The sequence below is a fragment of the Balaenoptera ricei genome, chromosome 1 (assembly GCF_028023285.1).
Source record: "Balaenoptera ricei isolate mBalRic1 chromosome 1, mBalRic1.hap2, whole genome shotgun sequence".
NCBI classification, from domain to species: Eukaryota; Metazoa; Chordata; class Mammalia; order Artiodactyla; family Balaenopteridae; genus Balaenoptera; species Balaenoptera ricei.
Genome location: NC_082639.1, coordinates 161,735,774 through 161,807,862, shown reverse-complemented (window position 1 = coordinate 161,807,862; position 72,089 = coordinate 161,735,774). Strand labels below are relative to the sequence as shown.

Sequence of the window (72,089 nt, the reverse complement as noted above, 5' to 3'; positions counted from 1 at the left end):
TCCTAGAGGAGATGAAGATAGTTGACTAAACAAAAGAGAAGACTAAGTTCTGGAAATTGTCCTAATGAGCTTCACTACTCAGCTGACCTGGAGTGACTCTACATATCAATAATAGCCAAAATGCTTACTTCTCAAAAATAAATGAGAAGAATTACTAAATACAGCTGAGTGAACTTCTTTGGCATACTAAAGAAAACAAAATTAAATTTCAACTTCCTAGATAGAAAAAAAATAAACCTACTAAATGGCTGCTGCCTTTAGAAAGAGGAGCCACAATAAAGCAATTTAGATGATTAACCAGAAAGTTTTGCTGACCTGCTTTTAATCTTTAAGCACATCACATACCAGAACTTTACCTAAGTTATCATAACTGATCCTCAAAAACACCTGTGACATGGTTCTTACCTTCCTCTTTGCATAGATGAGGAAACAGGTTCAAATAGATTAAGTAAGCTGCCCCTAAACATTTCAGATAATTAGCAGCTAAGCCAAATTCTGAACCCAAGACTGGTTATAAATTCAAGATTTTTTCTTTATACCAAAATAATTTCCCCTTACTGGCCAATAATGGTTTTCCTTCAGAACACTGAACCAGCCATTTGGGAGTCAATCAGCATTGTTGGCCTTTACTCAGTAGTAGTCTCACCCTCCAGTTGCTGCTGGTGCTGCAGTTAATGGCTTGGACCTGTGACCTCCTCCAGAGAATGTGCTGGGATGGCAAGAAACACCTTATCCTGATGTACCTAGGAAGTTATACCCTGTCCCCCAGGAGCAACGAATGCCAACTGATATTGGAATACAAAAGCCATGACTCCTTGCCTCAAGGCTGGACAAAGCTGTGGTGCAATCTACACACTAGAACCACCATGGATCAGGTGATTCTCCACTTAACCTGAGAACAGTCCTTGATCAGCTCCTTTCTCTCCATATCCTGCTGCTTTATTCCCCTAGAGTTGTTTCTCCTTTTTGTTTTTGCTGAAGATCACAGCATCAAAAATTCACATGCATCTGAATGCCTTCTGAAGAAGCTGACTGAAGACAGCTTGTACCACTAATGCATCTAGGAAGCAAACTCTAAGAATGGGATTCTAGAATTGGATCATTCTTCAGCCAACTGACCATCAAGACTCCATCGCTGGTGATTCATGAAATATTGATAGTCCTGGCTTGCTGTATCCTTGCAACAAAAAACATTTTTACCTGGTAAACTCTCATGGCATGTAGATGGAAGAAGATGCATTGGCTGTGCAATATCTCTGACATCTGAGAAGTGTAATAAAAATAGCAATTATTAGGATTTTGCAAGGGACAGCTGAGTACCATTGATGCAGGCCCAGTACCCCTTGCCTGAAAATGAAAGCTCAACACAATCAATCACAATTCAAATCCAAGTGTGAAAGCTACTAGTTACTATTTAAAGAAACCGTTATCTCAGGTAACTGGGAGGCTAATCATGCTAAGGACCAGGTTCAGGGTATAATCATAAAGGAATACTAGAACTTCAATAAAAGGTGAATTCTTAGCCCTGGCAAGTCTCCTACTCAGACTGAGGGCCCTTTCAGAAGGAATGGTGCCTTTAGATTTTCATCGAGGATATCTGGGTAGATGCACTACAGAACCATGAACACCAGATTCCCCTAAACCCAAAGAGCCTATATAATTGACCCAATATCCCTTGTTATAAGATAGTGCCCCTGTTACTTGAAGACCATGCAGATGAATCAAATGTGACAGGTATCTTATAAGGCCATAATTGCCCTCCTCAAGATTAACCCCCCACCTCCCCTCCAGGCATAAGACCAATAGCTGGAATCACATCTCAGCATGAACTGACTAAAGGCATGCCGGGCCTGCTGAGGGAAGAGAGGAATCATATGCAGGATCTATGGGACCTAGTTAACATGAGTTTGGAGATAGGAGAGCATGCCTAGGAGGGAATCCCAAAGCAGGATAAGAAAGAGTTTGTCAGGATATGGGGACATTCTCTCTTAACACAAGTTTTAACACCCTGGCAAGTGCCCTGAGTGTCAGTTCTTACATGTTTCTGGATGATTTGGGAAGGTTAGTAAAAATGATGGTCAATATTAAATGTGTAGAGATGCCAGAACAGCCATGGCAAGCTAAGTAGGAAGTGATCAAAGGCTCAGAGAAGTAGATGTGTTAGAATGATCTTATTTATAAAACCAGAAGACCAACCTGCTATCTTCTTCATGGGAGCCCTGAGGACAATAAGGAATGCACCAGTGACAAGGACCAAAATTATAGAGTAACTTAGTTGTGGCTGGCCCTCTGAAGGCTGCATCTTATGGTAGGAGACGCTGTTATCAAACATGGCTGTTTAACAGCACTGGGGAATATAGAATCCCAGGATAGCAGGGCTAAGTGGAAGAACTTAACCTTCAAAAGCAGGTTAGGTGAAAAATACTGGAGGGCTAGAACCAGGGAGATGCAAGAGATGTGCCTAGGATGCAAAATTAAATAAGAACTTATTCTCAGGTTGTGGAAACGCCGCCCCTGAAAATGAGAGCCTCCTTAAGAGTGAGGCATGTAGGGCAGTAAGGTTGGAATGCAGCCAAGGGAAGAGGATATCCTGACCTGTAGAATCTGTGAAGAGGGTTAATAGATATGATGTTCCTTAGGGTAAGGATCAGCCAACATGGGAATTTCTTCATATATAATTAAAAGAGGTCAAGAATGAATGATACAAAGACCAAGGTCAGCTAGTTCCATTGAATGTCATGATCTTTTGCTCAGTTACCTTCCGCTCTCCCCGCTTGGTAATTTTCTCACCAGTTCTCAGACTGAAAGTGAGGACAGATTCCTATGAGGAAGGACTGTGCAACACCATGGCAAGTATATATATTGTATACTTCTCCAGTCATTGCCCCAAAGGAATCTTCAGTAATTTACTTAAGTCATTGTGCACTAGACTCTTTAGAGACTTGTTGGATCTGAACTATCTCTGGTACCTGGGAACATAAAGTGTCACCATGACCCCATTAAAATAGATGCTACAGGGGCCAGGCAATAAAAGGAATCCTAGTTCATGTCAATCTCACAGTGATCTACTGGGTTTTTGGACCCACCTTGTGGTCATTTCTGTGGTCCTCAAGTGTATAGCAGTTCATAGGACCCTCACATTAGTACTCTGATCTTTGGAATGAAAGCTATCAAGGTAAGGAAGCCTATGTTTAAAAAAAAAAAAAACTATAAATATTATCATTTACTGCTAAAACACTGAATGCTTTTCCCTTAAGATTAGAAGTTGAGACAAGGATATCGACTCTCATCAGTCCTATTCAGCAAAATATTGGAGGACCTAGCTAGTGCAATAAGGTAAGAAAAATGAATAAAAACATACAGTTTGGAAGGGTAGAAACAAAATTGCTTATCTGCAGACAGCATGATTGTTTATTTGGTAAATTCCAAAGAATTTATAGAAAACCTGCTAGGACTAATTAGAGAATTTAATAAGATCACAATATACATGATCAATATATAAAAATCAATTGTATTTCTATATACCAGCAATGAAAAATTGAAAATTGAAATTTAAAAAGTACTACCATCTCAAAGGCAAAATGCTGAGTGACAAAGCTATCTCCAAAAATCACCCACTGTACGACTCCATTTGTAAAACAGTCAAAGTGACAAAATATAGATATGGAGAACAGATTAGTAGTTACCAGTGTTAGAGATGGTGGGCCAGGGAAAAGGAGTGAGTGTGAATATAAAGGGGTAGATCAAGGGGGATCTTTGTGGTGATGGAATAATTCTGTATCTTGATTGCTGTGGATGCTCCACAAGTCTACACTGTGATAAAATAGCTGAGAACTATACACATGCATTGAACCAATGTCAATTTTCTGATATATTGATATTGTTATAGATCTCTAAGATATAAGCATTAAAAGACATTAGGTGGTGGGCACTTGGGACCTCTCTGTACTACCCTGGTTTCTTTCTGTGAATGCATAATTATCTCACAATTAAACGTTATTAAAACAGCACAATCTCTATATGGTGCATGGCAGCTGAAAACACCAAAACATTCATAAAGAAAACAAAACCTAGTTAAATGGACTGATATGCCATGATCATGGATTAAAAGACTCAACATTATTAAGATATCAATTATCTTCAAATTTGTCTAGAGATTCAAAGCATTACAATCCAAATCCCAGCAGAAAATTTGTACAAATTGATGAACTTTTTAAAAAAAATTAATTAATTAATTTATTTATTTTGGGCTGGGTTGGGTCTTCGTTGCTACACACAGGCTTTCTCTAGTTGTGGCGAGCAGGGCCTACTCTTTGTTGGGGTGCTCAGGCTTCTCATTGCGGTGGCTTCTCTTCTTGTGGTGCATGGGCTCTAGGTGCATGGGCTTCAGTAGTTGTGGCATGTGGGCTCAGTAGTTGTGGTGCACAGGCTTAGTTGCTCCATGGCATGTGGGATCTTCCTGGACCAGGGCTCAAACCTGTGTCCCCTGCATTGACAGGCAGATTCTTAACCACTGTGCCACTAGGGAAGTCCACAATGAATTATTTCTTAAATGTACATGGATAAATAAGCCAAGGACCTAGAATAGCCCAAATAATTTTGCAAGAGAACAAAAAGTTGAAAGACTCATAACTCTTGATTTCAGACTTACTATATAACTATAATGATCAATACATTGTGGTATGGGCATAGGAATGGACTTGGAGGTCGATGGAAAAAATAGAGTCAAGAAATACACTAACACATGTATGGTTAATTGATTATAGACAAAGGTGCAAAGGTAATGCAGGAGAAAGGGTAGACTTTTCAACAAATGGTACCAGAACAATTGACCATCCACATGCAAATAAAAAGGAAGCTTGACTCTTACCTTTCACCATATGCAAAAATTAACTCAAAATGGATCATAGACATAAATATAAAACTAACCAATTTGAGAACTACTAGTTTAAGAGATATACTATTCATTCATTCCTCTATGTATACCAAGGTCTAAAATCTTTGTTATAGAACTGTATCTCTAACACATATGTGCCTGGACCTCAGTAGCTCAATTCCTTGCAAAAGTGTCAATGTTAACTCATATTTTACTATATCATCTCTGTTTTATAAAGAGATGATATTTTTGGCTTTTTGAAAAACTCATGAGTTGAGGTTGAAGGCATTATCTATTATTCACTGTTCTTTGTAAAATAACCCCTGTGATAAATTTATTTTCTATTTTCATAACAGACCAAAAAAAAGTTTCTCCTATAGAGTAATGCTTCTTTTTACCAATCAATGTAAATATTTGATCCATTATATTTCTCACTTTTGACTGAAGATGAACTCATTCAAAATTACTATGTAAATTAAATTTTAGTAAATTTACTTCTATCTCTAATGTGATTTTGATTTTTCATTTTTATTTTAGCAAGTTTAAACTATGCATATCTACTATAAACTCATATATTCTTTTTAAATTTTGAAATTATTGTTTCTACTGCATAAGGTGCTAAACATTAAAAAAAAGAAAACTACTTAAGAAAACTCTTCAGCAGGAAAAAATTTCAGTATGTGAATACACATCATTTGTTATGTATAAATATTATGAGTGATAATTCCTTTATCTTTAAACCTAAAAATATCAGTATCAGAATGTTTATAATCTGCTAAAAATGATGGGAACACATGATTAGGAGCTATTCACTTTCACTATTAGATCAGAGGAATTTTAAGGAAACCTAGTTCCTTTTGAGACCCTTTGCTTCCCTAATGAGGTAGCAAAATGGCAGCTCAATTCATAGTCTACATTCGGATAAAATGTTTCATCTGAAAGACTCTGATTCACCAACTTCCTTCTCCCCAGGCTCTCTCATTAAACCTGAAGAAAGAATGAGTCACATACTTATAGTTTCCCTGTAGTCAGGGAATAATATTTAGCAGCAGAAATTTTTTTATTGATTTTTTGTTCGGCTCAATTAGTAACAAATTAGCATCTCATGTAACTTCAGACACTCTTTATTCATGATATAATAGTCAGCACATACTGTGGGCAAACCTCTAATGGAAATACAAAGATGAAAAGATGAATCATTCCACTTAAAACAAGGAGATGAATGCAACCACTCTACTTTCTAGGGACAGGAGCAATCATTTCAAGAAAGAAAGTAAACGATCCCAATGCTAAGTGTGGGAAAGTAATGTTGCAGTGGAAATAGGTTGAGGAGCTTAGGGAGAAGCAGAGAAGCAGTAATCTCATCTTGCTTGGTAGAAATTCAAGTTAATAAAGAAGCAGGCAAGAGACTGGATGATCCTTCTTGGAAGAAGCTGGACAGCAACAGAAAAGATACCAATAAACATTGATGTTTGGGGATTCTCCTGAATTTGTTAGGGTAAAACTAAGCTGCTGAAACAAAGGCAGCAATTCATGTCTTTTTCATGCAACAGTCCAGAGGCAGAAGTGTTTTCAGGTTAGTCAGCAACTCTGTCCAAAGAGGTCATGCAAGGATCAGGCCTCTTCCTCTTTGTCGCTCCAACATCCCCAAGCATGTTGTCCCCATCAGCATGGTGGAAGTTCACTCACCAACACCCTGTCAGCATTTCAGCCCTCATAGGGTGAAAGAGGAAGTGGAAGGTAAGCAGCTTCCTTTTCAGGAAAGTGACTAGGAAGCTGCACCCTTTGGGTGGTTGCTCCAAGGGAGGCTCTAGCTGAGGAGCCATTTCCCCTGCTAATATCTAAAGGGATGAGAGTAGTTCTATTACTTGAAGGAGGTAGGGGGAAATGGATAATAGGAAACAGCCACCTCTGCTATGGCCCCCAACAAGAAAAAACTAGCTCACTGCCTAATCTCCCCATGTATATAGAACCTAAATCAGCTTTTGTGGGCCTCACCCTTGAAAATGAACATACCATCCAGAATCGTCATCAACAGATATTTGCAATCAATAGAAATTCCAAATAAACTGTTATTAATATCCTCTGAGATATCCTGAGATATATGAGTAGTCAGCACATCCCTAAAGAACAGAACACATTTTAAAATGATGTGAACATTTTATAAAATCAATAAAATTGTTAAAATACAAAGTCAAGGAAATATCCCCAAAGACCATGGGAGTGGGGTGAATCAGAGATGATGGTATAGGAGACAGAAAGAAAATTTAAGAAAATTATGGGAGGTTCAATATCTGCCTAGTAGGATACCCATAAAGAAAAAAGAAAAATAAATGGAGAAGAGAAACATGAAGAAACTATACCAAATGTATAGAAACTATACAAAATGTCTCTGAAAAAAAAAGAATACAAGAGTCTTTGTAAAAGATTAGATATGAAAAAAGTCCTATATAATTAATAATTAAAATGACTTCTGACTTCTCCATTGCAATATTGGAAACTATCGTACTAAGAAGATATTCTTTCAAAGTTCTAAAAGAAAATTATTTTTAATCTACTTTTCTACACCCAGCAGACTTATCAATAAAGTGTTCAGATGAAGACAGTTTAAACATGCAGGAATTCAATATTTTACTTTCTATACATCATTTCCTAAGCAGTTCCTTGAGGATGTACTCCAGTAAAATAAGGAAATAAATTAAGAAAGAGGAGAACATGAATCCAAGAAGCTTAGACAGAGTAGGAAGCAAGTACATAGACATGAGACTTCCTACTTCTACTGAAGTGTGTAGCAGATAGAGTCAAAGTCCTGTCAATATCACTAGGGCCCTACCACTTCAGCACACTCTGCACAATTTCCAAAAGCCAATGTATCTGCTTTGTTTTGCCCAGGCTTTTTCCAGAGTCATTGAAGGCTACTCTGACAGCTTGTAGAGCAGGTCAAAAATACCAGGTAATTAGCACTTCCCAAATGTGGACCTTAACACCTATGAGGGATGGAAGACATTGTACCAATATCCCAGCTCCCTTGCCTTTGAGTGGGATAACTCTCAGACATATGTATGACACCCCCTTTATAGTTTCCCAGTGAGTTTAGATTCCAGTCACCCACAGACGTAGGTGGCTTAACAATACAGCTCTTTTTGGCTGCCTTCCCTTGTCTGTCTCATTGTCTCACTCAATTTCTTAAATACACATAAACACATTTTAAGCACATACCTAAAATCTACCAAGTATTTCTGAATATATAACACACTTAAAACATCAATTACCTATCACTCAATACACTCACAAGTGGGTTTTTTTGCAGCAGAACACAGTGATATGGTACAATATAAAATATGAAATAGTTTCTTTATTCTCCTTTCCAAAAAAATTATTCAAATGTAAATAAAGAGTGGAATGCCTTGCTTAAGACACGAAACCAGGGGAAGAGTGGCACACCTGGAAAGAGCATGGAAGCTTCGTGTCCTTCCCACATACTTTTTTCTATGTATCTCTTCCATCTGACTGCTCCTGAGTTATATCCTTATGTAATAAACCGGTAATCTAGTACAATCAATTCATACTACAGAACCACATCCAGAGGACTTTGGATTTCACAAGAGAAACCATCAATGGGGGCCACTGGGAAACATCTGATTTCCCAGGGTCTTGGTGCTCACACCTGAGCCTCTCAGGTGGGAGAGCCGAGTTCAGGACTTTGGACCACCAGAGAACTCCCAGCCCCAGGTAATATCAATCAGCGAGAGTTATCCTAGACATTTCTGTCTCAACGTTAAGACCCAGCTCCACTCAACGACCAGCAAGCTACAGTGCTAGACACCCCATGCCAAACACTAGCAAGACAGGGACACAAACCCACCCATTAGCAGAGAGTCTGCCTAAAATCAAAATAAGGTCATAGAAACCCCAAAACACACCACCGGACATGCCCACCAGAAAAACAAGATCCAGTCTCATCGAAGAGAACACAGACACCAGTCCCTTCCACCAGGAAGCCTACACAACCCACTGAACCAACCTTACCCACTACAGGCAGACACCAAAAACAACAGGAACTACAAACCTTCAGCCTGAGTAAAGGAGATCCAAAACACAGTAAGATAAGCAAAATGAGATGACAGAGAAATACACAGCAGATGAAGGAGAAAGGTAAAAACCCACCAGACCAAACAAATGAAGAGGAAATAGGCAGTCTACCTGACAAATAATTCAGAGTAATGATAGTAAAGATGATCCAAAATCTTGGAAAGAGAATGGAGAAAATACAAGAAAGGTTTAACAAAGACCTAGAAGAACTAAAGAGCAAACAAACAATGATGAACAACACAATAAATGAAATTAAAAATTCTCTAGAAGGAATCAATAGCAGAATAACAGAGGCAAAAGAACGGGTAAGTGACCTGGAAGATAAAAGAGTGGGAATAACTACCACAGAGCAGAATAAAGAAAAAAGAATGAAAAGAATTGAGGACAATCTCAGAGACCTCTGGGACAACATTAAACACACCAACATTAGAATTATAGGGGTCCCAGAAGAAGAGAAAAAGAAAGGGACTGAGAAAATATTTGAAGAGATTATAGTTGAAAATTTCCCTAATATGGGAAAGGAATAATCAAGTCCAGGAAGCACAGAGAGTCCCATACAGGATAAATCCAAGGAGAAACACACAAAGACACATATTAATCAAACTATAAAAAATTAAATACAAAGAAAAAAATATTAGAAGCAGCAAGGGGAAAGCAACAAATAACATACAAGGGAATCCCCATAAGGTTAACAGCTAATCTTTCAGCAGAAACTCTGCAAGCCAGAAAGGAGTGGCAAGACATATTTAAAGTGATGAAAGGGAAAAACATATAACCAAGATTACACTACCCAGCAAGAATCTCATTCAGATTCAACAGAGAAATTAAAACCTTTACAGACAAGCAAAAGTTAAGAGAATTCAGCAACACCAAACCAGCTTTACAACAAATGCTAAAGAAACTCCTCTAGGCAGGAAACACAAGAGAAGGAAAAGACCTATGATAACAAACCCAAAACAATTTAGAAAATGGTAATAGGAACATACATATCGATAACTACCTTAAATGTAAATGGATTAAATGCTCCAACCAAAAGACATAGACTGGCTGAATGGACACAAAAACAAGACCTGTATATATGCTGTCTACAAGAGACCCACTTCAGACCGAGGGACACATACAGACTGAAAGTGAGGGGATGGAAAAAGATATTCCAGGCAAATGGAAATCAAAAGAAAGCTGGAGGAGCAATTCTCATATCAGACAAAATAGACTTTAAAATAAAGACTATTCCAAGAGACAAAGAAGGACACTACATAATGATCAAGGGATCAATCCAAGAAGAAGATAACACAATTGTAAATATTTATGCACCCAACATAGGAGCACCGCAGTACATAAGGCAAATGCTAACAGCCATAAAGGGGGAAATCAACAGTACCACAATCATAGTAGGGGACTTTAACACCCCACTTTCACCACTGGACAGATCATCCAAAATGAAAATAAATAAGGAAACACAAGCTTTAAATGACACATTAAACAAGACAGACTTAATTGATATTTATAGGACATTCCATCCAAAAACCACAGAATACACATTCTTCTCAAGTCCTCATGGAACATTCTCCATGAGAGATCATATCTTGGGTCACAAATCAAGCCTTGGTAAATTTAAGAAAATTGAAATCGTATCAAGTATCTTTTCTGACCACAACGCCATGAGACTAGATATCAATTACAGGAAAAAAATACCGTAAAAAATATAAATACATGGAGCCTAAACAATACACTACTAAATAAACAAAACATCATTGAAGAAATCAGAGGATATCAAAAAATACCTAGAAAAAAATGACAATAAAAACACGATGGCCCAAAGCCTATGGGATGCAGCAAAAGCAGTTCTAAAATGGAAGATTATAGCAATACAATCCTACCTGAAGAAACAAGAAACATCTCAAATAAACAACCTAACCTTACACCTAAAGCAATTAGAAAAAGAAGAACAACAACAACAACAAAAAAACCAACGTTAGAAGAAGGAAAGAAATCATAAACATCAGATCAGAAATAAATGAAAAAGAAACGAAGGAAATGATAGCAAAGATCAATAAAACTAAAAGCTGGTTCTTTGAGAAGATAAACAAAATTGATAAACCATTACCAGACTCATCAAGAAAAAAAAGGGAGAAGACTCAAATCAACAGAATTAGAAATGAAAAAGAAGAAGTAACAACTGACACCACAGAAATACAAAGCATCATGAGAGATTACTACAAGCAACTATATGGCAATAAAATGGACAACCTGGAGGAAATGGACAAATTCTTAGACATGCACAACCTTCTGAGACTGAATAAGGAAGAAACAGAAAAAATAAACAGACAATCACAAGCACTGAAATTAAAACTGTGATTAAAAATCTTCCAACAAACAAAAGCCCAGGACCAGATGGCTTCACAGGCAAATTCTATCAAACATTTAGAGAAGAGCTAACACCTATCCTTCTCAAACTCTTCCATAATATAGCAGAGGGAGGAACACTCCCAAACTCATTCTATGAGGCCACCATCACCCTGATACCAAAACCAGACAAAGATGTCACAAGAAAAAACTACAGGCCAATATCGCTAATGAACATAGATGCAAAAATCCTCAACCAAATACTAGCAAACAGAATCTAACAGCACATTAAAAGCATCATAAACCATGATCAAGTGGAGTTTATCCCAGGAATGCAAGGATTCTTCAATATACACAAATTGATCAATGTGATACACCATATTAACAAACTGAAGAAGAAAAACCATTTGATCATCTCAGTAGATGCAGAAAAAGCTTTCAACAAATTTCAACACCCATTTATGATAAAAACTCTCCAGAAAGTAGGCATAGATGGAAGTTATGTCAACATAATAAAGGCCATATATGACAAACCCACAGCCAACATTGTTCTCAATGGTGAAAAACTGAAACCATTTCCATTAGGATCAGGAACAAGACAAGGTTGCCCACTCTCAACAGTATTATTCAACATAATTTTGGAAGTTTTAGCCACAGCAATCAGAGAAGAAAAAGAAATAAAAGGAATCCAAATCAAAAAAGAAGTATAACAGTCACTGTTTGCAGATGAAACGATACTATACCCAGAGAATCCTAAAGACGCTACCAGAAAACTGCTAGAGCAAATCAATGAATTTGGTAACATAGCAGGATACAAAATTAACGCACAGAAATCTCTGGCATTCCTATACACTAATGATGAAAAATCTGAAAGGGAAATTAAGGAAACACTCCTATTTACCATTGCAACAAAAAGAGTAAAATACCTAGGAATAAACCTACCTAAGGAGACAAAAGTCCTATATGAAGAAAACTATAAGACACTGATGAAAGGAATCAAACATGATACAAACAGATGGAGAGATATACCATGTTCTTGGATTGGAAGAATCAACTTTGTGAAAATGACTATATTACCCAAAGCAATCTACAGGTTCAATGCAATCCCTATCAAAATACCAATGGCATTTTTCACAGAACTAGAACAAAAAATTTCACAATTTGTATGGAAATACAAAAGACCCTGAATAGCCAAAGCAATCTTGAGAAAGAAAAATGGAGCTGGAGTAATCAGGCTCCCAGACTTCAGACTATACTACAAAGCTACAGTAACCAAGACAGTATGGTACTGGCACAAAAACAGAAATATAGATCAATAGAACAGGATAGAAAGCCCAGAGATAAACCCACGCATATATTGTCACCTTACTTTTGATAAAGGAGGCAAGAATATACAATGGAGAAAAGACAGCCTCTTTAATAAGTGGTGCTGGGAAAACTGGACAGCTACATGTAAAAGAATGAAATTAGAACACTCCCTAACACCATACACTAAAATAAACTCAAAATGGATTAAACCTAAATGTAAGGCCAGACACTATAAAACTCTTAGAGGAAAACATAGGCAGAACACTCTATGACATAAATCACAGCCAGATCCTTTTTGACCCACCTCCTAGAGAAATGGAAATAAAAACTAAAATAAACAAATGGGACCTAATGAAACTTAAAAGCTTTTGCACAGCAAAGGAAACCATAAACAAGTTGAAAAGACAACCCTCAGAATGGAAGAAAATATTTGCAAATGATGCAAGTGACAAAAGATTAATCTCCAAAATATACAAGCAGCTCATGCAGCTTAATATCAAAAAACCAAACAACCCATCCAAAAATGGTCAGAAGATCTAAATAGACATTTCTCCAAAGAAGATTTACAGATTGCCAACAAACACATGAAAGGATGCTCAACATCGCTAATCATTAGAGAAATGCAAATCAAAAGTACAATGAGATATCACCTCCCCCCAGTCAGCATGGCCATCATCAAAAAATCTATAAACAATAAATGCTGGAGAGGGTGTGGAGAAAAGGGAACCCTCTTGCATTGTTGGTGGGAATGTAAATTGATACAGCCACTATGGAGAACAGTATGGAGGTTCCTTAAAAAACCAAAAATAGAACTATCCTATGACCCAGCAATCCTACTACTGGACATATACCCTGAGAAAACCATAATTCAGAGAGTCATGTACCACAATGTTCATTGAAGCACTGTTTACAACAGCCAGGACTTGGAAGCATCCTGAGTGTCCATCAACAGATGAATGGATAAAGAAGATGCGGCACATATATACAATGGAATATTACTCAACCATAAAAAAATGAAATTGAGTTATTTGTAGGGAGGTGGATGGACCTAAAGTCTGTCATACAGAGTGAAATAAGTCAGAAGGAGAAAAACAAATACTGTATGCTAACACATATATATGGAATCTAAAAAAAAAAAAAAAGGTTCTGAAGAACCTAGGGGCAGGACAGGAATAAAGATGCAGGAGTAGAGAATGGACCTGAGGACATGGAGAGGGGGAAGTATAAGCTGGGACTAAGTGAGAGAGTAGCATTGACATTTATACACTACCAAATATAAAATAGATAGCTAGTGGGAAGCAGCCACATAGCACAGGGAGATCAGCTTGGTGCTTTGTGACCACCTAGAGGAGTGGGAGGGAGATGCAGAGGAAGGGGATATTGGGATATATGTATACATATAGCTGATTCACTTTGTTATACAGCAGCAACTAACACAGCAGTGTAAAGCAATTATACTCCAATAAAGATGTTAAAAAATTTTTTTTTAATAAAAACCTGTCCTAAGTATAGTCTATTAATCAAAATAAATAAATAAAGCAAGAAAGAAAAAAGAAAATAAATTACTAAAAATACTGAAAAAAATGATATAAAACCAATTCAAATAGCACTTAAAAGAAAATAAGCAAGGAAATATTGTTTAAAAATATTATTAAATGATTGAAGGATTTTCTGAATGAGGCTTGGTAGCAAGAGGAGGGAGTTGGGAAGAGGTGTATAGTCACTCTTTCTGGTGGGAGAAGGTGAGTGAGATTTAGTTAAAGCCAGTGAGTGAAACAGTAAGTGCCTGATAGTTGTCTGTATCTAACCCTAAGGAGCTAGTCAACATCCTCTCCTCCAGGCCATGCAGACTTTGGAGGTACATAGAGAGAACCACTACAGGAAGCCACACACATAAAATGGACATCTGTTTGGATTTCTTTTTCTTATAATTATATTGCCCCTGATAACATATGCTGACAATTCATTTTTTGTTTTAGTTTTGGTTTTCATGTGATATATCTTCCCACCTGCTTATAAGGCAATGGCAATTATTTTCCTGTATGTTCTAAAAGTTATTTTTAATATTTGGTATGAAATTATCCAGGCTCCTTTCCTTCCTCTTAAAACAACCAGCAGTGAGCATCACGTTGAACCAATTCTCCTCTTGTAAATTCTTCTGATGAGTCTTTTCTAGGCACCTTAGTCTCAGCTACGTTCTTAACAGTCTCTTCCACTTTCATTGATCATATTTTTAGTGAATAAAGTGGAGAAGTAGTATTGAAAAAGCACAGGACACTTAAACAATGAGAGCAGAGAGGTGATCCTATTGAGATGTGTCTGAGGCATCATGGGAACCCATCCTACATCTTCATGCCCAGAACCAAAAAGGGAAACTCAAGATCTGTTATAATGGATTTTTGACTTATTTGTAAATTTCAATTAAGTTGTTTTGCTGGCAGGTTTAGCAAATATTCCATTTGTGAGAATTCGGATAACAAGAGATACCACTATAGGTGCAATGTCCAATGGGAGCTGGAAAGCTAAATGAATCACTCTAAGAAAGGGATGGGAATTGAGCTAGAGCCAACAAAAAGCAAGCGATGCAGAGGTCTGATAAAGGGAAGTGAGAGATTTGAATAGAGATAGAAAGTGTGATCGACAGGAACACCATGTCCACAGAGCCATACAGAAAAGGCAGCTGTAGAAGAGGTCATCAGTCCTCCACCCATATCCCTAACCTGGAGGTCACTGTAAACAGCCCTTTAGATGTCATTGGCTCCCACTGTTGGCGTCTTCAGGTGGGTGCTCAGCTGGCCCTCACAGTGCAGGTCAGATGTCCTGGGAGACAGTGCTACTGGAGCAAACCTGTTCCAATGAGGAGAAGGGCTGAGTGGATAAACACCTCATGTCCACTTTTAGTTCTTTAATGAAGCTCCATACTGTTCTCCCTAGTGGCTGTACCAATTTACATTCCCACCAACAATGTAGGAAATTTCCCTTTTCTCCACAGCCTCTCAAGCATTTGTTATTTGTAGACTTTTTGATGATGGCCACTCTTACCAATGTGAGGTGATACCTCATTGTAGTTTTGATTTCCATTTCTCTAATAATTAGCAATGTTGAGCATCTTTCCATGTACCCTTTGGCCATCTGTATATCTTCTTTGGAGAAATGTCTACTGAGAGCTTCTGCCCATTTTTTGATTGGGTTGGTTTTTTGTTTTTTGTTTTTGATATTAAGCTGTATGTGCTGTTTATATATTTTGGAGATTAATCCCTTGTTGTTTGAATCATTTGCAAATCTTTTTTCTCATTCTGTAGGTTGTCTTTTCATTTTGTTTATGGTTTCCTTTACTGTGCAAAAGCTTTTAAATTTAATTAGGTCTCTTTTGTTTATTTTTGTTTTCATTTCCATTACTCTAGGAGAGGGATCCAAAAATATTGCTGCATTTTATGTCAAAGAGTGTTCTGCCTGTTTTCCTCTAGGAGTGTTGTAGTATCCGGTCTTAACATTTAGGTCTTTAATACATTTTTAGTTTATTTTTGTATGTGGTGTTAGAGAATGTTCTAATTTCATTCTTTTACATGTAGCTGTCCAGTTTTCCCAGCACCACTTATTGAAGAGACTGTCTTTTCTCCATTGTCTATTCTTGCCTCCTTTGTGGTAGATTAATTGACCATAGGTGCATAGATTTATTTCTGGGATTTCTATCCTGTTCCATTAATCTATATGTCTCTTTTTGTGCCATTACTAACTGTTTTGATTACTGTACCTTTGTCATATAGTCTGAAGTCAGGGAGCCTGATTCCTCCAACTCCATTTTTCTTTCTCAAGGTTGCTTTGGCTATTTGGGGTCTTTTGTGTTTCCATACAAATTTTAAAATGTTTTGTTCTAGTTCTGTGAAAAATGCCATTGGTATTTTGATAGAGATTGCATTGAATCTATAGATTGCCTTGGGTAGTATAGTCATTTTGACGATATTGATTCTTCTAATCCAAGAATATGATATATCTTTCCATTTGTTTGTGTCATCTTTGATTTCTTTCAGCCACATCTTATAGTTTTTGGAGTACAGGTCTTTTGCCTCCTTAGGTAGGTTTATTCCTAGGTATTTTATTCTTTTTGATGCAATGGTAAATGAGATTGTCTCCATATCTCTTTCTGATCTTTCATTGTTAGTGTATAGATGCAACAGATTTCTGTGTATATGATCCTGCAATCCCATTCCTGGGCATATACCTGGAGAGAACCATAATTTGAAAAGATACATGTACCACAATATTCATTGCAACACTGTTTACAGTAGCCAAGGCATGGAAGCAACCTAAATGCCCATTGACAGATGAAGGGATAAAGAAGATGTGGTATATTTATACAATGGAATATTACTCGGCCATAAAAAAGAATGAAAGAATGCCATTTGCAACAACATGGATGGACTTAGAGATTATCATGGTGAGTGAAGTAAGCTAAACAGAGAAAGACACATATCATATGATATCATTTGTATGTGGAATCTGAAAAAAATGATACAAAAGAACTTATAAACAAAACAGAAATAGACCCACAGACATAGAAAACAAACTTATGGTTACCAAAGGGGAAGGGGGGCTGAGGGATAAATTAGGAGTTTGGGATTAACATATACACACTACTAAATATAAAATAGATAACAGACAAGGACATACTGTATAGCACAGGGAACTATACTCAATATATTGTAATAACCTATAAGGGAAAAGAATCTGAAAAAAATATATATGTATGTAAAACTGAATCACTTTGCTATACACCTGAAATAAAGACAACATTGTAAATAAACTATACTTCAATAAAAAAAAATTTAAACCTCAGGTTCTAATCCTCAGAAGTACATTCTGAGTTGTGTTCCACACACCTTCAAGGGGCACTCAGCATAGCGTAGATCCTGTTAGCAACAACAATGATCCCCTCAAACATGCTCCCTCTTTAGGCTGTCCTCCCTTCCGCATCTTACTACCCACTCGCTCACAGTGCTTCCTGGGATCACTTCTCAAGGAAACTAGTAATTCACAAATCCTTGAATCAGGGGAAACCAAAATAATTCCTAGTAGCAGGAGCAGATGATGGCTTTTGAGACCATGAATGAATACCTCTGTATTAAGTAGGTTTCTCTAACGGTTCAAGCCCCTCTGTAGTATCTAAGGTTTAGTGAGAGTCTGCTACACACCATTGCCTCATTGGAGTATGTTTGGGGAAATTAAACAAAAGAGGCCAATGTTCCCCATAGAGTTCTGTGTACAAAAGAGATGAGGCAAAGGAACCAAGATATGAATGAAAGAGAGATTTCAGAGGATGCAAGAGTTGGAGGAAGTGGTGAGTGCAAGGAATAAAAGCCTCCAAACACTCCAAGACATAAATGTAATTGGTATGGGGTTTCTCCTCAAGTGGGGGACAGTTGCTTGACCATTTTACTTTTCTAAAAAGGAAAATAGGACCAATTGGATTGAGGACTTGGGAGCACAAAGGTGGCTGTCGGGTGGGCTTCCATTCATCAGGTTTTCAGAGTTTGTTCCTGAGGATGGAATCAGGAGATCAGACACAGACATGAATCCCCCTCTTGCAAGGCAAAGGCAAGAGGGAGCATTAGTGAGGCAGAGGCCAAGTGCATGGGGGTTCAGAAAAGGACATGACTGCTTCATGGGGGACAACGGACAAGGCTTTTGGGGTGTGTTGATATTTAACACCTGAGTGACTTGTACATGTGGAACTGTGGAGTAAAGGCAATCCAGGGAAATGTATTGGTGTGAGCCCACGTTCATATGTCTAAGGTCTCTATGGTAAAATAAATATATCAACTTTATGTATGGGTTTGTTCACAGACCTCATTTCACAGAGTCCTAATGACCATGAAGACAAAATACTGTTGGATATGTAAATTTTTTAATTGATGAAACAGACTCTGTGTCCAGAAAAGCAAAAATATGAATCAGAAAATGATCAATAATTCTACAGTCTCGAATGTCAATACTATGACATAGTATGAGTGTGTTTCATGTTTGGTAATTGCAATCATTGTTGCTTTTGTTGTGGTCATCCATGTACAATGCTTGGTGTCAGTCGATTTATCTCTTGTAAAAATAAAATACAGTGTGTGTGTGTGTGAAAAAAAAAAAAAAAATAAATAAAGTCAAAAAAAAAAAAAAAATAATTCTACAGTCTCAAAGCACTAAATATTAACCAATTATCCTTTCTAGATAATTATTACCACAATTGATGGTGTAAAAGAGATGGTAAAGGTGATTAACTGAAGTGATCCATATTGGATTTAAGGCAGCAAGGCACATTTTCCTCCCCTTCGTGGGAAACATTACAGTGAACACTTCTGAGTGGCTTGCTTCGCCTTATCGTTCTGAAGCTCCAGTTGTTGAATCTCCAGGTACAGCTTATACACCTCCAGGGCCAATCTCACCTCCTCTGGGGTTGGGAGCCACTGCATGAGTTTCTTGCCTTTGATCACTTGCTCACAGCCTTCAGGGTACTCCTAAAAGAGAAATATGTGATGCGTGTGTTTAAAAGGCTTCTCTCTCAATTGTTAGGGGGCATAGTTCATGCTGACAAAGGCAGGACTACAGATTCAGGACCAAGACCCACCTAGAACTGGTGGATGAGCAGGAAAACCAGAAAACACCTTGGACCCCACCATCGTCTTCCTAAGAGGAATATAACTCTTTTCTGAGATGGCTTCGCAGAAAGCCTCTGTGGGAACAGAGACTATTTCCGCTGACCATCCAGAAATGAGACAACAGTATACCATATCCCCTAGAAAAGTAAAGTTAAGGAGTCAGTACCCCCAGGTCTCTGAGACCCTCCACTCCAAAGGGGCTCAGTTTTCCCTGTTCTCAAGTGAGAGCAGGAAAACATCACTCCTTTCTGACCAGAGGGCTTCAAGGCAAAATTGAGAGTTCCTTTGTATGAATGAATCTTGACAAGTCAGATGTCATCTTTGCTGGCAGGACAGTGCTTTGAGGGAGACACCCATTTTAGGGTTTGATAGATTGTAAACTGCCTTGAATTGTGCCACTTACCCACTCACACTTGGGCACCTCCGGGTACCACGTTCTGTCTTCTGAACAAGTGATACTTTGGGAACCAACCAAACCATAGCCAGAGTCACACTGGACAGTGACATCTTCAGGTTCAACATATCTATCCTTATCCACAGATAACCTTCCATGTTCTATCTCTGGTTTCAGACACAAAGCTAAAATGGAAACATAATTTTAAGCAATCTGTAGATCTAAGAAAAAGATATGCGTCTACGGTACTAAGAATGAACTATATTTAAGTGCTGCTAATTGTTTTACCTTTTCTTTCATCTTGAGAATAAAAATAATTTTCATTAACATATTTATTGAGCACTGGCTACGTATTAGACTTTGGGCTAGTACTTTATGTGATTATCTTATTTAAGTCTCACTATTTTATCTAGGAGAAAGTGAGATACAGAAAAGTTAAGTAACTTGCCCAAGGACATAACAATTTTAAACAGCATGACAGAATATAAAAAGGGCACGTGACCCCAAATCCTCATCTATCAAATCAACTACCTCTCGTATCTTGATCCCTGTAAGATGCTGGATACAAGATTTTCCCTCTCGCCTATTATCCTCCCATGTGCAATGGAGACAATGGTGGCAAGTAATCCCTGCGGTTGTTGATGACAAAGTGATATTAAACCTGTGTGCATGTAACAATCAGACCCCATCTTTACCCCTCTTGTTGCCACACAGCTGGCACACTAGGAGTCCCCCACCCACAACATGCCTACGTCCTGAGCTGGTGGTGCCCTGCCCTGGCTCTGATGGAAATACCTGTGACCTCACCACGATGCTTGCAATTATCCCATGGGAGTCGACATTCATGCTAGACCAACTTTCCATGACAATTTTGCTATGGGCCACAACTACACTCAGATAAGATGTACCACCTGTAGAATATTTCTGGAAGTATACAAGAAACGAAGAATAGGGGCTGCCTCACAGAGGCTGAATTTTGCACCCGGGAGAAAGAAGTAGGGGAGATTAATGTTTCTGTTGTGCCTTCTGTACTTTTTGCTTTGGGTACCATCAGAATATAGTATTTTAAATAAATCAAATCAAATCAAATATTTTTTGGCTGCCTCTGGCAGAGAAGAAACTGTGCTCTCAAGCCTTTCAAGACAGTTCCCCCCCCACAAAGCTAAAGAGGGAGCTGGAGTTACCTTTACATTGAGGGGCTGCAGGTGACCAGCCTGAAGAAGTGCAGGAGAGTTTGTTCTTTCCAACCAGGGTGTACCCTTCATCACATTCGTATATAGCATCACCACTTTTTAATCCAAGGAATGAACTGATTAGTTTATGATGTCCACGGGCAATGACAGGGGGAGAATCGCAATCTTGATGTGAGACATAAAAGTGAAAGAGGGTCAGTATGTCGGATGCTTATATTAACACTTCCCAGAATCTGTGTGGTTTGTAGGAGGCTTCCTTCTGTCCTGCCATCTTCTCTGCCCATCTGCTCACTTAGCCAAACCCAGGACCTATGCTGCCCTTCTGTAGGCCTGAGGCTGGGGAACCTTAGAAAGGCTCCAGTGGAATGACAAGCACTTAAGATTTGTTTCATTTTATTGACAATTCACTAAACTTGACACTATTTAGGAGCCATTTTGGCATGAAGGCTGAATTTGGCCCAAAGTCTCATTGTACTAGTGGTACACTCCACTGATTTCAGGCTAAATGCAGAGATGTACATCTGGGAGAGACTGTAAAGATGTGAAATAAATCCACAATCTCTGACTCATTGCTCCCATTCAAACCTGTCCATCCAACCCCCCAAGAATATACTTACTGTCCTCTAACATATTTTAGAAAAGAGCTCATAGAAAGAATAAAAAAGATGGCTTGCAGGTTGGAATAATAGACGTGGCATGGTGCTGAGTACCTCTCTGAAAGGGAATGCTGTCAGGATCCACAAACAGTGCATGAGAAACTTAAATAAAACAGGCCATCAGGAAAGTCAGGTAAAATATTAAACTGATGGGCTATAGTATCTACAAGTACTATCCTCAGATGTCTCCTTCACTGAAGAAAAAGACAGTTTCCAAGACTAAAGATACTACAACACCTTGGGAAGTATGCACAGTAATGAGTGCCCCAGTCTTCCAAGAGGACCTATGTCTATTTACATAGGTAACTGTGCACAGGTGAGAGGTGCACAATAATCCAAAGATTATTGGACATAGAGCTTCAGTTGACGTGGACACCTGGAAACATCATGGCCCTGCTATTAGACCACTTGGTGGCCATTTCCGTTACCTTTGAAGGTATAAACAGGGTAGATAAAATGGGTCATTGGCACAACCTCCATAATGGTCCTTTGTCTATGAGGTAAGAGCTGTCCTACCCAAGAGGGCCAAGTAGAAGCCGTCAATACTACCTCCAGCGGGAGGCAAAGAAGGTAAGTTTTTTAAAATATCATGTACTGAGGGGTAGGGGAGAAGGAGAAATTTGTGCCACTCTTAAAGAACTAAAGATGCAGGAGGGGTCATCATATCCCCATGTACTTCACCAGTCTGTCTACTACAAAAATTAGGATTCTGGAGAATTACAGTCAACTACTGAAAACCCAACAGCATTTTAGCCCCTATTGCATGCATCCACTGTACCAGTTGTGGAATCTTTGCTAGAGCAGATTCGTGTGTCTTTGGATAAACGAGGCCACTGATTTAGCAGAGGCCTTCTTTTCCATCCCTATCAGAAAAGAGGATCACAAACAGTTTGCATACACATGGAAGGTTCAAGATCATATATCTGCATTTTAAGACCTTGGCTATGATAACTCACCTGTCCCTGTCATAATAGAGTCTGAAGATATCATGACCATGTGGACATCCACAGAATACCACACTGATACAGAACATCAATGGCATCACGTTAATTCTACTGAATAAGCAAAAAGTAGATGGCATGATGATGTTCCAGAGTATGGAAGGTAAAGAAGGAAGAAAGGAAGTAAGTTTAGAAAGGCAGGTTCACTAGATGTGGGCAGGTTTTATACTGTAGGTTAAGGCATATGGACCAGAAGCAAGGGAAGAAAAGAGAACACATACCAAGAAACAAAAGTCCAGCTTATCTATTAGATGTGGCCTATTTTCATTGACTCAGAAAAGAAAAGAAAACCAAGAAGGTCAAGAGAATAGGAACAAACAATATGGGGGAAAAAAGGTTGTAACCGGGGCAGTGCTTTTTAACAAATTTATCCACTCCAAGAGTCATGCAGGGTATACAATCTCTTTTACCTAACATGAGACCTTCCCTTAATAATCTCCATCACTGTAATATGAAGAAATTTCTAAAATAGCATAATTCCATAGCCCTTACTCAGATCACGTGTTGGTGCTTCAGGACACCACATGCCATCTGCTTGGCATTTAGCTTCAAACTTATATATTGCTCATAACTTGTATATGAAACCACATCTCCATAGAAATGGACACAGCTAGTGGCAAAACACTTTTTTCTGTGGTGATTCTGCCATTCTTTGGCCCTGGTATTGGGCAACATACCTCTAAAAGCTAACAAGTGAGTAAGTTTTTAAAAAATATCTTGTACTGAGGGGTAGGGGAAAAGGAGAAATTTGTGCCACTCTTAAAGAACTAAAGATACAGGAGGGGTCATCATATTCCCATGTACTTCACCAGTCTGTCTACTACAAAAATTAGGATGTTAGTGAAATCACCATGAGGAGAATCTTATGGCTAAGAATCTAACTTCCACCTTTAGAAGATCTCATCACTGAAGACAGATTGGAAAACAGAGACACTGAGTCTGCTCTCTCTGTTCCTGATTTGCTAACGTACTCCAACCGAGTCATTTCCTTCCAACTAAATAATTCCATTTGGAGCCTCCAAGATGAGAAGTTGAATGTAACCTGTATGAAAATATTTTCAAATTATCAAGAGCAATGACAAATAACATCCATCCCTTTATAGCTTCATTAGGTCTGAAACCAAATAACAGTAGTTTAAGAATTGCATATTTTCTTGAAGTAAATGTTTAAAATATTTACCAACCCATGGATATTCAGAAGACCCTTTCCTGGCCTTTCTCATGGATAGTTTAACCTTGACTATCACTGCATTCTATATGTAGGCTAATTAATCTATCTAGCCAAATATGCCACTCATATTCCCACATCTGTATGTGTGTTTATATCCTCTGTCTTCTATCTAGAATGCCACTCTTCTTTTCCGTTTGCTACGCAAGTTTGTTCTGTGAAGGCTTCTTTCTCTTATTGCCCCAACATCTAGTCATTATTTATTTCTCTGGGTACCTACAGTAGTTATTAAGAAGAGACTATATATCCCATCCAACTATTTATTGAGCTCTTACTATAATCTAGACACTATGTATACTTTATTTATGTCTTCTATGACACTATGTACACCATAAATGGTATATGTATATATTTTCTCATCCAATCATCACAGGCACCCCTAAGAGATCCACATTATCATCTTCCCCACTTTTTATAGCAGAAGGAGAGTTTAAATATCTTGTTCCAAGTGAGGCAGTTACTGAGTGTCAGAGAAAGAAATGAGATCTGTCCTGCTCAAAAGTCCGTATTTTTTGTGGCTTCATTCTACACTCTCTAGCACTTATTTAACAGGCAATTTATGCTATCCATATTACAGTTTTTCCCTTTTGAGATGAGGGAACATGTATCAAGTATCTTTGTGTCTTTGCTCTTGACATTGTGGTCCAAAATAATGTTACCTGTGTACAAGTCTAGTGTTCACAAATGATATTTTTTTAAGCCTAAAATCAAACACATCATTAGAAAATGCCTTTTATAAATTAATACAACAAATATTTATATAAATTGATCCCTATAAGGCTGTTCAGCAGACATTAATGCACATTCTTGCAGTACTGTAAGAAAAACAAGTCACAACCACATGAAGAGCAAAACCATAATATCAGTCAGTTTATAATAATGTGCCCAAAGACGAGAAATCCCAACAAGATGGATAGAAAAAAGAGGAAAGAGAAAAACAAAGGAAAAAGAATAAGATAACATTTCCTAGAGGAAACTGGAAGTATATTTTAAGTTTGGATAAAAAATTGCTTTGATGAATGAGATGCGGGCAGGGGTTTTGTCTTGGAGTGATGATCTGAGCAAAGACTTAGAGACAGCAGAGAGTTGTTATTGAAGGATGAAAAGGAGGCAAGCTCAGAAACCAGAGTGAGACAGATTTGAGCATATCTTCTACTGAACATGGACCAGAGGTAAGGGGGCATTTTGAGGGAATGAAAAAGGAGGAAATGAATACAAAGAGACTTGGAGTCATGACAAGTCTCTGTGACTTGTTGGATGCAATCTACCTTCACTGCCTCATGAAGGGAGAGGAGGCCTGGAAGGTGGAGGTGATGGTGCTTAGGGAAGACAAGGAGAGTGTCAGGGTTGGGGTAAAGCTTTGGAAGAAAAACAGATTTAGCAATTTCAATTTCCAAGAGAGAAGAATCACCCAGAATATATGAATTCTTTTACCTCACCTAGAATTTCCCTTACAGTATCCATTGTTATGATATAAAAAACTCCCAAAGTAAAGTACTTTTGTAGCACCCCCCCCTTAGAAATAACTCTGAAGTCACTCTATGATATTAAAAAAGTTCATAAAGCCTAAAGAGCATGCGATCATTCTGGAGCCCAGGAAATTAATTTGACAAAAGGTGACAAGGTGGCATTTTGGGACTCCACATTCCCTCTGCTTGGCGTGTAATGCTTGTATCATCAGAATTGGGAAAGTACCCCATATCACATGAATAGCATCCATTGAAATAGACAGAGCTACTGGTGAAATCTCTTTTTAGTTGAGTAATTTTGTCATTCTGTGCAAAATGCTCTACATTAAATGCTCTGATAGATGACATAAGGGAAATGTATGTAAATATTTTTAAAATATTCTTAGAACTTCTTTCTTTAGAGGAAATCACATGGCAGATGAATAAAAATGATACTTTTATTGGCATATTTCCATTTATAAACTAAAACAATTACATATCTGCATTTATCACAAACGCTACCCTAGTGGGGCCTGTAGGTCCTTGCAAACCATTTCAGGGCTCACTCTTTAGGGACAATTATTCCCTAATTTGCTCCACAAGACCTTTCATTTATACAGTGTTTTTAGTTTATGCACTGCTTTGTAATTTTATCCTAGTAAATTCATTACTTGCAATAATATATTTTTATATTATATATAAAAATATATTTATAATATAAATAAATATATTTTATAATATTCATTAATTATATATAATATATAAATATATTATATATCAATATATAATATATTAATATATAATATATATTAATAATATATATTAATATATACAATATATTTATATATTATATATTATGTATTATATAATAATATATATTAATTATATATAACATTAATTTTATATAAAATAATTAATTAAACATATATATTATATATGTAAATATAATAAAGTAATTTTGATATATAATATATAAAATAATTTATATGTATTATCTATAAATATAATAAATAAATATAATAAAATATATAAATATAAATTTATAAATTTATGATTTTATAAATTATAAAAATATATAAAAATAAAAATATAAATATATAAAAATATTAAAAATATATAAATATTATAAATATAAATATATATTATAATTTATATATGTAATAATTTATATATAATAATTTTTATATATTATATATAATATAATTTTTATTTTATATATAAGGTATATAATATAATAATTTTAGTATATATATAATATAATAATTTTTATTATAGATAATATATAATATAATAATTATTATATATAATAATTTATATATAATACATATAAATATAATAAATAATATAATAAAATAATATTAATTTTATATAAAATAATTAAATAAATATATATTGTATATTTAATATATATTAATATATAATATAATAATATATATTAATAACACATTATATATTATATATTGTATATTAATTATATATAAAATATTAATTATATTTTTATAATATATACATATATTTATATTATTTTTATTATGTTATTTTTATTTGCAATAATATAAAGTTTTACTTTCTGGATAGCAAATGTTTTCTACTTGACAACTGATGCAATAGAAGAGCAATTAATCCTGTAGAAGAATTAATTCTTTAAGAATTTAGGTGTAGCCACTTGAATATAGTACATTAATATAAAAATTAAAAGGTTTTTCTTGTGGCTTGATCAGCTCCTCAAGGATTTGTAATATTTTGCTTCCCACATAATTATAGCCTATATCAGAAGGACTAAAATTGTTTAAATATATTTCTTAATATATTTAAATATTAATATTTAAATTAATAAATAAAATATTAATAAAATATTATATATTTATAATATATTTATATAGTACTATATAATTTATGTTAAATATTAACATAATATTAAAATATTAAATGTTAATATATTTCTTAATACTTCATTGTATTGACGTTTGGTTATATTTAACTAATCCTTAATCAAAGGTTCTTCTCCTTACCTTGGTTTAAACTCTCCCCTCTTCCCTATCACCTCTGTACTCACCACACAGGACAAGTGGGCAGTGCAGTAGAGACAGGACGCCAAGGAGGCACAGTGCTGGGAAAATTCCCTGCAACTTAGGGGACATGGTGAAGAATCTCAGAGACACAACACTGAAGCTCAGTGTTCTCAGATGCCCAGAATCAGGCTGAAGTGGAAGCTCTAAGTCAGTAGTAAATTGACCCCTGACCCAAGGAACTCAGGCTGGGGAAGGCCACAGCTCTGAGTCAGTGAAAGGAGGAAGCAGAATTGAGTAGACTAGGTAGTGGACAGGACCCAAGAGAGGCAATCCAATAAAGCTCCAAGTCTTAGGGAGAATAAAATGAGTTTGTCATGACAGCTCTCTGGAGTTCTGTGAGTATTTACAATTGTAACCCCGTGACTTTCTCACTGTTGTGGGGAGCACTAGTTGGCTTATCTACCTATAAACATCACTTCTCTTTTGAGTAATCAAGAGAAACTAGGAAAATGATACAGTGTGTATGTCAGTTTCTTCAGGGAACAGGGTGAGATGCTGAGGTATGTTCTATGCCATCTCTCAGTGGTGTCAAATCTTCATTCACTAATGTGAATTCCCAGTAGGAAGGTAGGATTAAAAAAAGATTTATAGTTAAAGTTTCTTCCTAAATACTTCACAGACTAATTGGAATAGAGAAAGCATGCAAGTATATAATTGTTAAAAGACAAAAATACAGTCCAAACAACAATTAGTCCCTCAATATTTGTTTCCTTGAGTATCTATGGCACCAAATTAATCAACTTTGGGGTTACACTAGTTAGAAAGCAAAGGGAAACTTCTCAGAGTAATGTTTAGAGCACAGATAATGTTGAGAGCACAGATAAAGGAGTAATGTTTAGAGCACAGATAATGTTGAGAGCACAGATAAAGGAGTAATGTTGAGAGCACAGATAAAGGAGTAATGTTTAGAGCACAGATAATGTTTAGAGCACAGAAAAAGGAAAATTAAATGATAGAGAATTAAGCATTATAAGTGGACAATGGATCATGACAACTTCAAGAATTTCTGCATGGCACTGACTCAGAGTGAAGGACCTTCCAGCTCAGCATATGTCTCTGACAAAAGCACTAGATGATAAGCTGTAAAAGGCATATTTGTTAACCCTAGGACTTAGTTCAGTAATAAGTATCTGGGTTAAGACTGGTCCATTAAAAAATGAGTCTTTCACTGAGATTATTTCTTTCAGTATTGGCAAAGGGCATAAGTGAAGTTATCAATCTGGATTTAATGTTTTCCCCCTTGGACCAGCTGTGGATATTTGTTGTTTGAAGATACATAGATATTCATTCTCAGAAGACAGTGACCATTGGAAAATGTCGAAAAATGACCTTCACCACACAGTTGAACTATATGAGTGCAAAATGAGGCATGTAACAATCAAATCGCCTAGCTCTCAAAAATAAAGAGGAACATTCCCCAGAAATAAATGAGTAAACTCTAAAATATTGATGACGGCACAATTAAGTCATCTTATAAAAAGGAACTAGAATAAAATCAGAGTATGTCAGATAAAAGAGATCATTTAGGGGCTTCCCTGGTGGCACAGTGGTTGAGAATCTGCCTGCCAATGCAGGGGACACGCGTTCGATCCCTGGTCCGGGAAGATCCCACATGCCGCAGAGCAACTAAGCCTGTGCTGAGCTCTAGAGGCCGCAAGCCACAATTACTGAGCCTGCGTGCCACAACTACTGAAGCCCACGTGCCTAGAGCCCGTGCTCCACAACAAGAGAAGCCACCACAATGAGAAGCCCGCACACTGCGACAAAGAGTAGCCCCCGCTCGCCGCAACTAGAGTAAGCCCACGCACAGCAGCAAAGACCCAACACAGCCAAAAATAAATAAATAAAATAAATAATTTTTTTAAAAAAAGAAACATCATTTAATTAATTTAACAGAAGGTTGTTATTTTTTTTTAAAAGCTTCTGCTTATTAATCATATTCCAAACTTTTACATAAATCATTGCAATTAATTTCTTAAAGCAATACTGTAACATAGGTGTTGTAGCCACATTTTACAAATGAGGATATTGATTCAGGAAGACTGAGTATACTTCCCAAAACCTTTCTCATCAGTGGCCAAGTCAGATTCTGAACCCAAGACTAATTTAAATCCCCAGCCCTTTTCACTATGCCAAACTATTTTTCATTTAATGGAATCAGACTACAAGGTTTTCTTGAACAGAATCATGAACCTATCATTTAAAAGAATATGCCTAGAAGCCTTCTGCTTCTACTATGGTGGAAAAGACCCCAAACTGCCCTTCTCTCAGGACACCATATCTCTATATGATCTATCAAGAATTAACCCTCAAATATGACACAATAACTCAGGCCTCAGTCTCCATGTATGTTTAAAGAAAGGTTTGGGACTAGAATGGGTTCTGATATCTTCAGTTCAGAAATTCTATACTTGTGCAAAAGAGTGAAGAAGATACATATTTATTATCTTAAATAAAGGGCAGGAAGGACAGGAACAGGTTAAAAATCTTAAGGGATGCCTTTATGATAAAAACCCTCCAGAAGGTAGGCATAGAGGGAATCTACCTCAACATAATAAAGGTCATATTATTAATAAAGGTCACCACTATTATTCAACATAGTTTTGGAAGCTTTAGCCACAGCAATCAGAGATGAAAAAGAAATAAAACGAATCCAAATCAGAAAAGAAGTAAAACGGTCACTGTTTGCAGTTGACATGATACTATACATAGAGAATCCTAAAGATGCTACCAGAAAACTACTAGAGCTAATCGATGAATTTGGTAAAGTAGCAGAATACAAAATTAATGCACAGAAATCTCTGGCATTCCTATACACTAACGATGAAAAATCTGAAAGGGAAATTAAGGAAACACTCCTATTTACCACTGCAACAAAAAGAATAAAATACTTAGGAATAAACCTACCTAAAGAGACAAAAGACCTGTATACAGAAAACTATGAGACACTGATGAAAGAAATTAAAGATGATACAAAGAGTTGGAGAGATATACCATATTCTTGGATTGGAAGAATCAACACTGTGAAAATGACTATACTACCCAAAGCAATCTACAGATTCAATGCAATCCTTATCAAACTACCAATGGCATTTTTCACAGAACTAGAACAAAAAATTTCACAATTTGTATGGAAACACAAAAGACCCCGAATAGCCAAAGCAATCTTGAGAAAGAGAAACGGAGTTGGAGGAATCAGGCTCCCAGACTTCAGACTATACTACAAAGCTACAGTAATCAAGACAGTATGGTACTGTCACAAAAACAGAAATATAGATCAATGGAACAGGATAGAAAGCCCAGAGATAAACTCACACACATATGGTCACCTTATTTTTGATAAAGGTGGCAAGAATATACAATGGAGAAAAGACAGCCTCTTCAATAAGTGGTGCTGGGAAAACTGGACAGCTACATATAAAAGAATGAAATTAGAAGACTCCCTAACACCATACACAAAAATAAACTCAAAATGGATTAAGGACCTAAATGTAAGGCCAGACACTATAAAACTCTTAGAGGAAAACATAGGCAGAACACTCTATGGTATAAATCACAGCAAGATCCTTTTTGACCCACTTCCTAGAGAAATGAAAATAAAAACAAAAATAAACAAATGGGACCTAATGAAACTTAAAGGCTTTTGCACAGCAAAGGAAAACATAAAAAAGACTAAAAGACAACCCTCAGAATGGAAGAAAATATTTGCAAATGAAGCAACTGACAAAGGATTAATCTCCAAAATTTACAAGCAGCTCATGTAGCTCAATATCAGAAGAATCAAACAACTCAATCCAAAAATGGTCAGAAGACCTAAATAGACATTTCTCCAAAGAAGATATACAGACAGCCAACAAACACATGAAAGAATGCTCAACATCGCTAATCATTAGAGAAATGCAAATCAAAACTACAATGAGGTATCACCTTACACGGGTCAGAATGGCCATCATCAAAAAATCTACAAACAATAAATGCTGGAGAGGGTGTGGAGAAAAGGGTACCCTCTTGCACTGTTGGTGGGAATGTAAATTGATACAGCCACTCTGGTGAACAGTATGGACGTTCCTTAAAAAACTAAAAGTAGAACCACTGTATGACCCAGCAATCCCACTACTGGGCATATTTCCTGAGAAAACCATAATTCAAAAAGAGTCATATACCATAATGTTCATTGCAGCTCTATTTACAATAGCCAGGACATGGAAGCAACCCAAGTATCCATCAACAGATGAATGGATAAAGAAGATGTGTCATATATATACAATGGAATATTACTCAGCCATAAAAAGAAACAAAATTGAGTTATTTGTAGTGAGGTGGATGGACCTAGAGACTGTCATACAGAGTGAAATAAGTCAGAAAGAGAAAAACAAATACTGTATGCTAACACATATATATGGAATCTAAAAAAAAAATGGTTCTGAAGAACCTAGGGGCAGCACAGGAATAAAGATGCAGACGTAGAGAATGGACTTGAGGACACGGGGAGGGGGAAGGGTAAGCTGGGACAAAGTGAGAGAGTGGCATGGACATATATACACTACCAAATGTAAAATAGATAGCTAGTGGGAAGCAGCCGCATAGCACAGGGAGATCAGCTTGGTGGTTTGTGACCATCTAGAGAGGTGGGATAGAGAGGATAGGAGGGAGACGCAAGAGGGAGGAGATATGGGGATATAAGTATATGTATAACTGATTCACTTTGTTATAAAGCAGAAATTAACACACCATTGTAAAGCAATTATACTCCAATAAGGATGTTAAAAAATAATAATAAAATTAAATTAAATCAAATTTTAAAATCTTAAGGGTTGAAACCCTGCTTGTATGGCCCAACTCACCATGAAAAGTCACATCAACACCTACTGAATAAACAAAATATATGAATGAATAAGAATTCGCTATTTGCCTTAGCCTGCCAAGAAGCAGTCCTTGAGACAAGGATTTTTGTGCAGTAAATTTAGCTGATACGTAATTCTCGAATGCATCATTAAAGGAATAGAGATGTAAAAATGGAAGGGAAGAAAATGAACACAGCTTGCATTGGTGAGCAGGCATGTTCTGGAAGGGATGGGTGGGGGAGAGGTGGGGAGAAGGATGCAATTTGGTACAACCACTTTGGAAAACTGCTGAACAAGCACATACATACCTCTTGTGACCCAGCAATTCCATCCTTACGTATTTGTGCAAAAAAAGTACATATGTTCAGCAAAAGACATGTGCAAAAATGTTCATAGCCAAAAAAATTGAAAATAAACCAAATGTCCATTAACAATAGAATAAATATGTAAATTGTGGTATATTTATACAATGATGAAATATTTAATAGTAATGGAAATGAATGAACCTCAACTACACACAACATAGATGAATTTCACAAATATAATATTTAAGGGAAAGAGTCATGAAAGAAAGAATGCATAATGTATGATTCCATTTCTATAAATTTAAATAACATAAAACCAATCTGTGCTGTTAAAAGTGAGGATACTGGAATACTTTGCAGGGGTAGAGTGGTGAGTTAGTAACAAACTGGAAGGGAGCACCAAAGGACTTCTGCACTTTTAGTAATTTTTTTTTTCATTGCTCTGGTTTCTAATTACAGAAGTGTTTTACGTTGAGAATCCAAGTTCTGTGCCCTATTCTGTTGATAAAGAGTAGGTAGGTTTTGGATATGTTGGGATGAGGAGTAAAAGTATTCAGGCAAAGGTAATGGTATAAACATATTTTGAATTTTCTGGATTGCATGCTTTCTGAGATACAAAAAAAAAAAAAAAAGGAAGTTAATTGCTGACATCTGTGAATTTGTGTACTGGAGGTGTGACAGACTAACCAATATGACAGTGAACCCATGAGTAGTCATTAGTTTAATCCATTTCACCTGTAACCTGCCTTTACTAATCAAGGTCGTTTTAATTGTTTCTATGTCCTCTAAGCAGCTCCTCGCCTAAACAATAAGATGTTTGCCCCAGTTGTTTTCCAGGGACTTGCAGTCAGTTGCATCTGGTTGGACCTGAGCTGGTAGCGACTGGATAGGACCACTAACCCTTCAACTGGGCATGTGTGAGTGTCCACTTGGTGATCTTTTGAACTTGCAGAAGCCCATAGCTTAGTTATACCTGCACAGATGACAATTATCGCACCTTTTCCCAATCACCTTTCCCCACACTACCCATGCTCCCTGTGCCTCAGACCACCCAGCTTCATTCTTTATCCCATAAATACCCAAGCCCTTTGTCTTCAGGGAAGCAGATTTGAGATTTGTTCTCTCAACTCCTTGCAAGGTTTGGCTTGCTGTGCGTGGAGCAAAACGAACGTGGTACAGTAACAATAACAGAGACAATCTGATATTTGAAGGGTGCTCATTTAATTAGCCAGCACTTCGGGTCCAGAAAATTAAACATTTGAATCACAGAAGTCTAGATTATCAAAAATTACGCATTTTCAGTAGCAGTAATCATAATCCAGCGCTTCGAGCCCAGACATTTATTGAGTGATTGTGCTTAAGGAACAGTAGAGTTGTTGAACAGAGATTCCGTACATTGACTTAAAGGCAAAAGTGACCCCTTTTTTCCTCTTTTTAAGAAAATTTCTTAGTGATATTCTTAAACTTGACTCTCTCGTTCCAATTGTTCAGGAGAAGGGGACCCCCATCAGGCAACAAGTGAAAATGGGGACTGGCTGTCGCTAGTTTAAAGCCGCCACCTCAGAACGATTTCGGGGACTGGTCTCTCTCTGCCCTGGGGGCGATGCAGGTGGCTGGGACCAGCTCTAGCTACAGGGGCCAGGAGGGTTCCCGCTGCCCGAGGCCTGCAGAAGAAGTGCATACTGCGCATGCGCGGGCCGCGCAACTCGGGATAGCCGAGGACCTACAGCGCAGCAGGTGTCTGGGAGAGGGCCGGGTCCAGGAGGGGGCTTTTGGGGGTACAAGGCATCTGCCTAATTCCAAGCGCTAACCTACACAAATGTGCATATTCTCCCTAAACACAGGGCTAGAAGAATTGGCGGGTGGGCCAGGGTACCCTCCAACAAAAGACATCTGGTCTTCAGAGACAGTTTATACAACTCTAGGGCCATTTCCACATTCTGCGGGCTTGGGAGACACTGCCTGAGGTGTCTGCCCGTGGGCGCTTGCTCACAGACCTCAGGGACCTCCTAAAAGTGATTTAAAGGAAAGAGGAGGCAGGGTTTGGGGGGGAGGATTTAAGAGGCATTACTGGCAAATGTGAGATTGACCAGGGGATGGATGGATGAACAGGATATCAGGAAAGATTGCTTCCTAGCAAATGTGAACATTCAGGCCAAGCCCAGATCTGTTCTGAGCAGCAACCAAGCAGAGCTGAAGCAGAAAAGATGCAGAGCTATAAAGGAGACCCAGAGCACCCCTGCAAGGACAACTGAGGAATAATTCTAATGATCAACCGGAAATGGAGCAAACAGCATTTATTACATAAAATGTAGAGCTAGGGGTCAGGATATCTGGGACTATGGGACCCCCCCAAATCTAGTGGTCTTGGCTCCAGCCACAGAGCAGGAAAACTTGCCTCTCGCAGCTCACCACAGTGCTTCAAGGTGGAAAGTGATAATTTTGGTAAGTTACTTATACATCCTGACAAAATTCAGATCTCACCTTTGCTGGCTTGATGGTGTTTTGGGGGAGGCACCACTTTTAAGGTTTGAAAGCAGAGGGACATACATTCGTGCAATTTACCCAGTGACAAGTGGGCACCGTTGGGTGCCAGGTTGTGTTCTCTGAGCAAGTGATATCTTGGGGACCAAACAAACTAAACCCAGAGTCACACTGGACTGTGACATTCTCAGATGCAACATACTTCTCCTTATCCACGGACAGCGTTCCATTTTCTATCTCTGGTTTCAGACACATAGCTGTAATGGAAAGATATTTTTGAGCATACTGTGTTTCTCAGTAAAAGACAACATAACAGCATTGAACAATGCAAATGATGAGAAATTCTGTTCATAAGTTATACTCAGGTCTTGCAAGTTGTTCTATATTATCTTTCATTTTCATAATACAATAGTATTATAATAGTAATAATGCAAATTACAGTAGCAATAATTAACATTTATTGAGCAAGTACTTTTGTCAGTCATGTGCTAAATCCTTTACATGCCTTATCTCATTTAATCCTCACTACAACTCTGTGAATTAGATACTACAAAGAAACTGGAAAAGTTAATAATTTCCTCAGTGTCACATAGCTTTTAGGTAGCAGGAACTTTGCTCTTAATTGCTACACCCCACAGCCTTGATCTGCATATGGTCTTAGGTATGTACTTTTCATTGTTCTTGCCTCATAATCTGCCTGGGTTAAATGAAATTGTTAGCAAAATGATGAAAATACCATGTACATTGAAGGCAAGCCCATTCTTGACTGATCTTGTTGCTACAACAGGTTGACCAACCAGGAGCACCATCAGGTCATCGAAAATGGAAATGGAAGGGTCACGGGAAAATGGTAGCTTTTGTGAAGATTTCTAACACTTCGTGATTTGGGAATTAACACATGAGATTCCTCTTTCTTGAATAGTTAGAAATAACTCATGAGATTGTCATGAAAACTTTACTAGAGCCACAAAGATATTCTCAGGTAAAAGACATTGTCTCTAGATACTCTGGAAAGATACCTAAGAACAAGGTAGTAGTAGGTGCCTCTGGAAAAGGGATGAGCTGTGCCTTTTTTTTTTTTTTTTTAACATCTTTATTGGAGTATAATTGCTTTACAATGGTGTGTTAGTTTCTGCTGTATAACAAAGTGAATCAGCCATACATATACACACATCCCCATATCTCCTCTCTCTTGCGTCTCCCTGAGCTGTGTTTTTGAAGGACAGCTTTTGAAGGTGTGAGAAGTCAAGTTCATTGTCAATGATTTTTTTAAGTTTACCATGTGTGACTTAACTATTCAAACTAACTAAATAAAAGGCAAAACTTATGTGGTACCTTTGATCAACAGGAAACATTGCTCTCACTATTTTCTAATTCTATCTTCTTAGCAGTGGGCTGTGGATGGATCTAGAGGAACCAACTCCTCTTTCACTTCCTTGACATTGAAAAGGTAACTAGCATAAAGACTTGCAGAAGATTTTAGCCTCTCCAATCAGAACATATCCTTCATGACATGCATATGTAGCTTCAGGATAAGAAGGTATTAAAATATCTTCCTTGTTCTGGTGAGGAATGTTGATAATGGGGAAGACTGTGCATGTGTAGAGGCAGGGGGAATATAGGAAACCTCTGAGAGGGGATCTCTGTATCTTCTTCTCAGTTTTGTTGTAAACCTAAAACTGCTCTAAAACAATAAAGGGTTTTTTAAAAATTACATGTTACAAAACAAAAAACAAAAAACCTAAATGGAATGCTTAATCTTGCAACAGAGCAAGAGCATTAGTGGAACAAAATGAAAATTTTGAGTAAGGACTGTAGTATTATATCAATGTTAATTTCCTTATTTTTATCATCTTATTGTGGTTATGTTAGATGTTAATATTGGGGGAATCTGAATGAAGAGCATATGGAAATACTCTGAGCTGGTTTTGCAAGTTTTTGTATGTCTGAAATTATTTCAAAATGAAAAAAATGGTGAAATGATAAAAGATGTGGGAGATCAGTAAGCATTGTACAACTCACTGAAATTGTCTTGAAAAATAGAACTTAAAGCGGGTTTTGAAGGATGGATGAGAATTTAAGGGACAGAGAGATTTAATTGGATATAAGATGAAAACTTGTAAAGCAATGCAAAAACTTTGACTTTTAAGTCTAATAAAAAAAATATATGTATATATATATATAATATCTTCCTTGTAGTGTCCATGGGCAATTCTGGGAGATGAACTGCAAACTTGGCTGGTGAGAGAGAGGGAAGAGTGTGAGCTCATAGCTTCAGATTAACAGGACTCTCCCAAATCCGGGTGATTTGAAGGAGATTCCAGTCTTCCCATTCTCATCCTTTTCCCATAGGATAACTTGCCACAACTCAAACATTTCTACTGCTTTCAGGCTGAGAAGCTGGAAGAAAACTTGTGTGAATAAAAGCAACTTGGGCTGAGAGAATTCTCCCACTTTATTATAGGACTTCTTTTTTTTTTTTTTAGGGCATTGCTAAAATGTTTCCCTGCTTGGAGATATAATAGGAGTTTTGGCATGAAAGCATAAATTATTCACAATGAGCCATGTTAAACTAGAATTATTCTCAGTAGACATCAGGCTGAATAAAGAAAATATTCAACTGTGAAAAATTATAAAGACTCTGAATGAATGCAGGATTTCCAAATAATCCCTAACTTTCTCACAACTACAATACCACCATAAGAATGTAATTACTGTATTTTACAACTTAAACAGTGACTTAACTGTTGAAACAAGGAACATGAAATGTTGGGGTAAGAACACTGGAAGGGAACTGTCTCCAGTTTCACAATTTTGTATGAAAAATTGCAATAAATTTAGAGGCCTGGACATGTCAGAGGAAGGCCTATGTTGAAGGATAATTTCTTCCTAAGGTTAAAACTAAGTGAAAGGGATTTTGGAATGCTATATTTTCTAAAAATAAAATAACTAGCATATGTAACAACCCATAGACATCTGGAAAAAACCTCTATTGGCCTTTCTCATAGGTCCTTCAAAGTCATCTATCACTATTCTATTTAATCAAACTAGTCAACTCATCTTTACCCAAACCTGCCATATGCATTTCCACTTCTATATATTTCCTCCTGGGATCCTTTCTTATTAGAATGTTCTTACCTTCTCTATTCATTATCTGAAGTCTCACTTTATCTGCAAGCCTTCTTTGACTACTCCAATAAACAATGACTGTTCTTTCATTTTATAGCACTTATTAGCAATAGATGACTTGGAATTATTTATTATTTTCATCATAATGCTATGCTAAGCATTACCAGCATGATCTCATTTAATCCTCATAACAACTCCAGAGGTAAGTATTATCATCATCCCCATTTTGTGGATAATGGAACAGAGGTTGAAAGGGGTTAAGTAACTAATAAGGACCTACTGTATAGTACAGGGAACTCTACTCAATAGTCTGTAATGGCCTATATGGGAAAAGAATCTAAAAAAGAGTGGATATATGTATATGTATAACTGATTCACTTTGCTGTACATCTGATACTAACACAACATTGTAAATCAATTATACTCCAAAAAAATTAAAAAAAGAAAAAAAAAGAAAGGGGTTAAGTACCTTTCACCGGGTAACACAGCTATTAAGTGTCAAGGGCCGGATTAGATACAGACCTGTCCCCAACCAAAGTCCTCAAGCTCTCTAAAACTGCATTTTATGTTCTGTAGCTGTTGTTTAACAGTTCCATACACTAATACATTCTTTTCTGTCTACTTTGATGTTGAAGATCATGTATTGTAACATTTTATGTCCCTAGCAACCAGTTTCTTGTTCTGAACATTGATGGTGAGGGTAACATTTTCACCTTTATATTAAGTCTAGAGTTCACATACAGTCTTTTGTCAACTTCATTTCAAATACTCCATTAGAAATAAATTTTGATTTAATTTTTATTAATAAAATAAATGCATGGGGGCTTCCCTGGTGGTGCAGTGGTTAAGAATCCGCCTGCCAATGCAGGGGACACGGATTCAAGCCCTCGTCTGGGAAGATCCCACATGCCGCGGAACAACTAAGCCCATGCGCCACAACTACTGAGCCTGTGCTCTCAGGTGCAGTAGTTGCGCAGTAGTTGCTCTCTCAGGCGCAGTAGTTGCGCAGTAGTTGCTCTCTCAGGTGGTAGCAAAGGAAAATGATTTATATCAACTACAGCCTCAAGATCAGAGGTAACATTCTACTAACCCTCCCTTAGAGTAATTTTTAAGAGACTGCAGCCAGCCATTACTTTAGAATCAGTGATAGAGCACAAGTAAAAGGGGCATAAACAGATCAGAGTGGTGTAAAGGGTATACTGTAGCAAATGCTTTTGTACTCATGTCATATCCCGTTGGTCCACCTCTGATTACAGTCTCAGCTGGAGTACATAGTTTACACAAGCTCACATTTATACTGATGGTGTTCTACAGAAAGCATTCACAGTGAATCTCTCAGTTTTTCTGCCTTGGGCCTTCTCTGAAGTTGAAGAAGCACAGTTGGAATTGAGGGGGCAGTTACTGCCCTCAGGGCAACCCTAAACTGATGGGGGACAGAAAGCAGTGGACAAACATCCCAGTCTCCCATCCTTCAGACAGACAATTTTGAAAGGCATTCCTTACACTTAGTGGTCTCAAAGAATTGAGCACCTGCTGTTTACAATACTCACCTTTTCTCTTTTTCCCTGTCTCAATCTCATCCTTCACTCCTACTCCCTAGGATCCTACTTCCTACTTTTGGATCCTATAGAATCCAAAATAAACCACTGGCACCCTAGTCATTTTCTCAAGCTTTGCTTTCAGAGTAACCCAAACTAAGATACCCAATAATCTCTATCTTGTTGATGTGAAGAATCTTTCATAATGAAGATATCTCCATAATGATGACATTTCTAGTGTCTTAACCTAATTAGAAACAGATCTTTATAGCCCTAGGTACTCATTTCTTCTCCCTTCTGGTATTTAAACAAAGAGATGAATTAGCAAGACTGAGTTAGAGCAAGAAAAGTCACTAGGCTCCAAAGCTCCCCTTTCTAACAAAGTCACATCCTCAACCTGGGAGCTTCCATTGTTACATAAGTTTATAAATGCTTCTTGCCCCCTTGACTTATAAATACAGAGGTTTGTAAGGTGGTGTCTCTCTTTACTGGAACATAGACCATAGTGCTTACAGACTATATATGCAGGAAAAATGAGAAAATGAGACTTTGAAGGAGATTTTATCAAAGCTACTATTTTCTCTTACAAGAAAATTTTCTTATAAGACTTTCTGTTTGTTTATGTTTTTCAACTGATAAACCTTGTTCTGTAGCTGCCTTGCATGGTGCTAGTGGTACATATAATATCTGTGACCACCTTTGCACAATATTTCTGGAAAAAACAACCCCAGAGTCACCTGGTTTTAAGCAGTTTGATCATTTGTGGAACGAAATGGGACCATCTGAGGAATCTGTAGAATAAGTATGAAAAGTTCTTTCAATATTCTTACCTTGCTTACATGCTGGCATTTCAGGCTTCCACGTGCCATCTGCTTGGCATGAACTCATTCCGTCAGGAGAAACAGGGTAATAGCCTTCATCACATGTATATGAAACATTGTGTCCATAGGCATACTCACACCTATCAGGAAAATCTGTCCTTTCACTTGTGATTCTCTTAGTCTCCAGCTCTGGTGTTGGGCAGCATACCCCTGATAGATAAAAAGTGATGCTCATGTTTAATGACATCATCAAGGAGACATGCAAAGCTGTCTCAGGAACTGATAGAATTGACAAGAAATCAGCATAGAAATGGATATAGATTTGAACAACACCATTGACAAATTGGATGTAATTTTTATATGTAGAATATCGCACCCCAAAATTGCAAAATGCACAACTTTTCAAGTACATACTAAACATTTGTAAAAAATAACTATATGCTTTGCAATGAAGCAAGTCTCAACAAATTTCAAGGATTGAAGTCATATAGAGTACTATTTTGAAAAATTTGACATTATCTACTAATTATGGACATATTTATATTTATGTCATGGCAATTTCAGTCTTGGATGTTTATCCAGCACACATCTGTTACATGCGTACCCAAAGACACATACAAGAATGCTAAAAGCAGCATTATTCTTAATAACTCTAAACTGGAAACAATCCAAAAGCCCATCAAGAAGAGAATGAATAACTAAATTATATATATTTTACAAGGGAGTACTAAACAGGCATAAAAATAAACATACCACAACCTCAATCCATAATATGGATGAATCTCGCAAATGTTGATCAAAAGAAGCAAAATACAAAACACCAAATCATTATGTTTATATAAAGTCCTAAAATAGATGTTATAAGTCAGAAAAGCATTTACCTGTTATAAGACAGGAAAGTGTGGTTGGTGACTGGTTAGAGCAACGGGGATATCTCTCACAGTGGTTACATGGGTGTGTTTACTGTGCACTCTTGTGTTTGTTAGTCTTCAACAAAAATGTTGTAATACTTAGGTGCTAAAGGAAGTCTGTATAAAATGTTAATTTCCAACATGTTTTTCATGAATAACAATAAATAAATTCTTAATTTATCTTTTTGTGATCGTCCTTGGGGTTACGTCATTCAGAATGATTGGAGCTGCCTATTAACGAATACCTCTTGGCAAAGCTTTATTGACTCATATATACCTCTCCCTCTCTATTCTCAAGGATGAAGAAATAAATATTTTCAGAGTTTTATATCAACTTTAGAGGTAATACACAGGATGAAATTTAGTTATTGATTAAGGTCAGGATTTTTTTTTTTCTTTTGATGCAAAATTGAAGAGAAAGAACTATTGGGTTGGCCAAAGAGTTCATTCAGTTTTTTCCATAAGATGGCTCTAGTAGTGCTTAGTTGCCTTTAACTTCATTCGAAACAATTTTGTTAGATTGTATTGTGACAGCTATCATATCAGCGTTCATTTAAAAAAAGAAACTTATCAAAATTGGTGAATTTTTGTGTAATATTGAAGATGGAAGGAAAAAAAGCAACACTTTCGGCATATTATGCTTTATTATTTCAAGAAAGGTAAAAACGCAACAGAAATGCAAAAAAAAGAGATTTGTGCAGTGTATGGAGAAAGTGCTGTGACTGATCAAATGTGTCAAAAGTGGTGTGCGAAGTTTCATGCTGGAGATTTCTCTCTGGATGATGTTCCATGGTCGGGTAAACCAGTTGAAGTTGATAGTGATGAAATCAAGACATTAATTGAGAACAATCAATGTTATACCGTGTGGGAGATAGCTGACATACTCAAAGTATTCAAATCCAGCGTTGAAAATCATTTGCACCAGCTTGGTTATGTTCATTGCTTTGATGTTTGGGTTCCACATAAATCAAGTGAAAAAAACCTTCTTGACTGTATGATTCTCTACTTAAACGTAATGAAAAAGTTCCATTTTTAAAACAAATTGTGACAGGTGATGAAAAGTGAATACTGTACAATAATGTGGAATGGAAGAGATCGTGGGGCAAGTGAAATGAACCACCACCAACCACACCAAAGGCCGGTCTTCATCCAAAGAAGGTGATGTTGTGTATATGGTGGGATTGGAAGGGAGTCCTCTATTATGAACTCCTTCTGGAAAACCAAACAATTAATTCTAACCAGTACTGCTCCCAATTAGACCAACTGAAAGCAGCACTCAACAAAAAGCATCCAGAATTGGTCAAAAGAAAACGTAAAATCTTCCATCAGGATAATGCAAGACTGCATGTTTGTTTGATGACCAAGCAAAAACTGTTACAGCTTGGCTGGGAAGTTTTGATTCATCTGCCATATTCACCAGACATTGCACATTTAGATTTACATTTATTTTGGTCTTTACAAAATTCTCTTAATGGAAAAAATTTCAATTCCCTGGAAGACTGCAAAAGGCACCTGGAACAGTCCTTTGCTCAAAAAAATAAAAAGTTTGGGGAAGATGGAATTATGAAGTTCCCTGAAAAATGGCAGAAGGTAGTGGAACAAAACAGTAAATACGTTGTTCAGTAAAGTTCTTGGGGATTCCCTGGTGGCGCAGTGGTTGAGAATCTGCCTGCCAATGCAGGGAACACGGGTTTGAGCCCTGGTCTGGGAGGATCCCACATGCCACGGAGCAACTGGGCCCGTGAGCCACAATTACTGAGCCTGCGCGTCTGGAGCCTGTGCTCCGCAACAAGAGAGGCCGTGATGGTGAGAGGCCCGCGCACCGCGATGAAGAGTGGCCCCCCGCTTGCCACAACTAGGGAAGGCCCTCGCACAGAAATGAAGACCCAACACAGCCAAAAATAAATAAATAAATTAATTAATTTTAAAAAAAAAAGAGAAGCCCCGAAGACTTTAAAAAATAAATAAATAAATAAAGTTCTTGGTGAAAATGAAAAATGTGTCTTTTATTTAAAAGCTAAAGGAACTTTTTGGCCAACCCAATACTTTAGAACCTTTATTTCGACGTCTGCTTCTGATCAAGATGGAGTAACAGGGATAGGATTCACTCTCAGCCTGAAACAATTTAAAAAGGACAAAGGGGGAAAGGACAAAATAAATGAAATAATGCTTTTTGACATTAAGTATCAAGCAATACAGACAGTGATCCCTAATAGTGAGGAAGCAAATGAGAAAAGCTCTTTGATAGTCACAGTATGGAGAGTTTTCAGCCTTCAGCACAGAGAGGGGAGAACCAAGGCAGAGCCTCCTTGCTCTCCCTGAACGTTGTTAAGGAGTTAAAGAAACAGAGATGGGAGTCCAGAGAGGCCAAAGAGGTCAGTGTTCACAGGCAGAGTGATGAAGAGGAAATGGCTGATCAGAGATACAGCATTGCTGATCTTCAGAGGATCCCCTTTAAGTGTTCAGCTGCATGTAAGTTTCAGCTGCATGTAAGGAAATAACCAATAAAGAACCCAAAAGGGCAGAGAGAACAATATCTAGAGCTCACACAGGCCTGAATATAGTTCATCTTCCCATCAGATAGACTGGAAAGCCTCATATTTCATGGGGTATTGATAGAATAATCAGAAGAATATTGTCTTAATGGGGGGCTTCTCTGATCCCTCCAGACAAAGCTAAAAAGCAAGCCTCAAAATAATCGGTTTCCAAGTAATTTAACTGCATCCCAGAGCAAAACTCAAGGAGATTTTTAACAAACACTAAAATATCCAGCACCAAAAGATCAAATTCAAAATGTCTGGCATCCAACTATAAAACTACTACATATACAAACAGGCAAGGAAAATATAACACATAATGAAGAGAAAATTCAATCAATAGAAACAAACCCTAAAATGACACAGGTCATTAGAAATAAAAACTCGTAGTTGAGCTGTCTCATGTACAGATAAGTATTTGAAATTAAAAAATTCAGTCAGATTTATATTAGATTAGACACTCTAAAAGAAAATATTAAGAAACTTGAACACATAGTAATTATCAAAAATGAAATATCAAGAGATAGAAAGACTGGGAAAAAATGATGCAGAGCTACAATGAATTGTGAAACAACTTCAGGTGGTTTCATACATGTGTAAGCAGAACCCCTAAAAGAGAGAAGGGAATGGAGGTGAAAAAATATTTGAGTAAATAATGGTCATAATTTTATCAAATTTGATGAAAATCATAAATCCACAGATTAAAGAAACTCAGCAAACCCCAATCACACAAAACAAAAAGAAAACTGGATGAAGGTACAACATATCATAATCAAATTTCTTAAAACCAGTGATAAAGAGAAAAAATTTTAAATCTTTCTAAGGAAAAAAGACACCCTAAATACAGAGGAACAAAAAGCAAGACTGACAACAGACATCTTGAGACAAATATTATATGATTTCACTTACATGTGGAATATAAAAAACAAACAAAATAAATAAATGAACAAAACAAACCAAACAAAAGCAAACATGTAGATGCAGAGAACAGAGTGGTGGTTACCATAGGAGAAGAGGTGGGGGGAGGGCAAGATGGATAAAGGGGTCAACTGTATGATGATGGATGGAAACTAAATTTTTGGTGGTGAGCATGCTGTAGTGTATACAGAAGTAGAAATATAATATTGCACACATGAAACATATAATGCTATAAACCAGTGATACTTCAACAAATTTTTTTTAAAGAAGACAGTAGAAGCAACATTTTTAAAACAGTGAAAGAAAAAACTATCAATCTAGAATTCTCTGTTGAGAAAAAATATCTTTCAAACACAAAGGCAAAATAAAACTTTTTCAAACATATAAAGCTAAAAGAATTCATCACCAGCACATCTAAACTATAGGAAATGTTGGTGGAAGTAATTCAAGCAAAAGGAAGATGATGCCAGATGGAAAGCTGTATCTACACAAAGGAGTAAAGAGCACCAGAAATGGTAAATACGTGAGTAAGTAAAAAGTTTTTCCCTTGACATGTCCTTAAGTGGGGAAATAGCTGAACAACTGTGGGACATTTATACCATGGACTACTATTCAGCAATAAAAAGGAATAAATTATTGATGTACATAACCGTATCTATCAATTTGAAAATAATAGTGCTGAGTGAAAGATGCCAGACAAAAAAAGTACATACTGTATTATTTCACTTGTATAAAATTCTAGAAAAAGCGAACCAATCTATAAAAGCAGAGCAGTGATTTTCTGGAGACAATGAAGGAAGAAGGACAGGGAAGGGCTTGAGGAAGAAATTACAAAGAAGCATGAGAAAACTTTCAGACAGATTGATATATTCATTATCTTGATTGTACTGATAATTTTGAAAGGGTGCACATACATCAAATTGATAGAATTACTCTACATATGTACATTTTATTGCATGTCAATAAATAAAACTCAAAAAAGTGGTAAAAAATACTTAATTTGAAATGTTTTAAAAAGCTGACATAAGGGAAATGTAAATAAATATATATATTTATTTTATTTTATTTTAATTGAAGTATAGTTGACTTACAATATCGTGTTAGTTTCAGATGTACAGCACCGTGATTCAGTTACACACACACACACACACACACACACACACACACGCATATGTACATATACATATATATATCAAATAAATATATTTTTTAAAGCTGTAGAAATTTTCTCTCAGATAACACTTTTCAATACTAGATTTATTTTTAAATAACTTAGAATAAAATACTCTAGCTCCCTAATTGCAAATATAGTTAGCACTACCTCTGTATCTGTCAAAGTTAATTAATTTATGAAAATAAGCCTTAAATTGTCATAGTAATACCTGGCATTTATATTAGGTGTATAACTTACAAATAACTTTTATATACCTCATTATTAATTATATTTATTTTATGTTAATTATAATATATAAATACATATTAATTTACCAATATATGGATATAGCACATTTGTGATAACTTGGATAAACTTCTTCTCATTTTCTGATTTATAGATGGTAAAAAGGTTTTTTTTAAACATAACAATCAGTGAAGCTTTAAACCTAATTTAGAAAACAAGTAGATTTTTAAGCATCTGTGGGCATCCATTTATATATAAGAAACTGATATATTAAATATCTGGGTTTTTTTTTTTTTCTATTCATTAGGGTAGATTCCTCCAAAGGATGCTATTTATTCTCCCTCCTATTTTTCTTTAAGTATGCTTTTAATTTTGTCCTTTTATTAATAAAATGTTCCCTATTATTTCCCAATAGAATCACAATCATATTGTGAATATGATTCTTTGCGATTACATCTAGTTAATTCCTGATTTTGAATATTGATCTCTCAATAGGTTGACCTAAACCACCACTGCTCATTATCTGTCTTTTACATATATATTAAAATCTAAGTGTATGGAGTAACAATCCCTATAGTCTAGGCCTCCATGATGTCACTTATAAAAGACAGAATTCTAGTAGTCTGAATGAAGAGTCCTTGTCCTCGTTTCCTGACATTCCTACCTAAGACTAGAACACCATCCACCAATCCCTCACCTCCTCACTCACTTTTCCCAAAGGAGAAGGAGGAGGAGGAAGAGATGAGGGGATTTCATCTGGTGAAGAAGCCTCTACATTTCTGGTCAAGTCTTTCTTCCTTCCTATGGCAGGACTGGCCTCCTGAGAATGTGTTCTCTAGACCAGATAAGGAGGCCCAGCTCTTTCTAATCTCAGTAGAGTCTCAATAACTATAAGACACCTGATCCTGTTAGTGTCTGGCTCACAGACTTTCCCTCAACCAGGCAACCCAAAATCTCAAATGGCGAAGCAAGGACCATCAAGGCAATCTGATTTGGACCATAATTCAGTAGTCTTCTCTACTCCAGTTTTACCAGTTATAAAGCTGATCCATTATTTTCAAGTTTGATACCCAAGTTGGTTTTTCATTTGATACTGAACTCAAAGGGGCAGAGTAGGATGGGCATGATTTTTCAGCCCTCTCAATCTTCAGGATGACCTTTAAGATAGCTTCTCTACTAATTTGCAAAGATTCCAGTAAATTAACTCTAAAAGTATTTCAAAGCGAACATTTTGAGAAATCAATTATAATCAATAAGGTACAGAATCTTAGGCCATGTTCAACACTTTCAATGGAAAAGAAGATACACACACACGTGTACACAAAACAAAGTTCACTTACGTTCACACCCTTCAGATGGTGTCCACGTGAAATTTTCCTGACAAGTCACAGTCAGAGGCTCATCTGGAATAGGTCTATAGCCATGCTTGCATTGATATTTCAACACAGTCCCAACTGCAAATACTTCTTGGTTACTTAGCTCATAGCCTCTTCTATTCCAGACAGCATGGGGGATGTCTGGTAACCCAATACAACTATCTGATCATGAAAAAAGCACAAAGATGAAAAGAAAGCTGTTTCAGGGATTGGCAGATTGACCTATTGAGCCTGTCACCAAAAAAAAAGAAAGAAAGAAAGAAAAAAGTATAGAACACATTAATTGAGGAAACAACCAGACAGCAAAGGCAAATGGGAATTCCAGGAACAGACTTGGCAGCACCAACCTCTGGTAGACTATTGCCAAGCACTGAATGCACATGGCGATTGAGAGGCTGCTCTTGAGGGACACACTATGGTGCAGAAAGGCACAATATCTAAGTTATTGTGCCAACCTACAGGGGCTTAGTTCTCCTTCCATGTCAGTGCATTTCAGCAGGGGAAGCATTAGAGGATCTCTGAGAATAAGCAGCAAAAATTTGCTGCTAGATAAACCAAACGTTCCACTGTCTCCTTGCTTAATGGGGAATTACAATAGAAGGCCTTCCCCCAGACACTATGACACTGTCACCAGGAACTTCATGATTTGGCCTTAAATCTTACCCTATGTAACTTTTGGATCTTGCTTTTTTTTCTGCTCAATATGATGCCAAAGGTACATATGGATTGAAGAGGGGATACATGTCTGTCAAGTTGCATATTTATCAAATTTTGTCACTACATATTTAAAATGTCACCTAATTTCTGTGATGGCAGAAGGAATGAATAAGCCACAATGTAGTAGTAGCTTCCATCCCCGACTAACTATGTGAACTTGTGCTTAATCACTCTCAGTTTTCTCATCATTAAAATGGGATTAAAAAAAAAAAGTAACTACCTCTTAGGATCATGTAAATACGAAATGAATTAATTGATGTTATGCACTTAGAACAGTTCTTGATACATAAAAAGTGCTTAATAAGTGTTAGCAATAAGTATCATTAATATTATGACTGATCCGTATGCATTTACAACTTCAGGGTCTCAAGGTCAACACTAGCCCATAGAGCATCTCTGTGCAAATTTTAAAAAGGAGACCTCTTGAAGGAATTTTACTTCCATGTTTCAAAAACTTCTCAGGATATGTTTATTTTTTGGATGAGACACTTTACTCTTGTCTACTGCAAAATTTTTGTAAGGAATAAATAAATCTGCAATATCTATGATGTCACTGGTGTCAAAACTCTATGATATATGTATATGAAATCCTCAAATAACACTAAGAGATTACTAGCAAAAAAAACCTTCCTTCTGACATGAGAGAACTAGAGAAAAGTACTAATTTACTTTAAAATGATTATTGGGATTTAAGTGGGCTTGTGCCTGTGAGCATGCTACACCCATACTCCTGGATAACTTTAGATGCCAAATATGGAAGTCTGTTGATCCACACTCACTGAGTTCACAAATGGGAGGAGAAGGATGCCACTTGTTATTAGCTTCACAACGGATTAAATGACTGCCTTTGAGGACATAACCTTTCTTGCAGCTAAACACAAGAAAGTTTTTGTAGTTATAGGTGGGTCCAAATCCAGAGACAATGATTCCATTTGGAACTTGTGGTCGATGACAGACAACATCTAAAGAAGCATAAAAAGGACATCTGAGTTATAAAAGAGAAATGGCAATAAGCATGTGACTGCTATTGTTGATATAGTTCACAGGGAGACCTGATACAAGTACATATCAAGTAGATACAAAGAAAATATTTTAAAGCCTTATGTATATCCTTTCAGTTCCTTGGAACCTTAGCAAAATGAGGTTTCATCATGTTAGTCGATGTGAATAAAGTCCTACAACTTTCTCATCAAAAACAACAACAAATTTATAATTATAGATTGGTGGTTGCCAGAGGTGGGAATGGGGAGTGAGCAAAATGAGTGAAGGGAGTCAAAAGGTACAAAATTCCAGTTCTAAATAAGTCATGGGATGTAATGTACAGCCTCGTGACTATAGTTAATAACACTGTAATATATAATCTGAGGGTTGACATTATTAGTGTGGTGTCCACCCATATTTCTAGTTGTTCCAGGAGAAACAGAAGACTATATTTCCTATTTCCTTTACACTAGGCAGAAACAAGGGACTAGTCTGGCCAAAAGATTTTAATGAAAAGTGAGATACATCACTTGAAGTCAAAGAATTTATGAGCCAAGGATTGTCTCCTTGTTCACGTCCCCTGCTGAACTGATTGTGAAAGTTTTGTGAGGGAGTTGTCAGAAGATACAAACAATCTGGATTACCATATAAATGACAGCCTCCTAGAGGGTTTCCCAAGCTAGCAGGGCACTAAAAAGGAGTCAAAAAAACAAACAAAAGAATAACAAAAACAAACTAACAAAAACAAACAAAAACCAAACCTTTTACTGTTAAAAAGCCTCGGGATTTTGGTGTTGATTATTATTGCAGAATAGCCTATGCTATCCTGACTAATAATAGTATATGTTTAGTTGAACAAATGAATGAGTTCATCATTGCCTTGATTAGTTTGTCTTTGAATCATTCCATTTCCCTTAATACAGTCATCATTGTGACTTACTTTTACAAGTAGGAGGGCTTGGATTCCAGACACCTATTGTTTTATTTTCCACTGTGCAAGAAATGGAGGCTTTGCCTAACATTGAGAAGCCAGGGTGACAGCTGTAAGTGACAGAAGAGCCATATGTGTAGAGGTCTTCATCTCCACCGTTGTGCTTCCCATTGCTGATGGCTGGAGGAGGCTCACACTTGGCAACTGAGATGAAGATATGAAGAGGAAGAAATAATCAGGGATAGCATCCTTACAAATCTAACATTCATGATGCAAATTCTAATGGAGGGTACAATAAGCAACAAAGAGGCACAGAAGTTTTATTACCTAACATGGTTTAGGTTTATAGTCAAGGCAAAAACAGTCTTTACTTACTTATACATTGTGGGAGAGGATCACTCCAGTCAACTCCTCTACCTTGGATCTCACAATGACTAGTGGTTGAGCCAACTAAGATATACCTGAATAATATAGGTCAGAGATTTTAGTGAAATCTGTCTTACTCTAAACGTTAATTGCCAATTAATAAGGTTTGGATGAAAGGAAATTTTATTCAACCTTTAAAAATGAAAAAATAGTGGTCTCTCAATTACTAATTATCATTTGGGTCAACTTGGAATTAAATTTCATCATATCAGGAGAAAGGATGATTTTTCTATTTTTTCTTTTATTCACGCATTTCTTTAAACCACATTATTAAGCTTTTTCTACACAGCATACATTCATAGCCAGTAAAAAGAGTAAATGACAATTTTGCATCCAAAATCTTAGGATTTCACTTAGACTTTCCTTCTCTAAGAAGCTACAAATCAAGCAGTACAAAACAGAGTAAAAGTATACTTGAGTTTGCTATATAGCAGCAGTCCCCAACCTTTTTGGCACCAGGGACCAGTTTCATTGCAGACAATTTTTCCACAGATGGGGGTGGGGAGGGTGTTGGTTCAGGTGGTAATGTGAGCGATGGGGAGCGGCAGTTGAAGCTTTGCTCGCTCGCCCGCCACTCACCTCCTGCTGTGCAGCCCGGTTCCTAAAAGGCCACAGACCGCTACAGGTTGCCAGCCCGGGGGTTGGGGACCCCTGCTACATAGTTTCCTTTGAATAGAAGATCCAGATAAATTACTGATTAAAAAAAACAAACTACTTTGATCTCTAATTTGACTCATTCTCTGGTACTAAAATTTGGCTTACTCTCATAAACCACTAACTTCCTGATTATCATCTCGTTATTCTTGCTCTTGAAACAAGTCCCAGTCATTCTTCCAGGACTTGTTGCTTTAAAAATATCAATTTACCCTGAATATCAATGAAAAGTTCCTGAATAAAATAAACAAAATTCAAAAACACTTTAAAAGAAAAATATGTCACAACTAAATAGGTTTATATGAAAAATTAAAGGAAACTTCAAAATTAGGAAATATATCAATATATAATAGATTGCTATGAACTGAATATATGTGTCCTCCAAAAACTCATATATTGAAGGCTTAATCCCAGTATGGCTATATCTGGAATAAGGAAGTAATTAAGATTAAGTGAAGTGATAAATGTGAGGCCCTGATTCACTAGGATTAGGGTCCTTATAAGAAGAGATACCACAGAGCTCTCTCTCAACCTCTCTCTCTCTCCATCTGTATGCACAGAGGAAAGGCCATGTGACTGAATCCTGCCAGACCTAGATCTGGGACTTCCAGTCTTCAGAACTGTAAAAATAAATTTCTGTTGTTACGGCAGTCTGAGCAGATTAATATATACATGATATAATAAATCTAAGGAGAAAAACATCCTGTCATCTTGATAGACAGTAAAATGACATTTAAAAAAAATCAGCAAGTATTCTTAGCAAAAATGTCCAATATAATGGGAATCAGTGGAGATAGAGCCCTACCAAACTTAAGGGGAAAATACTAGAGTCCTTTCTGCTAAAGTTGAGAACAAGAAAGCAAGGGCCAGTATCAGTTTTTTATTTGAGATAAAATTGCTAGCATAATTATAAAAGAAAAAGAAATTCAAAATATGAAAAATAGAAAGGAAAAAGTAATAGTATCATTATTTTCAGATGACATAACTGCATGCCAGGAAATTCCAAGAGAATCCAATTGAAATGCTATTATAAGTAATGCAAGAATTCAGTATATTAGCTGAGATATGAAATTGATGTATAGAAATCCATAGTTTCCATATATAGAGGTAAAAGCTGTTTGAAGGTATAATGGAATAAAACAAACCATTTGAAATATCAAAAATAAAATAAGATACCAAAGAATAATCATAATAAAAATTGGAAAATCTAAATGGGGAAAACTTTAAAATAATCTTGAAACACATACACACACGCGCACACAAGACTAGGACAAATGGAAAGGCATAACAAATTCTGGGCTAGGAAGACTCAACATCATACAATGTCTACGTTCCTAAAATTAGTTTAAAAAAATCAATGTAATTTATTAAAAATTAAAAATCAACTAATTTTGAAGTTCATATAGAAATATAAATAAGTAAATATAGTCAGGAAAACCCTGGAAAAGCAGGGAGAAAAGAAAGGGGGATACTTCAAAGCAATGGTTCACAATATGAAAACTCAGTAATTAAAACACAGAGGAACTGGTTGTGTGAATATATAGACAAACTAAAAGCATGGATATAAAGTCCAAAATTAGACTCATGTTCATATGGGAATGAAATATAATTTTTAAAAATGTTCTTTCAAATTAATGGATTAACCATGGAGTTTAATAAATGATGGCAAGACAACATGAAATCCATCTAGGGAAAGACAACATCGGTTAATGCATCTGAGCTCTCTGTATTAGATAACATTAAACCATAAAAGTAGTTGAATCATTGTAGGTAATTATGTTATAATCTTCAAGCAAGGAAGGTCTTTTGACTATAACTCAAATCCAAAAGCCCTTTTTAAAAAAAATTGATAAATTTAACCATATATAGTACATAGTTTTTGTCTGGCAAGAAAAAATACTATAGGCCAAGTCAAAGGAAAGATGACACAGTGAGAAAAGAAATTGTAATTCATGTTAGACATTTAAAAAAAAACAAAGGATTTGATGTCAGTTTACACATAAATAAATATAAATATCTTTTAAATACATGAAATATGCTCAATGTCACTCATAAATAGAAAAATGCACATTAAAAATAGAGGGAAGCCATTCAACAATAGCAAAATACACCTTTTTTCCCAAGCACCCATGAGAAATTCACCGGGATAAATTATATCCTGGGCCATAAGATAAACATCAACAAACATATAAAAATTGAAATCATGGAGTGTGTATGTTCTGACTGTAATGGAATTAAACTAGAAACCAGTAACAGAGAGACAAGAGAAAAATCTCCAAACAATTGAAAATTAAACAACACACTTCTAAACACGGTCAAAGGGAAGTCTCAAAGGAAATTAAAAATACACAGAATAAAAATGAAACTATAACATAACAGAACGTGTGGTACACAGCTAAAGCACTGCTGAAATGGAAATTTATAGCAATAAATTTATAGTAATAAATGCTTACATGCTTACATAGGAAAATAGAAAAGTTCTCAAATCAGGAATCCAAATTCCTACTTCAAAAAACTTGAAAAAGAAGAAGAAATAAACCCAAAGCAAGGAGAATAAAGGAAATAAAAATAAAAGCAGAAATCCGTAAGTTTAAAACAAGAAACAATAAGAAAATAATAAAAGTTGATTCTTAAAAAAAATCAATAAAATTGATAAATCTCTTGTAAGACTGATAAAGATAAAAGACAGAACTCACCAATATCATGAATGAAACGGGGAATTTCACTACAGATCCTGCGGCCAATGAAAGGAGAATAAGGGAATAAACAATTTTATGTTCATAAATTCAACAACTTAAAAGAAAAAGAATAATCCTTTGAAAAGCACAAAATTCAACAAAGACAAAATAAACAATCTGAGTAATCCCAGAACTATTAAAGATATTGACTTTATAATTAGAAGACTACAGAAAAAGAAATGTCTAGGCCCAAATGGTTTTATTGGAGAATTCTATGAAACATTTAAAGAAATTAATTTTCCACAATCTCTTCCAAAAACTGAAGAGGAGGGAAGACTTCTCAACTCATTCTATAAGACTGTCATTAACCTTATATCAAATTCAGAAAAACACAGTACTAAAAAAGAAAACTATTGACGAATATCTCTTGTAATATTATCTACAAAAATCCTCAAGTAAATATTAGAAATCAAGCTAACAATATGAAAAAACAATGATGCATCATGTCCCATGTCCAAGTGAAACTTATTTGAGGTAAACTTGCTTAATATTTGAAAACTAATCAATGTGGTCCATTATACCAAGAGGTTAAAAAAGGAAAATTATGTCATCATATGCACAGTGATGAACAAAAAGCATTTTAAAAACTCCAGGCAGAGACCTTCAAGATGGAGGAGGAGTAAGAAGTGGAGATCACCTTCCTCCCCAAAAATACATCAGAAATACATCTACATGTGGAACAACTCCTACAGAACACACACTGAATGCTGGTAGAAGACCGCAGATTTCCCAAAAGGCAAGAAACTCCCCATGTACTTGGGTAAGGCAAAAGAAAAAAGAAAAAACAGAGACAAAAGAATAGGGAAAGGACCTGCACCTCTGGGAGGGAGCTGTGAAGGAGGAAAAGTTTCCACACACTGGGAAGCCCCTTCACTGGTGGAGACAAGGGGTGGCGGGGGGAGCTTCGAAGCCATGAAGGAGAGCACAGCAACGGGATGCAGAGGGCAAAGCGGAGAGATTCCTGCATGGAGGATCTTTCCCGACCAGCACTCACCAGCCTGAGAGGCTTGTCTGCTTACCCACTGAGATGGGTGGGGGCTGGGAGCTGAGGCTCTGGCTTCAGAGGTCAGATCCCAGGGAGAGGACTGGGGTTGGCTGCGTGAACACAGCCTGAAGGGGGCTAGCGTGCCACAGCTAGCCAGTGGGGGAGTCCGGGAAAAAGTCTGGAACTGCCTAAGAGGCAAGAGAACATAGTTTCTGGGTGTGCAAGGAGAGGGTATGCAGAGCACCGCCTAAATGAGCTCCAGCGATGGGCAAGAGCCGCGGCTATCAGCGAGGACCCCAGGGGCGGGCATGACATGCTAAGGCTGCTCCTGCAGCCACCAAGAAGCCTGTGTGCAGGCACAGGGCACTATCCACACCTCCCCTTCCAGGAGCTTGTGCAGCCTGCCACTCCCAGGGTCCCATGATCCAGAGACAACTTCCCTGGGAGAAAACACGGTGCACCTCAGGCTGTTGCAACGTCACACCAGTTTCTGCTGCCACAGGCTCGCCCCGCATTCTATACCCCATCCTCCCCACGGCCTGAGTGAGTCAGAACCCCCGAATCAGCTGCCACTTTAACCCCATCCTGTCTGAGCAAAGAACAGATGCCCTCAGGTGACCTACACGCAGAGGCGGGGCCAAATCCAAAGATGAACCCCAGGAGCTGTGCAAAAAAAGAAGAGAAAGGGAAATTTCTCCCAGCAGCCTCAGGAGCAACGGATTAAATCTCCACAATCAACTTGATGTACCCTGCACTTCTGGAATACCTGAATAGACAACGAATCATCCCAAAATTGAGGCGGTGGACTTTGGAAGCAACTGTAGACTTGGGGTTTGCTTTCTGCATCTAATTTGGTTTTGGTTTTATGTTTATCTTAGTTTAGTATTTAGAGTTTATTATCATTGGTAGATTTATTTATTGATTTGGTTGCTCTCTTCCTTTTTTTTTAATATATAGATACAATTTTTTTTCCTTTTTCTTTTTGTGAGTGTGCATGTGTATACTTCTTTGTATGATTTTGTCTGATTTACCATTTGTCCTAGGGTTCTGTCTGTCCTTTTTTTTTTTTTTTTTTTACAGTTTTTAGTGCATGTTATCATTGATGGATTTGTTTTTTGGTTTGGTTGCTCTCTTCTTTCTTTTTACTTTTTTTATTTTTAATAATTATTTTTTATTTTAATAACTTTATTTTCTTTTTCTTTCTTTTTTCTCCCTTTTCTTCTCAGCCGTGTGAATGACAGGGTCTTGGTGCTCTGGCCAGGTGTCCGGCCTGTGCCTCTGAGGTGGGAGAGCCGAGTTCAGGACATTGGTCCACCAGAGACCTCCTGGCCCCAGGTAATATCAAACAGCAAAAGCTCTCCCAGAGATCTCCATCTCAAAGCTAAGACGCAGCTCCATTCAATGACCAGCCAGCTACAGTACTAGACACCCTCTGCCAAACAACTAGCAAGACAGGAACACAACCCCACCCATTAGCACAGAGGCTGCCTAAAATCATAATAAGGTCACAGACACCCCAAATCACACCAAGGGACGTGGTTCTGCACACCAGAAAGACAATATCCAGCCTCATCGACCAGAACACAGGCACCAGTCCCCTCCACCAGGAAACCTACACAACCCACTGAACCAACCTTACCAATGGGAGCAGACACCAAAAACAACAGGAATTACGAGCCTGCAGCCTGCGAAAAGGAGACCCCAAACACAGTAAGGTAAGCAAAATGAGAAGACAGAGAAACACACAACACATGAAGGAGCAAGGTAAAAACCCACCAGACCAATAAAGGAAGAGGAAATAGGCAGTCTACCTGAAAAAGAATTCAGAGTAATGATAGTAAAGATGATCCAAAATCTTGGAAACACAATGGAGAAAGTACAAGAAACGTTTAAGAAAGACGTAGAAGAACTAAAAAGCAAACAAACAATGATGAACAACACAATAAATGAAATTTAAAATTCTCTAGAAGGAATCAATAGCAGAATAACTGAGACAGAAGAACGGATAAGTGACCTGGAAGATAAAAGAGTGGAAATAACTACCACAGAGCAGAATAAAGAAAAAAGAATTGAAAGAATTGAGAACAGCCTCAGAGACCTCTGGGACAACATTAAACACACCAACATTCGAATTATAGGGGATCCAGAAGAAGAAGAGGAAAATAAGGAGACTGAGAAAATATTTGAAGAGATTATAGTTGAAAATTTCCCTAATATGGGAAAGGAAATAGTCAATCAAGTCCAGGAAGTGCAGAGTCCCATACAGGATAAATCGAAGGAGAAACATGCCAAGACACAGATTAATCAAACTATAAAAAAATTAAATACAAAGAAAAAATATTAAAAGCAGCAAGAGAAAAACAACAAATGACAAGGAAGGGAATCCCCATAAGGTTAACAACTGATCTTTCATCAGAAACTCTGCAAGCCAGAAGGGAGTGGCAGGACATATTTAAAGTGATGAAAGGGAAAACTTACAACCAGGATTACTCTACCCAGCAAGGATCTCATTCAGATTTGACAGAAAAATTAAAACCTTTACAAACAAGCAAAAGCTAAGAGAATCCAGTACCATCAAACCAGCTTTACAACAAATGCTAAAGGAACTTCTCTAGGCAGGAAACACAAGAGAAGGGAAAGACCTACGATAACAAGCCCAAAATAATTAAGAAAATGGTAATGGGAACATACATATCGATTATCACCTTAAATGTAAGTGGATTAAATGCTCCAACCAAAAGATGAAGGAACAAGATAAAACCCCAGAAAAATAACTAAATGAAATGGAGATAGGCAATCTTCCAGAAAAAGAATTCAGAATAATGATAGTGAAGATGATCCAGGACCTCAGAAAAAGAATGGAGGCAAGGCAAAGATCGAGAAGATGTAAGACATGTTTAACAAAGATCTAGAAGAATTAATGAACAAACAAACAGAGATGAACAATACAATAACTGAAATGAAAAATACACTAGAAGGAATCAATAGCAGAATAACTGAGGCAGAAGAACAGATAAGTGACCTGGAAGACAGAATGGTGGAATTCACTGCTGTGGAACAGAATAAAGAAGAAAGAATGAAAAGACATGAAGACAGCCTAAGAGACCTCTGGGACAACATTAAACACAACAACATTCGCATTATAGGGGGCCCAGAAGGAGAAGAGAGAGAGAAAGGACCTGAGAAAATATTTGAAAAGATTAGAGTCGAAAACTTCCCTAACATGGGAAAGGAAATAGCCAACCAAGTCAAGGAAGTGCAGAGAGTCCCATACAGGATAAACCCAAGGAGAAACACGCCGAGACACATAGTAATCAAATTGGTAAAAATTAAGACAAAGAAAAATTATTGAAAGCAGCAAGGGAAAAACGACAAGTAACAGACAAGGGAACTCCCATAAGGTTAACAGCTGATCTCTCAGCAGAAACTCTACAAGCCAGAAGGGAGTGGCACAATATATTTAACGTGATGAAAGGGAAGAACCTACAACCAAGATTACTCTACACAGCAAGGATCTCATTCAGATTCGACAGAGAAATTAAAAGCTTTACAGACAAGCAAAAGCTAAGAGAATTCAGCACCACCAAACCACCTCTACAACAAATGCTAAAGGAACTTCTCTAAGTGGGAAACACAAGAGAAGAAAAGAACCTACAAAAACAAACCCAAAACAATTAAGAAAATGGTAATAGGAACATACATATCAACAATTACCTTAAACGTGAATGGATTAACCTGTGTTAACCTGTCCAACCAAAACACAGCTTTGCTGAATGGATACAAAAGCAAGACCCATATATATGCTGTCTACAAGAGACCCACTTCAGACCTAGGGACACATACAGACTGAAAGTGAGGTGATGGAAAAACATAATCTATGCAAATGGAAATCAAAGAAAGTTGGAGTAGCAATACTCATATCAGATAAAATAGACTTTAAAATAAAGAATGTTAAAAGAGACAAGGAAGGACACTAAGTAATGATCAAGGGATCAATCCAAGAAGAAGATATAACAATTATAAATATATATGCACCCAACATAGGAGCACCTCAATACATAAGGCAACTGCTAACAGCGATAAAAGAGAAAATCGACAGTGACACAATACTAGTGGGGGAGGTTAAAACCTCACTTACACCAATGGAAATATCATCCAAACAGAAAATTAATACGGACACACAAGCTTTATCTGACACAAAATATAAGATAGACTTAATCGATATTTATGGGACATTCCATCCCAAAATAGCAGATTACACTTTCTTCTCAAGGGGTCAGGAAACATTCTCCAGGATAGATCACATGTTGCATCACAAATCAAGCCTCAGTAATTTTAACATAACTGAAATCATATCAAGCATCTTTTCTGACCACAAGGCTATGAGAATAGAAATCAATTACAGGGGAAAAAATGTAAAAAACACAAACATATGGAGACTTAACAATACGTTACTAAATAACCAAGAGATCATTGAAGAACTCAAAGAGGAAATCAAAAAACACCTAGAGACAAATGACAATGAACCACGATGATCCAAAACTTATGGGATGCAGCAAAAGCAGTTCTAAGAGGGAAGCTTATAACTATACGAGCCTACCACAAGAAACAAGAAAAATCTCAAATAAACAATCTAACGTTACACCTAAAGGAACTAGAGAAAAAAGAACAAACAAAACCCAAAGTTAGCAGAAGTAAAGAAATCATCAAGATCAGAGCAGAAACAAATGAAATAGAAAGAAAGAAAACAATAGCAAAGATCAATAAAATTAAAAGCTGGTTCTTTGAGAAGATAAACAAAATTTATAAACCATTAGTCAGACTTATCAAAAAAAAGAGGGAGAGGACTCAAATCAGTAAAATTAGAAATGAAAAAGGAGAAGTTACAACAGACACCACAGAAATACAAAGCATGCTAAGAGACTACTACAAGCAAATCTATGCCAGTAAAATGGACAACCTGGAAGAAATGGACAAAATCTTAGAAAGTTATAACCTTCCAAGACTGACCAGGAAGAAACAGAAAATATGAACAGACCAATCACAAGCACTAAAATTGAAACTGTGATTAAAAATTTTCCAACAAACAAAAGTCCAGGACCAGATGGCATCACAGGTGAATTCTATCTAACATTTAGAGAAGGGCTAACACCCATCCTTCTCAAATTCTTCCAAAAAATTGCAGAGGAAGGAACACTCCCAAACTCATTCTATGAGGCCACCATCAGCTTGATACCAAAACCAGACAAAGATACTACAAAAAAGAAAATTACAGACCAATATCACTGATGAATATAGATGCAAAAATCCTCAACAAAATACTAGCAAACAGAATCCAACAACACATTAAAAGGATCATACACCACGATCAAGTGGAATTTATCCCAGAGATGCAAGGATTCTTCAATATATGCAAATCAATCAATGTGATACCTCATGTTAACAAACTGATAAAGAAAAACCACATGATCATCGCAATAGATGCAGAAAAAGCTTTTGACAAAATTCAACAACGATTTATGATAAAAACTCTCCAGAAAGTGGGCATAGAGGGAACCTACTTCAACATAATAAAGGCCATATATGACAAACCCAAAGCAAACATCATTCTCAATGGTGAAAAACTGAAAGCATTTCCTCTAAGATCAGGAACAAGACAAGGATGTCCACTCTCACCACTATTATTCAACATAGTTTTGGAAGTCCTAGCCACGGCAATCAGAGAAGAAAAAGAAATAAAAGGAATACAAATTGGAAAAGAAGTAGAACGGTCACTGTTTGCAGATGACATGATATTATACATAGAGAATCCTAAAGATGCCACCAGAAAACTACTAGAGCTAATCGATGAGTGTGGTAAAGTTGCAGGATACAAAATTAATGCACAGAAATCTCTTGCATTCTTCTACACTAATGATGAAAAATCTGAAGGAGAACTTAGGGAAACTCTCCCATTTACCATTGCAACAAAAAGAATAAAATACCTAGGAATAAAACTACCTAGAGAGACAAAAGACCTGTATGCAGAAAACTATAAGACACTGATGAAAGATATTAAAGATGATACCAACAGATGGAGAGATATTCCATGTTCTTGGGTTGGAAGAATTAATATTGTGAAAATGAATATATTACCCAAAACAATCTGCAGATTCAATGCAATCCCTATCAAATTACCAATGGCATTTTTTACAGAACTAGAACAAAAAATATTAAAATTTGTATGGAGACAGAAAAGACCCTGAATAGCCAATGCAGTCTTCAGGGAAAAAAATGGAGCTGGAGGAATCAGACTTCCTGACTTCAGACTATACTACAAAGCTACAGTAATCAAGACAATATAGTACTGCTACAAAACAGAAATATTGATCAATGGAACAAGATAGAAAGCCCAGAGATAAACCCACGCACCTATGGTCAACTAATCTATGACAAAACAGGCAAGGATATACAATACAGTGGAGAAAAGACAGTCTCTTCAATAAGTGGTGCTGGGAAAACTGGACAGTTACATGTAAAAGAATGAAATTAGAACACTCCTTAACACCATACACAAAAATAAACTCAGAGACCTAAATGTAAGAGCAGCCACTATAAAACACTTAGAGGAAAACAGAGGCAGAACATTCTATGACATAAATCACAGCAAGATCCTTTTTGACCCACCTCCTAGAGAAATGGAAATAAAAACAAAAATAAACAAATGGGACCTAATGAACTTTAAAAGCTTTTGCACAACAAAGGAAAACATAAACAAGATGAAAAGACAATCCTCAGAATGGGAGAAAATATTTGCAAATGAATCATCGGACAAAGGATTAATCTCCAAAATATATAAACTGCTCATGCAGCTCAATATTAAAGAAACAAAGAACCCAATCCAAAAATGGGCAGAAGACCTAAATAGACATTTCTCTAAAGAAGACACACACATGGCCAAGAAGCATGTGAAAAGCTGCTCAACATCACTAATAATTAGAGAAATGCAGATCAAAAACTACAATGAGGTATCACCTCACACCAGTTAGAATCGGCATCATCAGAAAATCTACAAACAACAGATGCTGGAGAGGGGGTGTAAAAAAGGGACCCCTCTTGCACAGTTGGTGGGAATGTAAATTGATACAGCCACTATGGAGAACATTATGGAGGTTCCTTAAAGAACTAAAAATAGAATTACCATATAACCCAGCAATCTTACTACTGGGCATATACCCAGAGAAAACCATAATTCAAAAGCATACAAGCACCTCAATGTTCATTGCAGCATTATTTACAAAAGCCACGTCATGGAAGCAACCTAAATGCTCATTGACAGACAAATGGATAAAGAAGATGTGGTACATATATACAAAGGAATATTACACAGCCATAAAAAGGAATGAAATTGGGTCATTTGTAGAGATGTGGATGCATCTAGAGACTGTCATACATTGTGAAGTAAGTCAGAAAGAGAAAAACAAATATCATATATTAATGCATACGTGTGGAACCTAGAAAATGGTACAGATGAACCAGTTTGCAGAGCAGAAATTAAGACACAGAAGTAGAGAAAAAACATACGGACACCAAGCGGGGAAAGCGGTGGGGGGTGGGGGTTGTGATGTGATAGAAAAAAAAAAAGAAAAACACAAAAGAAATGAAGGAAACAATAGCAAAGATCAATAAAAGTGAAATCTGGTTCTTTGAGAAGATAAACAAAACTGATAAACCATTAGCCAGACTCATCAAGAAAAAAAGGGAGAAGACTCAAATCAATATAATTAGAAATGAAAAAGGAGAAGTAACAACTGACAATGCAGAAATAAAAAGGATCATGTAAGATTACTACAAAAAACTATACGCCAATAAAATAGACAACCTGGAAGAAATTAGCAAATTCTGAGAAAAACACAACCTTCTGAGACTGAACAAGGCAGAAACAGAAAACATAAACAGATCAGTCACAAGCACTGAAATTGAGACTGTGATTAAAAATCTTCCAACAAACAAAAGCCCAGGACCAGATGGCTTCTCAGGTGAATCCTATCAAACATTTAGAGAAGAGCTAACACTTATCATTCTAAAACTCTTCCAAAATGTAGCAGAGGGGGGAACAATCTCAAACTCATTCTATGAGACCACCATCACCCTGATACCAAAACCAGACAAAGATGTCACAAAGAAAGAAAACTATAGGCCAATATCACTGATGAACATAGATGTAAAAATCCTCAACAAAATACTAGCAAACAGAATCCAGCAGCACACTAAAAGGATCATACACCATGATCAAGTGGGGTTTATCCCAGGAATGCAAGGATTCTTCGATATATGCAAATCAATCAATGTGATAAGCCATATTAACAAATTGAAGGAGAAAAACCATAGGATCATCTCAATAGATGCAGAAAAATCTTTCAACAAAATTCAACACCCATTTATTATAAAATCCTCAAGAAAGTAGACATAGAGGGAACTTACCTCAACATAATAAAGGCCATATATGACAAATCCACAGCCAGCATCGTTCTCAATGGTGAAAAGCTGAAACCATTTCCACTAAGATCAGGAACAAGACAAGGTTGTCCACTCTCACCATTATTATTCAACACAGTTTTGGAGGTTTTAGCCATAACAATCAGAGAAGAAAAAGAAATAAAAGGAATCCAAATCAGAAAACAAGAAGTAAAGCTGTAACTCTTTGCAGACGACATGATACTATATGTAGAAAATCCTAAAGATGATACCAGAAAACTACTAGAGCTAATTAATGAATCTGGTGAAGTAGCAGGATACAAAATTAATGCACAGAAATCTCTTGCATTCCTCTACACTAATGATGAAAAATCTGAAAGGGAAATTAAGGAAACACTCCCATTTATCATTGCAACAAAAAGAATAAAATACCTAGTAATAAACCTATCTAAGGATACAAAAGACCTGTATGCAGAAAACTATAAGACACTGATGAAAGAAATTAAAGGTGATACAAACAGATGGAGAGATATACCATGTTCTTGGATTGGTAGAATCAACACTGTGAAAATGACTCTACTACCCAAAGCAATCTACAGATTCAGTGCAATTCCTATCAAACTACCATTGGCATTTTGCACAGAACTAGAACAAAAAATTTCACAATTTTTATGGAAACACAATAGACCCTGAATAAGCAAAGCAATCTTGAGAAAGAAAAACGGAGCTGGAGGAATCAGGCTCCCAGACTTCAGACTATACTACAAAGATACAGTATTCAAGACAGTATGGTGCTGGCACAGAAACAGAAATATAGATCAATGGAACAGGATAGAAAGCCCAGAGATAAACCCACACACATATGGTCACCTTATTTTTGATAAAGGAGGTAAGAATATACAATGGAGAAAAGACAACCTCTTCAATAAGTGGTGTTGGGAAAACTGGACAGCTACATATAAAAGAATGAAATTAGAACACTCCCTAACACCATACAAAAAATAAACTCAAAATGGATTAAAGACCTAAATATAAGGCCAGACACTATAAAACTCTTAGAGGAAAACATAGGCAGAACACTCTACGACATAAATCACAGCAAGATCCTTTTTGACCTACCTCCTAGAGAAATGGAAAAAAAAAACCAAAAATAAACAAATGGGACCTAATGAAACTTAAAAGCTTTTGCACAGCAAAGGAAACCATAAACAAGACAAAAAGATGACTCTCAGAATGGGAGAAAATATTTGCAAATGAAACAACTGACAAAGGATTAATCTCCAAACTATACAAGCAGCTCATGCAGCTCTATATCAAAAAAACAAACAACCTAATCCAAAAATGAGCAGAAGACCTACATAGACTTTTCTCCAAAGAAGATATACAGATTGCCAACAAACACATGAAAGGATGCTCAACATCACTAATCATTAGAGAAATGCAAATCAAAACTACAATGAGATATCACCTCCCACCAGTCAGAAGGGCCATCATCAAAAAATCTATAAACAATAAATGCTGGAGAGGGTGTGGAGAAAAGGGAACCCTCTTACACTGTTGGTGGAATGTAAATTGATACAGCCACTATGGAGAACAGTATGGAGGTTCCTTAAAAAACCAAAAATAGAACTACCATGGACCCAGCAATCCCACTACTGGGCATATACCCTGAGAAAACCATAGTTCAAAAAGAGTCATGTACTGCAATGTTCATTGAAGCACTATTTACAATAGCCAGGACATGGAAGCAACCTAAGTGTCCATCAACAGATGAATGGATAAAGAAGATGTTGTACATATATACAATGGAATATCACTCAGCCATTAAAAAAAATGAATTTGAGTTATTTGCAGTGAGGTGGATGGACCTAGAGACTGTCATACAGAGTGAAGGAACTCTGAAAGAGAGAAACAAATACTGTATGCTAATATATATATATATGGAAACTAAAAAAAAAAAAAAAAAGTTCTGAAGAACCTAGGGGCAGGACAGGAATAAAGATGCAGACATAGAGAATGGACTTGAGGACACGGGGAGTGGGAAGTATAAGCCTGGACGAAGTGAGAGAGTAGCATTGACATATATACACTACCAGATGTAAAATAGATAGCTAGTGGGAAGCAGCTGCATAGCACAGGGAGATCAGCTCGGTGCTTTGTGTCCCCCTCGAGTGGTGGGATAGGGAGGGTGGGAGACAGACGCAAGAGAGAGGAGATATGGGGATATATGTACATGTATAGCTGATTCGCTTTGTTATAAAGCAGAAACTAACACACTGTTGTAAAGCAATTATACTTCAATAAAAATGTTAAAAAAAAAATCCAAAACCTTTCATGATAAAACTTCTCAGTAGACTAAGAATAGAGGAACACTTCTCAACTTGATAAAGAACATCTACAAAAAGCCTATAGCTAACATAGTTAATGATGAAAGACTGAAGCTTTCCTCAAAGATCGGGAATAAGGCATGGATGTCCACAGTCACCACCACTGTTCAACATAGAATTAGAAGTTCTAGCTAGCACAATAAGGAAAGAAAAAGAAATAAAAGGCATACACATTGTAAATGGGGAAAAAACTGCTTCCATTTGCAGAGGACATTAGTGTTTTAGTAGAAGATCACAAGCAACCTACAGAAATGAAATAAAACAAACAAAAAAAAACCTTTTAGAACTAGTTTAGTGGGTTCAGTATGACAGCAGGACAATGATCAACACACAGGACCAATCACATTACTACATACTAAGAACAGACATGTGGTAATCAAAATTTAAAAGTCAATGCCATTTAAAATTGCTCCAAAGAAAATGATATAAGTGTAATAAATATGTACATAAAGTGTATGCTGAAAATTACAAAATTTTGATGAAAGAAATCAAAGAAGACCTAAGTAAATGGAAAGGAGTACTGTGTTCATGAATTGGGAGACTAAACATTTTAATGATGCCAAATTCTATAGAGAATGCAAATCTTACCAAAATCCTAGCAAAGTTTTGTGGACATAAAGAAATTTATTCTAAAACTTATATGGAAATATACAGGACCTAGAATACCTAAAACAATTTTGAAAAGCAAAAAGGGAGTGGAAGGAATCACTCTACCCAACACTGACTTCCTATATATCTCTAGTAATTAAGACAGCACAGTATTGGCAGAAAAATAGACACAATGGAACAAAATGAAAACCCAGAAACAGACCCACACAAGCACACAGTCCCAAAGACTAAGTGATGAATTCTTAAGCTTAATGCCCAATAATTCATAAAAGAAAAATTGAAAAGTTGTACCTCATCAAAATTAAAAACCTTAACTCTGTGAAAGACTCTGTGAAAAAGATGAAAAAACAGGCTACAAACAAACACATGAAAGAATGTTCAACATCATTAATCATTAGAGAAATGCAAATCAAAACTACCGTGAGATATCATCTCACACTGGTCGGAATGGCCATCATCAAAAAATCTACAAACAATAAATGCTGTAGAGGGTGTGGAGAAAAGGGAACCCTCTTGCACTGTTGGTGGGAATGTAAATTGATACAGTCACTCTGGAGAACAGTATGGAGGTTCCTTAAAAAACTAAAAATAGAACTACCATAGGACCCAGCAATCCCACTACTGGGCATATACCCTGAGAAAACCATAATTCAAAAATAGTCATGTACCAAAATGTTCATTGCAGCTCTATTTACAATAGCCAGGACATGGAAGCAACCTAAGTGTCCATCAACAGATGAATGGATAAAGAAGATGTGGCACATATATACAATGGAATATTACTCAGCCATAAAAAGAAACGAAACTGAGTTATTTGTAGTGAGGTGGATGGACCTAGAGACTGTCATACAGAGTGAAGTAAGTCAGAAAGAAAAAAACAAATACCGTATGCTAACACATATATATGGAATCTAAGAAAAAAGAAAAAAAAAAGGTCATGAAGAGCCTAGGGGCAAGACGGGAATAAAGGCACAGACCTACTAGAGAATGGACTTGAGGATATGGGGAGGGGGAAGGGTAAGCTGTGACAAAGTGAGAGAGTGGCATGGACATATATACACTACCAAACGTAAAATAGATAGCTAGTGGGAAGCAGCCGCATAGCACAGGGAGATCAGCTCGGTGGTTTGTGACCACCTAGAGGGGTAGGATAAGGAGGGTGGGAGGGAGGGAGACGCAAAAGGGAAGAGATATGGAACATATGTATATGTATAACTGATTCACTTTGTTATAAAGCAGAAACTAACACACCATTGTAAAGCAATTATACTCCAATAAAGATGTTAAAAAAAAAAAGAAAGAAAAGAAAAAACAGGCTACAGACTGGAGGAAAACACCTGTAAGCCACATATCCAACAAAGGACGAGTATCTGGAATATGCAAAAAAAAAAAAAAAAAACCTCTCGAAAATCAGCAGTAAAAAGCCAAATAATCCAGTTAGAAAATGGGCAATATATGTGAACAGGTATATCACTGAAGAGGATACAAATGGCAAATAAGCACATAAAAAGATGTTCAACATCATTGGCTATTACAGAAATCCAAATGAAAACCACAATGAGATATTACTACACACCTATCAGAATGGCTAAAATAAATGGCAACACCAAATGCTGGTGTGGATGTTATGGATCAGTCTTACATTGCTGATGGGAACATAAGATGATTCAACCTCTCTGGAAAACAGGCAGTTTCTTAAAAAACTAAACGTGTAACTACTATGTGACCTACCTAGGCATTTATCCCAGAAAAATAAAAATGAAGACTTAAGCTCACACACACACACACACACACACACACACAAACCTGTATGTAAATGTTTATAGCGTCTTTATTCCTAAGGGTCAAAAATGAAACAACCCAAGTATACTTCAACACGTGAATGGCTAAACAAATTTCATTCCATGGAATATTGTCTCAGCAATAAAGTGGAACAAAGTATCCAAGCATAACAACTTGGATGAATTTCAAGAGAATTATGTTGAGTGATGGGTCAGCCTCAAAAGGTGACATGCTATGTGATTCTATTTATATAGCATTTTCGAAATAACAAAATTATAGAAATGGAGAATGGATTAGTGGTTGCCAGAGGTTAGGGAAAGGGGAGGGAGGGAGTTGTCTATATAAGGATAACACAAGGATCCTCGTAATGGAACTGTTCTGAATCTTGACCACGGTAATGGTCACACATATCTACACACATGATAAAACTGCATAGCATTAAACACACAGAGAAATGAAATCTGAATAAGGTGAATGGATTATATCAATGTTGATTTCTTGATTGTGATATTGTACTACAGTCATGCAAGATGTTACCATTGGGGCAAACTGGAAAAAAATGGTATATAGAATCTTTCTTTACTATTTATTATAGCTGCATATCAATCTACACACCTCAAGTTAATAAGTTTTTAAAAATTACAGGGAAGTTTTATTTTCCCATCTAAATAGGCAAAAATTCAAAAGTTTGATAAAATACTCAATTGTAGAGGTGGTGGAGAAATAGACATTTGTTTCCATTACAAAATTGTACAAAGTCTATGAGGAGAAATTTGGCAATATTTATCAATATTTTAAAGTATCTTCTCTGTGATCCAGCCATCCTACCTCTGGGAATTTATCCTACAGACCTAACTGCATGCATGTAAAATAACATGTACAGAAAATTAGGCATCAGGGCATTGTGTGTAACAGCACAAGAGTGGAAACTCACAAAAGTCTATCAGTAGGAACCATTAAATAAACTATGATAAACTATGATATATGCATTGGAAAACTATATAGCTGTAAACATACATACACAAAATGAGGAAACAGTACATGAATATCAAAGATCTCCAGTACATATTTATCTCAGTCTGAGCTGCTATGATAGAATATCATAGACTGGTTGCTTAAACAACAGAAATCTATTTCTCACAGTTCTGGAACTTGGAGATCAACGTACCAGCATGGTCAGGTTCTGATAAGAGCGCTTGTCCTGGTTTGTAAATGGCAGTCATCTTGCTGGGTCCTCACATGGTGGAAACAAAGAGAAAGGAAACTAGCTCTGTGTTTCTTCTTATACTGGCACTAATCCCATGATGTGGGCTCCACTCCCATGACTTAATTAACTTCCAAAGACCTTATCTCCAAATACCATCACACTGGGGATTAGGGTTCAACATATAAATTTGGGGAGGATACAAACATTCAATCCATGGCAATATTGTTAAGTGAACAAAATAAAAGCAAGGCTCAAACTAACATAGGCAGTCTGCTGTCTTCTGTGTTGATAAAGGAGACAAAATATTAATAAAAATATGTGTACTCACTTGTATTTACATATGTAAACACAAAAAGAAGAATCAGAAACTAACGTCACTTCCTGTCAGAGGGCAGAGAGGAATGAGATGGAGTGGAAGTGAAAGTTCTGGATGTATACCTTTTTACAACATTTTATTTTTGAAACATGAGAATACTTTACCTACTTATAAAAACTAATTGAAAAGAAAAGTATTGCTTCTGGATTGCCTTATACTTACCCCTCTGAGCAGCTGAATTCTATAGTTGAACCAAAAAGAAAATCTGTCTTAACTTCCACTTTCCCATTGGGTAAGTCTTCTAGGTTTCTGCATCGTTTCTCTAGGAGGAAAATGAAAATAATGACTAATGATTACAATTACTGACAAAACTAGGGGGGAAAAAACCTGATTGGCTTTAACTTCTGCTTCCACATAAAGCCAGAAAATTTTTTCAATGCTTATTTTTGATCCTGACTTACTGAATTTTTTATTTTGAGGAAAAGTGAGTGTAAACATTCATACCATTTTTTGAGTACATTTTAAAAAGAAGAAAAAAAATGTGCTCAGATTTGCTTGCTCAATTAGATCAGTGTGATAATAAAGGATGTGTTATATGGACCAGTTATCCACACAAATGTATGTTCTCAAAAATATATGCCCTTTGTCACAGGGCAACAGAAGGAAAAAAGGGAAATAGATTCTATATCTTTACTGTTAGAAAAATATCTCAGTGTATATTCCAAACTGACTTTCTCCATATACTGTAGGTAATGTTAATTTTGAAGACTACGTTGATCAAAGACTTTCACTTGAATTAAAGAATTTATTAAGTTCCTAAGATAACTTTCCCAAATAAAACAAAAGTACAGGTGAGAAAACAAATGTTGATACTTACTAGCACAAAAAGCACTATAGTCCCATGAGCCTCTATCATTACAAGTAACTGAACTTGAACTGATTTTACTATAGCCAAGATGGCAGGTGTATCTCAGTGTAGTTCCAGTTTTGACGTCTGTGTCATACAACTTCTTTATCGGAGAAGCAAACGGTAAATAAGGTGGAGGACCACAATTGCCTGGATACCAAAATGACGAGGAGAATCAAGTTATAGCTTGGGACACAGCATCTCAGTTATTCAGTAGTAGGACATTTAGAACAAAGATCATGCTTTTCTCCTTCATCATGACTCCTATTATCCCACTGTTCAATGAACACAGTGAACAATCCATAATCCATGTTTGTTACTTGATGGCGATGACAATAATAATGGAAAAAGGCAGAAAAATTCATCCATCCTCTCCTGTATATGTGATAATTTGTCAGAAAATGGATGAACAGACCTGAATTTCATCATGCTATTAGATTCTCCAATCTACCTACTCAGAACATTGGCATCTATACCATGCCATATAATCCTATCTTCTTGCCTGAGCAAAAATATATCTTTTATTAATAATAGCATTATATAAGATTAGTTGCCTCAGGAGTCAGGAAGGAGGAGGTATTTCCTTTATGTCCTTTTGGACCTTTTGGATTTTGAATAGACTGCTTATTTGAAAATCAGATGTTTTTCAAAAAACATCACAAGGTAGAGATTCATTAAGTCTTTAAAACGTAAAGTCTTAATTCTACTTCCCTGGGAATAATTAAATAAAGGGGCAGGAGCCCCAGCACAATTACACCCATCCCACTACTTTCTGAAGAACCACACAGGCAATGAAAGCTCTTCATGGTCAGGTGGCAGATAATATGTGTTTATTCCAAGTCACGATTTGCTTTGAGGTTAGATTGTTTGAAGAGTTCCTGGAGAGAAAGTTCTAAAAGGGAGTATCAAAAGGGACCATAAATAAACCCTTTGTGGGGGGGGAGGGGGGTTATAGCAAATTTCTCTAAATTTCAGGTGGTCAAATACACTCTACAACGTTAAAGATGGGTATCTATTAGTCATCTCTTATGTAGGATGTGTTGATGAACGCAGTTGTATAGTGACAATCTGACCTTGTCTTCCCATTACTCACCAAGAACAGTTGCCAACAGAGCAGCGACCAAGGTCATTTGGAATAGAGTTGGATCAGAGACTCTCCATGGCCCAGAGGAGGGCCTGGCTCTCATTTTCCCTTTTGTATCAAGGGCCCCATGTGGAACTCTTGGAGGACACATCATCTGATGTTTCCTCAATATTTCTCTGTTGAAAGAACTCATCTTAATAAATAGTTATTGAATTCTCACTTGTCATAATCACTAGGAAAAAACATGGAACCATCCCTTCAAGGAGATTATAACTGAATGTACAAGAAGAGACATTAAGCACAAATATTTGCAATAAAAGATAGCATATATTATCTGCTTCAGGGGCATATTCAGGAGGCCAGTTATTTCCAGGTAGAGAGAAGG

The 72,089-nt window shown here is 36.7% G+C and overlaps 1 protein-coding gene across 1 annotated transcript; it reads right to left on the bottom strand.

The window, feature by feature from the left end:
• Positions 1-18,803: 18,803 nt before the first annotated feature.
• Positions 18,804-71,855, bottom strand: LOC132353698 (zona pellucida sperm-binding protein 3 receptor-like). Its single transcript, XM_059905080.1, has 10 exons — positions 71,714-71,855; positions 70,591-70,770; positions 69,936-70,035; positions 50,528-50,613; positions 50,162-50,356; positions 49,020-49,202; positions 47,488-47,685; positions 40,392-40,592; positions 19,673-19,848; positions 18,804-19,128 (listed from the first exon to the last, which is right to left on the bottom strand). The coding sequence occupies exons 1-10, from the start codon at positions 71,853-71,855 to the stop codon at positions 18,955-18,957; spliced, it is 1,635 nt and encodes a 544-aa protein (XP_059761063.1). The 3' UTR covers positions 18,804-18,954.
• Between the last annotated feature and the right edge of the window lie 234 nt (positions 71,856-72,089).

Bases quoted from the DNA above. Each gene is read 5' to 3' on its own strand.
- LOC132353698 (XM_059905080.1), bottom strand. From the start codon at position 71,855: ATGTGTCCTCCAAGAGTTCCACATGGGGCCCTTGATACAAAAGGGAAA. The intron at 49,203-50,161 runs GTAAGTCACAAT...ATGCTTCTTTAG, and splicing joins AAGCCCTCCTACTTGTAAAA to ATGTTGTCTGTCATCGACCA. The intron at 47,686-49,019 runs GTGAGTGTGGAT...TTTCATGATCAG, and splicing joins TCCTCCCATTTGTGAACTCA to ATAGTTGTATTGGGTTACCA.